This window comes from Mesoplodon mirus (assembly GCF_964341445.2).
Source record: "Mesoplodon mirus genome assembly, contig: HAP1_SCAFFOLD_29, whole genome shotgun sequence".
Lineage (NCBI taxonomy): Eukaryota > Metazoa > Chordata > Mammalia > Artiodactyla > Ziphiidae > Mesoplodon > Mesoplodon mirus.
Window position 1 is genome coordinate 3257083 of NW_028295817.1, and position 72089 is coordinate 3329171.

Here is a 72089-nt window from a genome sequence, read left to right on the forward strand (position 1 = left end):
TGATGACAAGGGCATGGAACAATGTGATGAGAGTGTTCATGTAGCATTGTGATGACAATGACATGGAGCATTGTGATGCCAAGGGTCATGGATCTTTGTGATGACAAAGGTCATGGAGCATTTTGATGACAAGTGCGTTGAGCATTGTGATGAGAAGGGCAGGGAGCATTGTGATGACAGGGTCATGGAGAAATTTGATGAAAAGTGTCATGGGACATTTTGATGACAGGGGATATGGAACATTGTGATGTCAGGGGTCATGGAGGATTATGATGAAAAGGGTCATGGAGCATTTTGATGACCGGGGTTATGAAGCATTGTGATGTCAGGGGTCATCGAACATTGTGATGATAAATGCATGTAGCATTGTGATGACAGGAGTCATGGAACATTGTGATAACCGGGATGAGTGACTATTGTGATGAATAGTGATGTAACATTGCGATATCTGTGTTGAGAGAGCATTTTGATGAGAAGTGCATGGAGCATTGTGATGACAGTGTTTATGGAGCATTGTGATGACAATCTTGTGGAGCGCTGTGATGACAAGCACATGGTGCATTATGATGACATGCATCATGGAGCATCGTGCTGACAAGCGCATGGAGCATTGTGATGACAAGGGACATGGAGCATTGCGCTGAGAAAGGCATAGAGCATTGTGATGACAAGGATCAAAGAGCATTGTGATGAAAAGTTCATGGAGCATTGTGATTACAAGGGTCATGGAGCATTGTGATGACAAGGGCATGGAGCATTGGTCTAATAATTTTCATGGATTATTGTGATGACTGTTGGAATGGTGCATTGTGGTGACAAGATCATGGAGAACTGTGATGACCAGGTCATGCAGTATTGTGAAGAGTGGTGTCAGGGAGCACTGTGATGACATATGTAATGGCCCATTGTGATGACAATGGCATGGAGCATTGTGATTCCAGGTGTCATGGAGGATTCTGATGACAAAGGTAATGATGCATTGTGATGACAGTGGCTTGGAGCATTGAGATGACAAGGGTCAGGGAGCATTGTGCTGACAAGTGCATGGAGAATTGTGATGACAAGGGTCATGGAACATTCTCATGATAAGCTTGAGGAGTTTTTTGCTGACAGTGTCGTGGAGCATTGTGATGAAAATGGCATGGGGCATTGTGTTGAAAAAGGCATGGAAACTTTCGTGACAGCGTTCAAGGAGCATTCTGATGACAAGTGTCAGGGAACATTGTGATGACAAGTGTATTGAGAATTGTGATGACAAAGTTCATGGAGCATTGTGATGAAAAGTGCATGGAGTATTGTGATGACAGGCATCATGGAGCGTTGGGATGACAAGATTTATGGAACATTGTGAACACAAGGGTTTGGAGCATTGTGATGACAGAGGTCATGGATCATTTTGATTTCAAGGAGCATGGAGCATTGTAATGACAAGGGCATGTAGCAATGTGATCCCAAGATTCACGGAGGATTGTGATGACAATGGTAATGCAGTATTGTGATGACAAGCGCATAGAGCATGGTAATCAAAAAGCCATGTAGCATTTTGCTGACAAAGGCATGGAACATTGTGATGACAGGTGTCATGGAGCACTGTGATGAAAAGCGTCACGGAGCATTGTGAATACAGGGGTCATGGAGCATTGGGATGACAAGGGCATGGAGCATTGTGATGACAGCTGTCATGGAGCACTGTGATGACAAGCGTCACGGAGCATTGTAATACAGGGGTCTTGGAGCATTGGGATGACAAGGGCATGGATCATTGTGATGACAAGGGTCATGGAGCATTGGGCTGAAAATGTTCATGGAGTATTTTGATGACAGGGGTCATGGAGCATTGTGATGACAGAAGTCATGGAGAATTTTTATTTCATTGTGGTGACAATAGCCGGAAGCATTATGATGAAGGGTATGATGCATTGTGATGACAGGGTTCATGGAGCATTGAGATGAAAAGGGGCATGGAGCATTGTGATTACAGAGGTCTTGGAGCACTGTAATGACAAGGGCATGGAGCATTTTGATGAGAAGGCCGTGGAGCATTCTGATGACATGCGTCATTGAGCTTTGTGATGACAAGGGCATGGAGCATTGTGATTACATGTGTCTTGGAACATTGTGATTAAAAGGACATGGATCATTGTGATGAAAAAGGCATGGAGACCTGTCATGAGAGGGTTAATGGAGCATACTGATGACAAGTGTCAGGGAGCATTGTGATGACAAGTGTATTGAGCATTGTGATGACAAAGTTCATGGAGCATTGTGATGAGAAGACCATGGATAATTGTGATGATGAGCGTCATGGAGTGTTGTGATGATAAGGGCTATGGAACATTGTGATCACCAGGGATTGGAGCATTGTGATGACAGAGGTCATGGAGCATTTTGATTTAATTGTGATGACAATAGCCTGAAGCATTATGATGATGGGCAGGCTCCATTGTGATGACAGGGTTCATGGTGCATTGAGATGAAAAGACGCATGGAGCATTTTGATTAAAAGGTTCTTGGAGCATTGTGATGACAAGTGAATGGAGCCTTGTGATGACAGGGCCATGGAACATTCTGATGACATGCGTCATGTAGCTTTTTGATGACAAGGGCATGGAGCATTTTGATTAGAGGGGTCGAGGAGCATTGTGATGACAAGTGTCATGGAGCCTTGTGATGACAAGGCCGTGGAACATTTTGATGGCAGGTGTCATGGAGCATTGTTATGAAAGAGGTAAAGGAGCATTGTGATGAGAAGGGCATGGAGCATTGGTCTGAAATGTTTCATGGATTATTGTGATGAGAGTGGGCATGGAGCATTGTGATGATAAGGGCATGGAACACTGTGATACATGGGTCATGGAGGATTGTAATGACAAGGTCATGGGGCATTGTGATGAGAAAGGCATCGAGCATTGTGATGACAAGTGACATGGAGCTTTGTGATGACAAGGGCATGGAGCAATGTGATGAGAGGGTTCATGGAGCATTGTGATGACAATGACATGGAGCATTGTGATGCCAGGGGTCATGGCGCTTTGTGATGACAATGGTCATGGAGCATTTTGAAGACAATTGCATGGTGCATTGTCATGAGAAGGGCAGGGAGTATTTTGATGACAGGGTCATGCAGCAATATGACGGAAAGTGTATTGGAACATTTTGATGACAGGGGTTATAGAATATTGTGATGTCAGGGGTCATGGAACTTTGTGATGATAAAGGGATGTAGCATTGTGATGAGAGGGGTCATGGGACATTGTGATTACCGTGGTGAGGGACTACTGTGACAACTAGTGATGGAACACTGTGATATCTCTGGTGAGAGAGCATTTTGATGAGAAGTGTGTGGAGCATTGTGATTACAAGGTTTATGGAGCATTGCAATGACAATTTTCTGAACCGTTGTGATGAAAAGCGAATGGCACATTGTGATGACAAGGGTCATGGAACATTTTTCAGACAAAGTCATGGAGCATTTTGATGACAATTGTCACGGAGCATTGTGATGAAAACGGAATGGGGCATGGTGATGAAAAAGGCATGGAGCCCTTTCGTGACAGGGTTCAAAGAGCATTCTGATGACAAGTGTCAGGGAGCATTGTGATGACAAGTGTACTGAGCATTGTGATGACAAATGTCATGGAGCACTGTGATGAAAAGGGCATGGAATTTTGTGATGACAGGCATCATGGAGCATTGTGATGACAAGTGTTATGGAACATTGGGATCACAAGGGTTTGGAGCATTGCGATGACAGAGGTCATGGATGATTTTGATTTCAAGGAGCATGGAGCACTGTGATGACAAGGGCATGAAGCAATGTGCTCTCAAGGTTCATGGAGGATTGTGATGACAATGGAAATGGAGTATTGTGAAGACAAGCGCATAGACCATTGTAATGAAAAGGTAATGTAGCATTTTGCTGACAAAGCCATGGAGCACTGTGATGACAGGTGTCATTGAGCACTGTGATGACAAGCGTCATGGAGCATTGTGAATACAGGGGTCATGGAGCATTGGGATGACAAGGCCATGGATCATTGTGATGAGAAGGTCATGGAGTATTGTAAACACAGGTGTCAGGGAGCATTGTGATGACATGTCATGGTGCATTGCAATGACAATGGCAGGGAACACTGTGATGCCAAATGTAATGGAGGATTTTGATGACATATATAATGGAGCATTGTGATGACTAGGGCTTGGAGCATTATGATGGCAAGGGCCATTGAGAATGTTCAGAACAAGGTCGAGAAGCATTGTGATGACAAGTTCCTGGAGCATTGTGATGAGAAATCCCCAGAGACTTGAGATGACAAATCTCATGGATCATACTGATGAAAAGGGGCATGGACCACTGTGATTACAGGGGTCTTGGAACATTGTGATGACATGGGCATGGAGCATTGTGAGTAGAAGGCCAAGGAGCATACTGAAGACATGTGTCATTGAGCTTTGTGATGACAAGGGCATGGAGCATTGTGTTTAAAGGGGTCTTGGAGCATAGTGATGAAAAGGGCATGGATCATTGTGATGAAAAAGGCATGGAGCCTTATCATGACAGGGTTCAAGGAGCATACAGACAAAAAGTGTCAGGGGGCATTTTGATGACAAGTGTATTGAGCATTGTGATGACAATGGTCATGGAGCACTGTGATGAGAAGACCTTGGATAATTGTGATGACGAGTGTCATGGGGCACTGTGATGACAAGTTTTATGGAATATTGTGATCACAAGGGTTTGGAGCATTGTTATGACTGTGGTCATGGAGCATTTTGATTTCATTGTGATGACAATAGCATGAAGCATTATGATGATGGGCATGGTGCATTGTGCTGACAGGGTTCATGGATCATTGAGATGAAAAATGGGCATGGAGCATTGTGATTACAGGGGTCTTGGAGCATTGTGATGAGAAGGGTCATGGAGCCTTGTGATGACAAGGCCACGGAACATCGTGATGGCAGCGGTCATGGAGCATTTTTATGACAGGTGTAATGGAGCATTGTGACGGCAAGGGCATGGAGCATTGTGATGAGAAGACCATGGAGCATTCTGATGACATGTGTCATGGAGATTTGTGAGGACAAGGGCATGGAGCATTGTGATGCCAAGGGTCATGGATCTTTGTGATGACAAATGTCATGGAGCATTTTGATGACAAGGGTGTTGTGCACTGTGATGAGAAGGGCACTGAGCACTGTGATGACAGGGTCATGGAGCAATTTGATGAAAAGGGTCATGGAACATTTTGATGAGAGGGGTTATGGAACATTGTGATGTCAGGTGTCATGGAGCATTATGATGAAAAGGGTCATGAAGCATTTTGATGACAGGGGTTATGGAGCATTGTGATGTCAGGGGTCATCGAACATTGTGATGATAATTGCATGTAGCATTGTGATGACAGGAGTCATGGAACATTTTGATAACAGGGGTGAGGGAGTATTGTGACGAATAGTGATGTAACATTGTGATATCTGTGGTGAGAGAACATTTTGATGAGAAGTGCATGGAGCATTGGGATGACAAGGTTTATGGAGCATTGTGATGACAAGCTTGTGGAGCACTGTGATGACAAGCGCATGGTGCATTATGATGACATGTGTCATGGAGCATCGTGCTGACAAGCGCATGGAGCACTGTGATGACAAGGGTCACGGAGCATTGCGCTGAGAAAGGCATAGAGAATTGTGATGACAAGGATCAAAGAGCATTGTGATGAAAAGTTCATGGAGCATTGTGATGACAAGGGTCATGGAGCATTGTGATGACAAAGGAATGGAGAATTTGTCTAATAAGTTTCATGGATTATTGCGATGACTGTTGGAATGGTGCATTTTGGTGACAAGGGCATGGAGAATTGTGATGACCAGGTCATGCAGTATTGTGAAGAGAGGTGTCAGGGAGCATTGTGATGACATATGTAATGGCCCATTGTGATGACAATGACATGGAGCATTGTGATGCCAGGTGTCATGGAGGATTCTGATGACAAAGGTAATGGTGCATTGTAATGACAGTGGCTTGGCTCATTGAGATGACAAGTGTCAGGGAGCATTGTGCTGACAAGTGCATGGAGAATCTGATGACAAGGGTCATGGAATATTCTCATGATAAGCTTGTGGAGTTTTTTGCTGACAGTGGCGAGGATTATTGTGATGAAAACGGCATGGGGCATTGTGTTGAAAAATGCATGGAGCCTTTCGTGACAGGGTTCAAGGAGGATTCTGACGACAAGTGTCAGGGAGCATTGTGATGACAAGTTTATTGAGAATTGTGATGACAAAGGTCGTGGAGCATTGTGATGAAAAGTGCATGGGGTGTTCTGATGACAGGCATCATGGAGCGTTGGGATGACAAGTGTTATGGAACATTTTGATCACAAGGTTTTGGAGCATTGTGATGACAGAGGTCATGGATCATTTTGATTTCAAGGAGCATGGAGCATTGTGATGACAAGGGCATGAAGCAATGTGATCCCAAGGTTCATGGAGGATTGTGATGACAATGGTAATGGAGTATTGTGATGACAAGCGCATAGAGCATGGTAATGACAAAGTCATGTAGCATTTTGCTGACAAAGGCATGGAACATTGTGATGACAGGTGTCATGGAGCACTGTGGTGACAAGCATCACGGAGCATTGTGAATACAGGGGTCATGGAGCATTGGGATGACAAGGGAATGGAGCATTGTGATGACAGGTGTCATGGAGCACTGTGATGACAAGCGTCAAGGAGCATTGTGAATACAGGGGTCATGGAGCATTGGGATGACAAGGGCATGGATCATTGTGATGACGAGGGTCATGGAGCATTGGGCTGCAAATATTCATGTAGTGTTTTGATGACAGGGGTCATGGAGCATTGTGATGACAGAGGTCATAGAGAATTTTGATTTCATTGTGCTGACAATAGCCGGAAGCATTATGATCAAGGGTATGATGCATTGTGATGACAGGGTTCATGGAGCATTGAGATGAAAAGGGGCATGGAGCATTGTGATTACAGGGGTCTTGGAGCATTGTAATGACAAGGGCATGGAGCATTATGATGAGAAGGCCATCGAACATTCTGATGACATGTGTCATGGAGCTTTGTGATGACAAGGGCATGGAGCATTGTGATTACAGGTGTCTTGGAGCATTGTGATGACAAGTGTCATGGAGCCTTGTGATGACAAGGCCGTGGATCATTGTGATGACAGGGGTCATGGAGCATTGTTCTGACAGGGGTAATGGAGTATTGTGATGAGAAGTGCATGGAGCATTGTGATTACAAGGTTTATGGAACATTGCTATGACAACTTTGTGGACCGTTGTGATGAAAAGCACGTGGTACATTGTGATGACAAGGGTCATGGAACATTTTTCTGACAAAGGCATGGAACATTGTGATGACAGGTGTCATGGAGCACTGTGATGACAAGCGTCACGGAGCATTGTGAATACAGGGGTCATGGAGCATTGGGATGACAAGGGCATGGAGCATTGTGATGACAGATGTCATGGAGCACTGTGATGACAAGCGTCACGGAGCATTGTAATACAGGGGTCTTGGAGCATTGGGATGACAAGGGCATGGATCATTGTGATGACAAGGGTCATGGAGCATTGGGCTGAAAATGTTCATGGAGTATTTTGATGACAGGGGTCATGGAGCATTGTGATGACAGAAGTCATGGAGAATTTTTATTTCATTGTGGTGACAATAGCCGGAAGCATTATGATGAAGGGTATGATGCATTGTGATGACAGGGTTCATGGAGCATTGAGATGAAAAGGGGCATGGAGCATTGTGATTACAGAGGTCTTGGAGCACTGTAATGACAAAGGCATGGAGCATTTTGATGAGAAGGCCGTGGAGCATTCTGATGACATGTGTCATTGAGCTTTGTGATGACAAGGGCATGGAGCATTGTGATTACATGTGTCTTGGAACATTGTGATTAAAAGGACATGGATCATTGTGATGAAAAAGGCATGGAGACCTGTCATGAGAGGGTTAATGGAGCATACTGATGACAAGTGTCAGGGAGCATTGTGATGACAAGTGTATTGAGCATTGTGATGACAAAGTTCATGGAGCATTGAGATGAAAAGGGGCATGGAGCATTGTGATTACAGGGGTCTTGGAGCACTGTGATGACAAGGGAATGGAACATTTTGATGAGAAGGACATGGAACATTCTGATGGCATGTGTCATGGAGCTTTGTGATGACAAGGGCATGGAGCATTGTGATTAAAGGGGTCATGGAGCATTGTGATGACAAGTGTCATGGAGCCTTGTGATGACAAGGCCGTGGAATATTGTTATGGCAGGGGTCATGGAGCATTGTTATGACAGGGGTAATGGAGCATTGTGATGAGAAGGGCATGGAGCATTGTGATTACAAGGTTCATGGAGCATTACCATGACAAATTTGTGGACCGTTGTGATGAAAAGCACGTAGCACATTGTGATGACAAGGGTCAAGGAGCATTTTTCTGACAAAGGCATGGAGCATGTTGATGACAAAGGTCACGGAGCATTGTGATGAACTGTTCATGGAGCATTGTGGTTACAAAAGTAACAGAGCCTTGTGATGATGTGGGCATGGACCATTGTGATGACAAACATTGTGAAGCATTGTGATGACTGGAGTCATGGAGCATTGTTCTGACAAATTTCATAGATTATTGTGATGAGAGTGGACATGGTGCATTTTGATGACAAGGGCTTGGATCATTGTGATGAGAAGGTCATGGAGTATTGTGAAGACAGGTGTCAGGGAGCATTGTGATGACATACGTCATTTTCCATTGCAATGATAAAGGCAGGGAGCATTGTAATGCCAAATGTAATGGAGGATTTTGATGACAAATATAATGGAGCATTGTGATGACTAGGGCTTGGAGCATTATGACGACAAGGGCCATTGAGAATTTTCACAACATGGTCATGCAACATTGTGATGACAAGTTCCTGGAGCATTGTGATGAGAAATCCATAGAGACTTGTGAGGACAAATCTCATGGAGCATACTGATGAAAAGGGGCATGGACCATTGTGATTACAGGGGTGTTGGAATTTTGTGATGACATGGGCATGGAGCATTGTGAGGAGAAGGCCAAAGAGCATTCTGAAGACATGTTTCATTGAGCTTTGTGATGACAAGGGCATGGAGCATTGTGTTTAAAGGGGTCTTGGAGCATTGTGAGGAAAAGGGCATGGATCATTGTCATGAAAAAGGCATGGAGCCTTGTCATGACAGGGTTCAAGGAGCATACAGACCACAAGTGTCAGGGAGCATTTTGATGACAAGTGTATTGAGCATTGTGATGACAAAGGTCATGGAGCATTGTGATGAGAAGTCCATGGATAATTGTGATGATGAGTGTCATGGGGCACTGTGATGACAAATGTTATGGAATATTGTGATCACAAGTGTTTGGAGCATTGTCATGACAGAGGTCATGGAGCATTTTGATTTCATTGTGATGACAATAGCATGAAGCATTATGATGATGGGCATGGTGCATTGTGATGACAGGGTTCATGGATCATTGAGATGAAAAGGGGCATAGAGCATTGTGATTACAGGGGTCTTGGAGCATTGTGATGAGATGGGTCATGGAGCCTTGTGATGACAAGGCCACGGAACATCGTGATGGCAGGTGTCATGGAGGATTTTTATGAGTGGGGTAATGGAGCATTGTGATGGCAAGCGCATAGAGCATTGTGATAAGAAGGCCATGGAGCATTCTGATGACATGTGTCATGGAGCTTTGTGATGACAAGGGCATGGAGCAATGTGATGAGAGTGTTCATGGAGCATTGTGATGACAATGACATGGAGCACTGTGATGCCAAGTGTCATGGATCTTTGTGATGTTAAAGGTCATGGAGCATTTTGATGACAAGTGCGTTGTGCATTGTGATGAGAAGTGCAGGGAGCATTGTGATGACAGGGTCATGGAGCAATTTGTTGAAAAGGGTCATGAAACACTCTGATGACAGGGGTTATGGAACACTGTGATATCAGGGGTCATGGAGCATTTTGATGAAAAGTGCATGGATCATTGTGATGAAAAATGCATGGAGCGTTGTCATGAAAGGATTCAAGGAGCATACAGACAACAAGTGTCAGGGAGCATATTGATGACAAGTGTATTGATCATTGTGATGACAAAGGTCATGGAGCATTGTGATGAGAAGACCATGGATAATTGTGATGACGAGCTTCATGGGGCATTGTGATGACAAGTATTATGGAATATTGTGATCACAAGGGATTGGAGCATTGTTATGACAGAGGTCATGGAGCATTTTGATTTCATTGTGATGACAATAGCATGAAGCATTATGATGATGGGCATGGTGCATTGTGATGACAGGGTTCATGGATCATTGAGATGAAAACGGGCATGGAGCATTGTGATTACAGGGGTCTTGGAGCATTGTGATGAGAAGGGACATGGAGCCTTGTGATAACAAGGCCATGGAACATCGTGATATCAGGGTTCATGGAGCATTGTTATGACAGTGGTAATGGAGCATTGTGATGGCAAGGGCATGGAGCATTGTGATGAGAAGGCCATGCAGAATTCTGATAACATGTGTCATGGAGGTTTGTGAAGACAAGGACATGGAGCAATGTAATGAGAACCTTCATGGAGCACTGTGATGACAATGACATGGAGCATTGTGATGACAGTGTCATGGAGCAATTTGATGAAAAGAGTCATGGAACAATTTGATGATAGGGGTTATGGAACATTGTGATGCCAGGGGTCATCGAACATTGTGATGATAAGTGCATGTAGCTTTGTGATGACAGGAGTCATGGCACATTTTGATGAGAGGGGTGAGGGAATATTGTGACGAATAGTGATGTAACATTGTGATATCAGTGGTGACAGAGCATTTTGATGAGAAGTGCACAGAGCATTGTGATGACAAGGGTCAAAGAGCATTTTGATGAAAAGTTCATGTAGCATTGTGGTTAAAAAGAACACAGAGACTGTTGAGGACGAGGGCATGGACCACTGTAGTGACAAAGGTCATGAAGCATTGTGATAACTGGAGTCACGGAGCATTGTGATGACAGGGGTCATGGAGCATTGTGATAACAAGGGCATGGGGCATTGTGATGACAAGGGCATTGAGCATTGGTCTAATAAGTTTCATGGATTATTGTGATGACAGTTGGAATGGCACATTGTGATGACAAGGGCATTGAGCATTGTGATGACCTGGTCATGCAGTATTGTGAAGACAGGTGTCAGGGAGCATTGTGATGACATATGTAATGGCCCATTGTGATGACAATGGCATGGAGCATTGTGATACCAAATGTCATGGAGGATTCTGATGATAAAGTAATAGAGCATTGTGATGGCAATGGCTTGGAACATTGTTATCACAAATGTCAGGGAGCAATGTGCTGACAAGTGCATGGAGAATTGTGATGCCAAGGGTCATGGAGCATTCTCATGACAAGCTTGTGGAGTATTTTGATGACAGTGGCGTGGAGCATTGTGATGAAAACGGCATGGGGCCTTGTGATGAAAAAGGCATGGAGCCTTTTCGTGACAGGGTTCAAGGAGCATTCTGATGACAAGTTTCAGGGAGCATTGTGATGACAAGTGTATTGAGAATTGTGATGACAAAGGTCATGGAGCATTGTGATGAAAAGTGCATGGAGTATTGTGATGACAGGCATCATGGAGCGTTGTGGTGACAAGTATTATGGAACATTTTGATCACAAGGTTTTGGAGCATTGTGATGACAGAAGTCACGGATCATTTTGATTTCAAGGAGCATGGAACATTGTAATTACAATGGCATGAAGCAATGTGATCCCAAGGTTAATGGAGGATTGTGATGACAATGGTAATGGAGTATTGTGATGACAAGTGCATAGAGCATTGTAATGAGAAGGTCATGTAGCATTTTCTGACAAAGTCATGGAGCATTGTGATGATGTGTGTCATGGAGCACTGTGATGACAAGCATCACGGATCTCTGTGAATACAGGGGTCATGGAGCATTGCGATGACAAGGGCATTGATCATTGTGATGACAAGGGTCATGGAGCATTGGGCTGAAAATATTCATGGAGTATTGTGATGACAGAGGGCATGGAGAATTTTGATTTCATTGTGCTGACAATAGCCAGAAGCATTATGATGATGGGCATGGTGTATTTTGATGACAGGGTTCATGGAGCATTGAGAAGAAAAGGGGCATGGAGCATTGTGATTACAGGGGTCTTGGAGAACTGTGATGACAAGGGCATGGAGCATTTTGATGAGAAGGACATGGAACATTCTGATGGCATGTGTCATGGAGCTTTGTGATGACAAGGGCATGGAGCATTGTGATTAAAGGGGTCTTGGAGCATTGTGATGACAAGTGTCATGGAGCCTTGTGATGACAAGGCCGTGGAATATTGTGATGGCAGGGGTCATGGATCATTGTTATGACAGGGGTAATGGAGCATTGTGATGAGAAGGGCATGGAGCATTGTGATTACAAGGTTCATGGAGCATTACCATGACAAATTTGTGGACCGTTGTGATGAAAAGCGCGTAGCACATTGTGATAACAAGGGTCAAGGAGCATTTTTCTGACAAAGGCATGGAGCATGTTGATGACAAAGGTCACGGAGCATTGTGATGAAAAGTTCATGGAGCATTGTGGTTATAAAGGTCACAGAGCCTTTTGCTGACGCGGGCATGGACCACTGTGATGACAAATGTTATGAAGCATTGTGATGACTGGAGTCACGGAGCATTGTGATGACAGGGGTCATGGAGCATTGTGATGACAAGGGCATGGAGCATTGTGGTGACAGGGGCATGGAGCATTGGTCTGACAAGTTTCATAGATTATTGTGATGACATTGAACATGGTGCATTGTGATGACAAGGGCATGGATCATTGTGATGAGAAGGTCATGGAGTATTGTGAAGACTGGTATCAGGGAGCATTGTGATGACATATGTCATGGTCCATTGCAATGACAATTGCAGGGAGCATTGTGAGGCCAAATGTAATGGAGGATTTTGATGACAAATATAATGGAGCATTGTGATGACTAGGGCTTGGAGCATTATGATGACAAGGGCCATTGAGCATTTTCATGACAATGTCGTGAAGCATTGTGATGACAAGGTCCTGGAGCATTGTGATGAGAAATCCATAGAGACTTCTGAGGACAAATCTCATGGATCATACTGATGAAAAGGGGCATGGACCATTGTGATTACAGGGGTGTTGGAACATTGTGATGACATGGGCATGGAGCATTGTGAGGAGAAGGCCAAGGAGCATTCTGAAGACATGTTTCATTGAGCTTTGTGATGACAAGGGCATGGAGCATTGTCTTTAAAGGGTTCTTGGAGCATTGTGAGGAAAAGGGCATGGATCATTGTGATGATAAAGGCATGGGGCCTTGTCATGACAGGGTTCAAGGAGCATACAGACAACAAGTGTCAGGGAGCATTTTGATGACAAGTGTATTGAGCATTGTGATGACAAAAGTCATGGAGCATTGTGATGAGAAGACCATGGATAATTGTGATGATGAGTGTCATGGGGCACTGTGATGACAAGTGTTATGGAATATTGTGATCACAAGGGTTTGGAGCATTGTTATGACAGAGGTCATGGAGCATTTTGGTTTCATTGTGATGACAATAGCATGGAGCATTATGATGATGGGCATGGTGCATTGTGATGACAGGGTTCATGGATCATTGAGATGAAAAGGGTCATGGAGCATTGTGATTACAGGGGTTTTGGAGCATTGTGATGAGAAGGGACATGGAGCCTTGTGATGACAAGGCCACGGAACATCGTGATGGCAGGTGTCATGGAGGATTTTTATGAGTGGGGTAATGGAGCATTGTGATGGCAAGCGCATAGAGCATTGTGATGAGAAGGCCATGGAGCATTCTGATGACATGTGTCATGGAGCTTTGTGATGACAAGGGCATGGAGCAATTTGATGAGAGCGTTCATGGAGCACTGTGATGACAATGACATGGAGCACTGTGATGCCTAGTGACATGGATCTTTATGATGACAAAGGTCATGGAGCATTTTGATGACAAGTGCGTTGTGCATTGTGATGAGAAGGGCAGGGAACATTGTGATGACAGGGTTCATGGTTCATTGAGATGAAAAGGTGCATAGAGCATTGTGATTACAGGGTTTATGGAGCATTTCTATGACAAATATGTGGACCGTTGTGATGAAAAGCACATGGCACATTGTGATGACAATGGTCATGGAGCATTTTTCTGACAAAGGCATGGAGCATTGTGATGACAAGGATCACGGAGCATTGTGATGAAAAGTTCATGGAGCACTGTGGTTACAAATGTCAAAGAGCCTTGTGATGACGCGGGCATGGACAATTGTGATGACAAATCTTATGAAGCATTGTGTTGACTGGAGTCACGGAGCATTGTGATGACAGGGGTCATGAAGTACTGTGATGACAAGAGCATGGAGCATTGTGATGACAAGGGCACGGAGCATTTTGATGACAGGGGCATGGATCATTGGTCTGAAAAGTTTCATAGATTACTGTGATGACAGGGGACATGGTGCATTGTGATGACAAGGGCATGGATCATTGTGATGAGAAGGTCATGGAGTATTGTGAAGATAGGTGTCAGGAAGCATTGTGATGACATATGTCATGGTCCATTGCGATGACAAAGGCAGGGAGCATTGTGATGCCAAATGTAATGGAGGATTGTGATGACAAATATAATGGAGCATTGTGAGGACTAGGGCTTGGAGCATTATGATGACAAGGGCCATTGAGAATTTTCAGGACAATGTCATGAAGCATTGTGATGATAAGGTCCTGGAGCATTGTGATGAGAAAACCATGGAGCACTGTGATGACAAATCTCTTGGAGCATACTGATGAAAAGGGGCATGGACCATTGTGATTACAGGGGTCTTGGAACATTGTGATGACATGGGTATGGAGCATTGTGAGGAGAAGGCGAAGGAGCATTCTGAAGATATGCGTCATTGAGCTTTGTGATGACAACGGCATGGAACATTGTGATTAAAGGGTTCTAGGAGCATTGTGATGAAAAGGGCATGGATCATTGTGATGAAAAAGGCATGGAGCTTTGTCATGACAGGGTTCAAGGAGCATACTGACGACAAGTGTCAGGGAGCATTGTGATGACAAGTGTATTGAGCATTGTGATGAGAAAAGTCATAGAGCATTGTGATGAGAAGACCATGGATAATTGTGGTGACGAGCGTCATGTGGCATTGTGATGACACGTGTTATGGAATAATGTGATCACAAGTGTTTGGATCATTGTTATGACAGAGGTCATGAAAAATTTTGATTTAATTGTGCTGAAAATAGCATGAAGCATTATGATGATGGGCATGAGGCATTGTGATGACAGGGTTCATGGAGCATTGTGTTGAAAAGGGGCATGGATCATTGTGATTACAGGGGTCTTGGATCATATTGGAGACAAGTGTCATGGAGCCTTGTGATGACAAGGCCGTGGAACATTGTGATTGCAGGGGTCATGGAGCATTGTTATGACAGGGGTAATGGAGCAATGTGATGGCATGGGAAAGGAACACTGTGATGAGAAGGCCATGGAGCATTCTGATGACATGTGTCATGGAGCTATGTGATGACAAGGGCATGAAGCAATGTGATGAGAGCGTTCATGGTGCATTGTGATGACAATGACTTGGAGCATTGTTATGCCAAGGGTCATAGATCTTTGTGATGACAAAGGTCATGGTGCACTTTGATGACAAGGGCCTTTTGCATTGTGATGAGAAGGGCAGGAAGTATTGTGATGACAGCGTCATGGAGCAATTTGATGAAAAATGTCATGGAATATTTTGATGACAGGGGTTATGGAACATTGTGATGTCACGGGTTATGGAGCATTTTGATGAAAATGGTCATGGAGCATTTTGATGACAGGGGTTATGTAACATTGTGATGTCAGTGGTCATCGAATATTGTGATGATAATGCATGTAGCATTGTGATGACAGGAGTCATGGAACATTGTGATGACAGGGGTGAGGGAGTATTGTGACGAATAGTGATGTAACATTGTGATATCAGTTGTGAGAGAGCATTGTGATGAGAAGCGCATGGAGCATTGTGATGACAAGGTTTATGGAGCATTGTGATGACAAGATTGTGGAGCACTCTGATGACAAGCGCATGGAGCATTGTGATGACATGTGTCATGGAGCATTGTGCTGACAAGCGCATGGAGCATTGTGATGGCAATGGTCATGGAACATTGTGATGAGAAAGTCATAGAGCATTGCGATGACAAGGGCCAAAGAGCATTGTGATGAAAACTTCATGGAGCATTGTGGTTAAAAATGTCACAGAGACTGTTGATGATGAGGGTATGGACCATTGTGATGACAAAGGTCATGATGCATTTTGATGAATGTAGTCACGGAACATTTTGATGACAGGGGTCATGGAGCATTGTGACAAGAAGGGCATGGAGCATTGTGATGACAAGGGCATGGAGCATTGGTCTAATAAGTTTCATGGATTATTCGATGAGATTTGGAATGGCGATTTGTGATGACAAGGGCATGGAGCATTTTGATGACCAGGTCATGCAGTATTGTGAAGAGAGGTGTCAGGGCGCATTGTGATGATATATGTAATGGCCCATTGTGATGACAATGGCATGGAGCATTGGGATGCCAAGTGTCATGGAGGACTGTGATGACAAAGGTAATGGAGCATTGTGATGACAATGGCTTGGAGCATTGAGATGACAAGGGTCAGAGAGCATTGTGCTGACAGGTGCACGGATAATTGTGATGACAAGGGTCATGGAGCATTTTCATGACAAGCTTGTGGAGAATTTTGATGACAGTGGCGTGGAGCACTGTGATGAAAACGGCATGGGGCATTGTGTTGAAAAAGGCATGGAGCCTTTTCGTGACAGGTTTCAAGGAGCATACTGGCGACAAGTGTCAGGGAGCATTGTGATGACAATTGTATTGAGAATTGTGATGACAAAAGTCATGGAGAATTGTGATGAAAAGTGCATGGAGTATTGTGATGACAGGCATCATGGAGCGTTGTGATGACAAGTGTTATGGATCATTGTGATCACAAGGGTTTGGAGCATTGTGATGACAGAGGTCATGGATCATTTTGATTTCAAGGAGCATGGAGCATTGTGATGACAAAGGCATGAAGCAATGTGATCAAAAGTTTCATGGAGGATTGTGATGACAATGGTAATGGGGTATTGTGATGACAAGCACTTAGAGCATTGTAATGACAAGGTCATGTAGCATTTTGCTGACAAAGTCATGGAGCATTGTGATGACAGGTGTCATGGAGAAATCTGATGACAAGCGTCAAGAAGCATTGTGAATACAGGGGCCATGGAGCATTGGGATGAGAAGGGCATGGATCATTGTGATGACAAGGGTCATGGAGCATTGTGATGAAAATGTTCATGGAGTACTGTGATGCTTTGGGTCATGGAGCATTGTGATGACAGAGGTCATAGAGAATTTTGATTTCATTGTGCTGACAATAGCCAGAAGCATTATGATGATGGGCATGATGCACTGTGATGTCAGGGTTCATGGACCATTGATAGGAAAAGGGGCATGGAGCACTGTGATTACAGGTGTCTGGGAGCATTGTGATGACAAGGGCATGGAGCATTTTGATGAGAAGGCCATGGAATATTCTGATGACATGTGTCATGGAGCTTTGTGATGACAAGGGCATGGAGCATTTTGATTACAGGGGTCTTGGAGCATTGTGATTAAAGTGTCATGGCGCCTTGTGATGAAAAGGCCGTGGAACATTGTGATGGCAGGGGTCATGGAGCATTGTTATGACAGGTGTAATGGAGCATTGTGATGAGAAGGGCATGGAGCATTGTGATTACAAGTTTTATGGAGCATTGCGATAACAAATTTCTGGACCGTTGGGATGAAATGTGCGTGGCCCATTGTGATGACAAGGGTCATGGCGCATTTTTCTGACAAAGGCATGGAGCATTCTGATGACAAGGGTCACGGAGCATTGTGATGAAAAGTTCATGGAGCATTGTGGTTACAAAGCTCACAGAGCCTTGTGATGACGCGGGCATTGACCATTGTGATGACAAATATTATGAACAATTGTGATGACTGGAGTCACGGAGCATTTTGATGACAGGGGTCATGGAGCATTGTGATGAGAAGGGCATGGAGCATTGTGATAAGAAAGGCATAGAGCATTGTGATGACAAGAGTCAAAGAGCATTATGATGAAATGTTCATGGAGCATTGTGGTTAAATTGGTCACAGAGACTGTTGATGATGACGGCATGGACCATTGTGATGACAAAGGTCATGGAGCATTGTGATGACTGGAGTCACGGAGCATTGTGATGACAGGGGTCATGGAACATTGTGATAACAAGGGCATGGAGCATTGTGATGACAAGGGCATGGAGCATTGTTCTAATAAGTTCCATGTAGTATTTTGATGACAATTGGAATGGCACATTGTGATGACAAGGGCATGGAGCATTGTGATGACCAGGTCTTGCTGTATTGTGAAGAGAGGTCTCAGGGAGCATTGTGAAGACATATGTAATGACCCATTGTGATGACAATGGCATGGAGCATTGTGATGCCAAGTGTCATGGAGGATTCTGATGATAAATGTAATAGAGCATTGTGATGACAATGGCTTGGAGCATTGTGATGACAAGGGTCAGGGAGCATTGAGCTGACAAGTGCATGGAGAATTGTGATAACAATGGTCATGGAGAATTCTGATGACAAGCTTGTGGAGTATTTTGATGAAAATGGCATGGAGCATTGTTATGAAAATGGCATGGGGCATAGTGATGAAAAAGGCATGGAGCCTTTTCGTGACATGGTTCAAGGAGCAGTCTGACGACAAGTATCAGGGAGCATTGTGATGACAAGTGTATTGAGAATTGTGATGACAAACGTCATGGAGCATTTTGATGAAAAGGGCATAGAGTATTGTGATGACAGGCATCATGGAGCGTTGTGATGACAAGTTTTATGGAACATTGTGATCACAAGGGTTTGGAGCATTGTGATGACAGAGGTCATGGATCATTTTGATTTCAAGGAGCATGGAGCATTGTGATGACAAAGGCATGAAGCAATGTGATCAAAAGGTTCAAGGAGGATTGTGATGACAATGGTAATGGAGTATTGTGATGACAAGCACATAGAGCATTGTAATGACAAGGTCATGTAGCATTTTGCTGACAAAGGCATGAAGCATTGTGATGACAGCTGTCATGGAGCACTGTTATGACAAGCGTCACAGAGCATTGTGAATACAGGGGTCATGGAGCATTGGGATGACAAGTGCATGGATCATTGTGATGACAAGTGTCATGGAGCAGTGGGCTGAAAATGTTCATGGAGTATTGTGATGACAGGGGTCATGGAGCATTGTGATGACAGAGGTCATGGAGAATTTTGATTTCATTGTGCTGGCATTAGCTGGAAGCATTATGATGATGGGCATGATGCATTGTGATGACAGGGTTAATGGACCAGTGATTTGAAAAGGGGCATTGAGCATTGTGATTACAGGGGTCTGGGAGCATTTTGATGACAAGGGCATGGATCATTTTGATGAGAAAGCCATGGAACATTCTGATGACATTTGTCATGGAGCTTTGTGATGACAAGGGCATGGAGCATTGTGATTACAGGGGTTTTGGAGCATTATGATGACAAGGGTCAAGGAGCATTTTTCTGACAAAGGCATGGAGCATTTTGATGACAAGGGTTTCGGAGCATTGTGATGAAAAGTTCATGGAACATTGTGGTTACAAAGGTAACAGAACATTTTGATGACGTGAGCATCGACCATTGTGATGACAAATGTTTTGAAGAATTGTGATGACTGGAGTCACGGAGCATTGTGATGACAGGGGTCATGGAGCAATCTGATGACAAGGGCATGGAGCATTGTCCTGAGAAAGGCATAGAGCATTGTGATGACAAGTGTCAAAGAGCATTGTGATGAAATGTTCATGGAGCATTGTGCTTAAAAAGGTCACAGAGAGTGTTGATGATGAGGGCATGGACCATTGTGATGACAAAGGTCATGGAGAATTGTGATGACTTGAGTCACAGAGCATTGTGATGATAGGGGTCATGGAGCATTGTGATAACAAGGGCATGGATCATTGTGATGACAAGAGCATGGAACATTGGTCTAATAAGTTTCATGGATTATTGTGATGACAGTTGGAATGGCGCATTGTGATGACAACGGCATGGAGCATTGTGATGACCAGGTCATGCATTATTGTGAAGAGAGGTGTCAGGGAGCATTGTGATGACATATGTAATGGCCCATTGTGATGACAATGGCATGTAGCATTGTGATGCCAAGTGTCATGAAGGATTCTGATGACAAAGGTTATGGAGCATTGTGATGACAATGGCTTGGAGCATTGTGATGACAAGGGTCAGGGAGCATTGTGCTGACAAGTTCATGGAGAATTGTGATAACAAGGGTCATGGAGCATTCTGATGACAAGCTTGTGGAGTATTTTGATGAAAATGGCATGGAGCATTGTTATGAAAATGGCATGGGGCATTGTGATTAAAAAGGCATGGAGCTTTTTCGTGACAGTGTTCAAGGAGCAATCTGATGACAAGTGTCAGGGAGCATTGTGATGACAAGTGTATTGAGAATTGGGATGACAAAGGTCATGGAGCACTGTGATGAAAAGTGCATGGAGTATTGTGATGACAGGCATCATGGAGCGTTGTGATGACAAGTGTTATGGAACATTGTGATCACAAGGGATTGGAGCATTGTGATGACAGAGGTCATGGATCATTTTGATTTCAAGGTGCATGAAGCATTGTGATGCCAAAGGAATGAAGCAATGTGATCCCAAGGTTCATGGAGGATTCTGATGACAATGGAAATGGAGTATTGTGATGACAATTGCATAGAGCATTGTAATGACAAAGTCATGTAGCATTTTGCTGACAAAGGCATGAAGCATTGTGATGACATGTGTCATGGAGCACTGTGATGACAAGTGTCACGGAGCATTGTGAATACAGTGGTCATGGAGCTCTGGGATGACAAGGGCATGGATCATTGTCAAGACAAGTGTCATGGAGCACTGGGCTGAAAATATTCATGGAGTGTTGTGATGACTCGGGTCATGGAGCATTGTGAAGACAAGGGAATGGAACATGGTGATGACAAGGTCCTGGAGCACTGTGATGAGAAGACCATGGAGACTTGTGATGACAAGGCTCATGAAGCATGCTGATGAAAAGGGGCATGGAGCATTGTGATTACAGTGGTCTTGGAGCACTGTGATTAAAAGCGCATGGAGCATTGTGAGGAGAAGGCCATGAAGAATTCTGATGACATGCGTCATGGAGCATTTGATGAAAAGGGCATGGAGCTTTGTGATTACAGGGATCTTGGAGCATTGTTATGAAAAGGGCATGGATCATTGTGATGAAAAAGGCATGGAGCCTTGTCATGACAGGGTTCAAGGAGCATACAGACAACAACTGTCAGGGAACATTTTGATGACAAGTGTATTGAGCATTGTGATGACAAAGGTCATGGAGCGTTGTGATGAGAAGACCATGGATAATTGTGATGACGAGTGTCATGGGGCATTGTGATGACAAGGGTTATGGAATATTGTGATCACAAGGGTTTGGAGCATTGCTATGACAGAGGTCTTGGAGCATTTTGATTTCATTGTGATGACAATAGCATGAAGAATTATGATGATGGGCATGATGCATTGTGATGACTGAATTCATGGATCATTGAGATGAAAAGGTGCATAAAGCATTGTGATTACAGGGTTCTTGGAGCATTGTGATGTGAAGGGTCATGGAGTTTTGTGATGACAAGGCCATGGAACATCGTGATGGCATGGGTCATGGAGCATAGTTATGACAAGTGTAGTGGAGCATTGTGATGGCAAGGGCATGGAGCATTGTGATGAGAAGGCCATGGAGCATTCTGATGACATGTGTCATGGAGCTCTGTGAAGACAAGGGCATGGAGCAATGTGATGAGAGCGTTTATGGAGCACTGTGATGCCAATGAAATGGAGCATTGTGATGCCAAGGGTCATGGATCTTTGTGATGACAAAGGTCATGGAGCATTTTGAAGACAAGGGCATTGTGCATTGAGATGAGAAAGGAAGGGAGCATTCTGATGACAGGGTCATGGAGCAATTTGATGAAAAGTGTCATGGAACATTTTGATGACAGGTGTTATGGAACATTGTGATGTCAGGGGTCATCGAACATTGTGATGATAAGTGCATGTAGCCCTGTGATGACAGGAGTCATGGAACATTGTGATGACAGGGGTGAGGGAGTATTGTGACAAATAATGATGTAGCATTGTGATATCAGTTGTGAGAGAGCATTTTGATGAGAAGTGCATGGATCATTGTGATGACAAATGTTAAGGAGCATTGTGATGAGAGGATTGTGGAGCACTGTGATGCCAAGTGCATGGTGCATTGTGATGACATGTGTCATGGAGCATTGTGCTGACAAGCACATGGAGCATTGTGATGTCAAGGGTCAAAGAGCATTGTGAGGAAAAGTTCATGGAGCATTGTGGTTAAAAAGGTCACAGAGACTGTTGATGACGAGGGCATGGACCATTGTGATGACAAAGGTCATGAACATTTTGATGACTCGAGTCACGGAGCATTGTGATTTCTGGCGTCATGGAGCACTGTGATAACAAGGGCATGGAGCATTGTGATGACAAGGGCATGGAACATTGGTCTAATAAGTTTCATGGATTAGTGCGATGACATTTAGAATGGCGCATTGTGATGACAAGGGCATGGAGCATTGTGATGACCAGGTCATGCCATATTGTGAAGAGAGGTGTCAGGGAGCATTGTGATGACATATGTAAAGGCCCATTGTGATGACAATGGCTTGGAGCATTGTGATGACAAGGGTCAGGGAGCATTGTGCTGACAAGTGCATGGAGAATTGTGATGACAAGGGTCATGGAGCATTCTGATGACAAGCTTGTGGAGTATTTTGATGACAATGGCATGGAGCATTGTGATGTAAACCACATGCGGCTTTGTGATGAAAAAGTCATGGAGCCTTTTCGTGACAGGTTTCAAGGAGCATTCTGATGACAAGTGTCAGGGAGCATTGTGATGACAAGTGTATTGAGAATTGTGATGACAAATGTCAGGGAGCATTGTGATGAAAAGTGCATGGGGTGTTGTGATGACAGGCATCATGGAGCGTTGTGATGACAAGTGCTATGGAACATTGTGATCACAAAAGTTTGGAGCATTGTGATGACAGAGGTCATGGATCATTTTGATTACAAGGAGCATGGAGCATTGTGATGACAAGGGCATGAAGCAATGTGATCCCAAGTTTCATGGAGGATTGTGATGACAATGGAAATGGAGTATTGTGATGACAAGCGCATAGAGCATTGTAATGACAAGGTCATGTAGCATTTTGCTGACAAAGGCATGGAGCATTGTGATGAAATGTGTCATGGAGCACTGTGATGACAAGCGCATGGATCATTGTGATGACAAGGGTCATGGAGCACTGGGCTGAAATTGTTCATGGAGTGTTGTGATGACAGGGGACATAGAGCATTGTGATGACTAGGGAATGGAGCAATGTGATGAAAAGAGTCCCGGATCATTGTGTTGTCAGGTGTTATGGAGTGTTATGATGACAGTGGTCGTCGAGCATTGTGATGATATTGGCCATCGAGCATTGTGATGAGTAGGTCCTGGAGCATTGTGCTGAAAATGTTCATGGATTATTGTGATGACAGGGGTCATGGAGCATTGTGATGACAAGGGAATGGAGCATGGTGATGACAGGTCTTGGAGCATTGTGATGAGAAGACAATGGAGACTTGTGATGACAAGTCTCATGAAGCATTCTGATGAAAAGGGGCATGCAGCATTGTGATTACAGGGGTCTTGGAGCATTGTGATGACAAGGGCATGAAGTATTGTGATGAGAAGGCCATGAAGCATTCTCATGACCTGCGTCATGGTGTTTTTGATGACAAGGGTATGGAGCATTGTGATTACAGGGATCTTGGAACATTGTGATGAAATGTGCATGGATTATTGTGATGAAAAAGTCATGGAGCCTTGTCATGACAGGGTTCAAGGAGCATACTGGCGACAAGTGTCAGGGAGCATTGTGATGACAAGTGTATTGAGCATTGTGATGACAAATTTCATGGAGCATTGTGATGAGAAGACCATGGATAATTGTGATAATGAGCGTCATGGCGTGTTGTGATGATAAGTGTTATGGAACCTTGTGATCACAAGGGTTTGGAACATTATGATGACAGAGCTCATGGAGAATATTGATTTCATTGTGATGACAATAGCCTGAAACATTATGATGATGGGCATGGTGCATTGTGATGACAGGGTTCATGGAGCATTGAGATGAAAACGGTCATAGAGCATTGTGATTACAAGCGTCTTGGAGCATTGTGATGACAAGGGCATGGAGCATTGTGATGAGAAGGCCATGGAGCATTCTGATGACATGCGTCCTGGAGCTTTGTGATGACAAGGGCATGGAGCATTGTGATTACATGGGTCTTGGAGCATTGTGATGAAAAGGGCATGGATCATTGTGATGAAAAAGGCATGGAGCCTTGTCATGACAGGGTTCAAGGAGCATATTGACGACAAGTGTCAGTGAGCATTGTGATGACAAGTGTATTGAGAATTGTGATGACATAGGTCATAGAGCATTGTGATGAGAAGGCCATGGATAATTGTGATGATGAGCGTCATGGGGTGTTGTGATGATAAGTGTTATGGAACATTGTGATCACAAGTGTGTGGAGCATTATGATGAAAGAGGTCATGGAGAATATTGATTTCATTGTGATGGCAATAGCCTGAAGCATTATGATGATAGGCATGGTGCATTGTGATGGCAGGGTTCATGGAGCATTGAGATGAAAAGTGGCATGGAGTATTGTGTTTACAAAGGTCTTGGAGCATTGTGATGACATGAGTCATGGAGCTTTGTGATGACAAGGGCAAGGAGCATTGTGATTACAGGGGCCTTCAGCATTGTGATGACAAGTGGCATGGAACCTTGTGATGACTAAGCCTTGGAACACTGTGATGTCAGGGGTCATGGTGCATTGTTATGACAGAGGTAATGGAGCATTGTGATGAGAAGGGCATGGAACCTTGGTCTGAAATGTTTCATGGATTATTGTGATGAGAGTGGGCATGGAGCATTGTGATGACAAGGGTACGGAACACTATGATACATGGGTCATGCAGGACTGTAATGACAAGGGCATGTAGCATTGTGATGAGAAAGGCATCGAGCATTGTGATGACAAGTGTCATGGAGCTTTGTGATGACAAGGGCATGGAGCAATGTGATGAGAGGGTTCATGGAGCATTGTGATGACAATGACATGGAGCATTGTGATGCCAAGGGTCATGGAGCTTTGTGATGACAAGTCATTGAGCATTTTGATGACAAGGGCATGGTGCATTGTGATGAGAAGGGCAGGGAGCATTTTGATGACCGGGTCATGCAGCAACTTGATAAAAATGTAATGGAATATTTTGATGGCAGGGTTTATAGAACATTGTGATGTCAGGGGTCTTGGAGCTTTGGGATGAAACGGGTCATGGAGCATTTTCTTCACAGGGGTTATGGAAGATTGTGATATCAGGGGTCATGGAACATTGTGATGATAAGGGGATGTAGCAGTGTGATGGCAGATTCATGGAACATTGTGATTCCAGGTGTGAGTGATTATTGTGATGACTATTGTTGGAATATTGTAATATCTCTGGTGAGAGAGCATTTTGATGAGAAGTGCATGGACCATTGTGATTACAAGGTTTATGGAGCTTTGCAATGACAAGGTTGTGGACCGTTGTGATGAAATGCACTTGGCACATTGTGATGATAATTGTCATACAGCATTGTTCAGGCAAAGACATGGAGCATTGTGATGACAAGGGTCACAGAGAATTGTGATGAAAAGTTCATGGAGCATTGTGGTTACAAAGGTCACAGAGCCTTGTGATGACGCGGGCATGGACCATTGTGATGACAAACGTTATGAAACATTGTGATGACTGGAGTCACGGAGCATTGTGATGACAGGGGTCATGGAGCATTTTGGTGACAAGGGCATGGAGCATTGTGATGACAGGGGCATGGAGCATTGGTCTGACAAGTTTCACAGATTATTGTGATGACAGTGGGCATGGTGCATTGTGATGAGAAGGTCATGGAATATTGTGAAGAGAGGTGTCAGGGAGCATTGTGATGACATATGTCATGGTCCATTGCTATGACAATGGCATGGAGCATTGTTTTGCCAAATGTAATTGAGAATTGTAATGAAAAATATAATAGAGCATTGTGATGATTAGGGCGTGGAGCATTATGATGACAAGGGCCATTGAAAATTTTCATGACAAGGTCGAGAAACATTGTGATGACAAGGTCCTGGAGCATTGTGATGAGAAAACCATGGAGCCTTGTGATGACAAGTTTCATGGAGCATAATGATGAAAAGGGGCATGGAGCATTGTGATTACAGGGGTCTTGGAACATTGTGATGACAAGGGCATGGAGCATTGTGAGGAGAAGGCCATGAAGCATTCTGATGATAAGCGTCATGGAGCTTTTTGATGACAAGGTCATGGAGCATTGTGATTACAGGGATCTTGGAGCATTGTGATGAAAAGGGCATGGATAATTGTGATTAAAAAGCCATGGAACCTTGTCATGACAGGATTCAAGGAGCATACTGGCGACAAGTGTCAGGGAGCATTGTGATGACAAGTGCATGGAGAATTGTGATGACAAGGGTCATGGAGCATTCTGATGACAAGCTTGTGGAGTATTTTGATGACAATGGCATGGAGCATTGTGATGTAAACCACATGCGGCTTTGTGATGAAAAAGTCATGGAGCCTTTTCGTGACAGGTTTCAAGGAGCATTCTGATGACAAGTGTCAGGGAGCATTGTGATGACAAGTGTATTGAGAATTGTGATGACAAATGTCAGGGAGCATTGTGATGAAAAGGGCATGGGGTGTTGTGATGACAGGCATCATGGAGCGTTGTGATGACAAGTGCTATGGAACATTGTTATCACAAAAGTTTGGAGCATTGTGATGACAGATGTCATGGATCATTTTGATTACAAGGAGCATGGATCATTGTGATGACAAGGGCATGAAGCAATGTGATCCCAAGTTTCATGGAGGATTGTGATGACAATGGAAATGGAGTATTGTGATGACAAGCGCATAGAGCATTGTAATGACAAGGTCATGTAGCATTTTGCTGACAAAGGCATGGAGCATTGTGATGAAATGTGTCATGGAGCACTGTGATGACAAGCGCATGGATCATTGTGATGACAAGGGTCATGGAGCACTGGGCTGAAATTGTTCATGGAGTGTTGTGATGACAGGGGACATAGAGCATTGTGATGACTAGGGAATGGAGCAATGTGATGAAAAGAGTCCCGGATCATTGTGTTGTCAGGTGTCATGGAGTGTTATGATGACAGTGGTCGTCGAGCATTGTGATGATATTGGCCATCGAGCATTGTGATGAGTAGGTCCTGGAGCATTGTGCTGAAAATGTTCATGGATTATTGTGATGACAGGGGTCATGGAGCATTGTGATGACAAGGGAATGGAGCATGGTGATGACAGGTCTTGGAGCATTGTGATGAGAAGACAATGGAGACTTGTGATGACAAGTCTCATGAAGCATTCTGATGAAAAGGGGCATGCAGCATTGTGATTACAGGGGTCTTGGAGCATTGTGATGACAAGGGCATGAAGTATTGTGATGAGAAGGCCATGAAGCATTCTCATGACCTGCGTCGTGGTGTTTTTGATGACAAGGGTATGGAGCATTGTGATTACAGGGATCTTGGAACATTGTGATGAAATGTGCATGGATTATTGTGATGAAAAAGTCATGGAGCCTTGTCATGACAGGGTTCAAGGAGCATACTGGCGACAAGTGTCAGGGAGCATTGTGATGACAAGTGTATTGAGCATTGTGATGACAAATTTCATGGAGCATTGTGATGAGAAGACCATGGATAATTGTGATAATGAGCGTCATGGCGTGTTGTGATGATAAGTGTTATGGAACCTTGTGATCACAAGGGTTTGGAACATTATGATGACAGAGCTCATGGAGAATATTGATTTCATTGTGATGACAATAGCCTGAAAGATTATGATGATGGGCATGGTGCATTGTGATGACAGGGTTCATGGAGCATTGAGATGAAAACGGTCATAGAGCATTGTGATTACAAGCGTCTTGGAGCATTGTGATGACAAGGGCATGGAGCATTGTGATGAGAAGGCCATGGAGCATTCTGATGACATGCGTCCTGGAGCTTTGTGATGACAAGGGCATGGAGCATTGTGATTACATGGGTCTTGGAGCATTGTGATGAAAAGGGCATGGATCATTGTGATGAAAAAGGCATGGAGCCTTGTCATGACAGGGTTCAAGGAGCATATTGACGACAAGTGTCAGTGAGCATTGTGATGACAAGTGTATTGAGAATTGTGATGACATAGGTCATAGAGCATTGTGATGAGAAGGCCATGGATAATTGTGATGATGAGCGTCATGGGGTGTTGTGATGATAAATGTTATGGAACATTGTGATCACAAGTGTGTGGAGCATTATGATGAAAGAGGTCATGGAGAATATTGATTTCATTGTGATGGCAATAGCCTGAAGCATTATGATGATAGGCATGGTGCATTGTGATGGCAGGGTTCATGGAGCATTGAGATGAAAAGTGGCATGGAGTATTGTGTTTACAAAGGTCTTGGAGCATTGTGATGACATGAGTCATGGAGCTTTGTGATGACAAGGGCAAGGAGCATTGTGATTACAGGGGCCTTCAGCATTGTGATGACAAGTGGCATGGAACCTTGTGATGACTAAGCCTTGGAACACTGTGATGTCAGGGGTCATGGTGCATTGTTATGACAGAGGTAATGGAGCATTGTGATGAGAAGGGCATGGAACCTTGGTCTGAAATGTTTCATGGATTATTGTGATGAGAGTGGGCATGGAGCATTGTGATGACAAGGGTACGGAACACTATGATACATGGGTCATGCAGGACTGTAATGACAAGGGCATGTAGCATTGTGATGAGAAAGGCATCGAGCATTGTGATGACAAGTGTCATGGAGCTTTGTGATGACAAGGGCATGGAGCAATGTGATGAGAGGGTTCATGGAGCATTGTGATGACAATGACATGGAGCATTGTGATGCCAAGGGTCATGGAGCTTTGTGATGACAAGTCATTGAGCATTTTGATGACAAGGGCATGGTGCATTGTGATGAGAAGGGCAGGGAGCATTTTGATGACCGGGTCATGCAGCAACTTGATAAAAATGTAATGGAATATTTTGATGGCAGGGTTTATAGAACATTGTGATGTCAGGGGTCTTGGAGCTTTGGGATGAAACGGGTCATGGAGCATTTTCTTCACAGGGGTTATGGAAGATTGTGATATCAGGGGTCATGGAACATTGTGATGATAAGGGGATGTAGCAGTGTGATGACAGATTCATGGAACATTGTGATTCCAGGTGTGAGTGATTATTGTGATGACTATTGTTGGAATATTGTAATATCTCTGGTGAGAGAGCATTTTGATGAGAAGTGCATGGACCATTGTGATTACAAGGTTTATGGAGCTTTGCAATGACAAGGTTGTGGACCGTTGTGATGAAATGCACTTGGCACATTGTGATGATAATTGTCATACAGCATTGTTCAGGCAAAGACATGGAGCATTGTGATGACAAGGGTCACAGAGAATTGTGATGAAAAGTTCATGGAGCATTGTCGTTACAAAGGTCACAGAGCCTTGTGATGACGCGGGCATGGACCATTGTGATGACAAACGTTATGAAACATTGTGATGACTGGAGTCACGGAGCATTGTGATGACAGGGGTCATGGAGCATTTTGGTGACAAGGGCATGGAGCATTGTGATGACAGGGGCATGGAGCATTGGTCTGACAAGTTTCACAGATTATTGTGATGACAGTGGGCATGGTGCATTGTGATGAGAAGGTCATGGAATATTGTGAAGAGAGGTGTCAGGGAGCATTGTGATGACATATGTCATGGTCCATTGCTATGACAATGGCATGGAGCATTGTTTTGCCAAATGTAATTGAGAATTGTAATGAAAAATATAATAGAGCATTGTGATGATTAGGGCGTGGAGCATTATGATGACAAGGGCCATTGAAAATTTTCATGACAAGGTCGAGAAACATTGTGATGACAAGGTCCTGGAGCATTGTGATGAGAAAACCATGGAGCCTTGTGATGACAAGTTTCATGGAGCATAATGATGAAAAGGGGCATGGAGCATTGTGATTACAGGGGTCTTGGAACATTGTGATGACAAGGGCATGGAGCATTGTGAGGAGAAGGCCATGAAGCATTCTGATGATAAGCGTCATGGAGCTTTTTGATGACAAGGTCATGGAGCATTGTGATTACAGGGATCTTGGAGCATTGTGATGAAAAGGGCATGGATAATTGTGATTAAAAAGCCATGGAACCTTGTCATGACAGGATTCAAGGAGCATACTGGCGACAAGTGTCAGGGAGCATTGTGATGACAAGTGTATTGAGCATTGTGATGACAAAGATCATGGAGCATTGTGATGAGAAGACCATGGATAATTGTGATGATGAGCGTCATGGGGTGTTGTGATGATAAATGTTATGGAACATTGTGATCACAAGTGTTTGGAGCATTATGATGACAGAGGTCATGGAGAATATTGATTTCATTGTGATGACAATAGCCTGAAGCATTATGATGATGGGCATGGTGCATTGTGATGACAGTGTTCATGGAGCATTGAGATGAAAAGGGGCATGGAGCATTGTGTTTACAGGTGTCTTTGAGCATTGTGATGACAAGGGCATGGAGCATTGTGATGAGAAGGCCGTGGAACATTCTGATGACATGCGTCATGGAGCTTTGTGATGACAAGGGCATGGAGCATTGTGATTAGAGGGTTCTTCAGCATTGTGATGACAAGGCCGTGGAACATTGTGATGGCAGTTGTCATGGTGCATTGTTATGACAGGGGTAATGGAGCATTGTGATGAGAAGGGCATGGAACATTGGTCCGAAATGTTTCATGGATTATTGTGATGAGAGTGTGCATGGAGCATTGTGATGACAAGGGTAAGGAACTCTATGATACATGGGTCAAGCAGGATTGTAATGACAAGGGCATGAAGCATTGTGATAAGAAGGTCATCAAGCATTGTGATGACAAGTGGCATGGAGCTTTGTGATGACAAGGGCATAGGGCAATGTGATGAGAGCATTCATGGAGCATTGTGATGAAAAAGGTCATGGAGCATTCTGATGCAAATTGTCATGGATCTTTGTGATGACAAAGGTCATGGAGCATTTTGATGGCAAGTGCGTTGTGCATTGTGATGAGAAGGGCAGGGAGCATTCTGATGTCAGGGTCATGGAGCAATTTGATGAAAAGTGTAATGGAACATTTTGATGACAGTTGTTATGGAACATTGTGATGTCAGGGGTCATCGAGCATTGTGATGATATGTGCATGTAGCATTGTGATGACAGGAGTCATGGAACATTGTGATGACTGGGGTGAGGGAGTATTGTGACAAATAGTGATGTAGCATTGTGATATCAGTGGTGAGAGAGCATTTTGATGAGAAGTGCATGGAGCATTGTGATGACAAATTTTAAGGAGCATTGTGATGTCAAAATTGTGGAGTACTGTGATGACAAGCGCATGGTGCATTTTGATGACATGTGTCATGGAGCATTGTGATGACAAGCATATGGAGCATTGTGATGCCAAGGGTCATGGATCTTTGTGATGACAAAGGTCATGGAGCATTTTGAAGGCAAGTGCGTTGTGTATTGTGATGAGAAGGGCAGGGAGCATTCTGATGTCAGGGTTATGGAGCAATTTGATGAAAAGTGTCATGGAACATTTTGATGACAGGTGTTATGGAACATTGTGATGTTAGGGGTCGTTGAACATTGTGATGATATGTGCATGTAGCATTGTGATGACAGGAGTCATGGAACATTGTGATGACTGGTGTGAGGGAGTATTGTGACACAGAGTGATGTAGCATTGTGATATCAGTGGTGAGAGAGCATTTTGATGAGAAGTGCATGGAGCATTGTGATGACAAATTTTTTTTTTTTTTTTTTTTTTTTTTTTTTTATAATAAATCATCAAACCAAGTTTATTGAGACCACACTTATTTTGCAATCCATTGATTCTTAATTTGGTTACATTTAGTAGAAAAGAGGGTAATTTTAGAGAGAAAAGGATTTTTCAATGAATGTTAAATCCCAGTTTTTTTTTATAGTAGGTATATATTTTATGCTAATGTTGCTCGAATAAGAACAAGATAAAAATAAACACGAAGATGTCTTGGTGGATCAGTCCCGGGGATTCTCTAAGTCTGTGCTCTTTTTCTTTTGCTCACATAGCTCTTTGATAGCATCTATCTCTGCAGGACTGAACTTGGGGGTTAGAATCACAGCATCATAATCAAATTCTTCATCAAGTGAGAACAGCCGAACTTCACCTCCGACTATCTTTGTTTGTCTGCTCCTTTTCCAGTGGGCCTTGGCTTCACTTCAGAGGTAAGAGGCTGGGCCACAGAAGGAATGTAAGAAGGAACACTCATGCTCATGTCCTGCTCCACCTCTCCTGGAAGCAGCAGCAAAATCATTTGGGGCTTAATGTCTTCATCCAAGTCCAAATCTTCTAAATCAAGGAAGGTGTCTACCTTCACCTTTCCTGCCTGATTCAGATCACCTTGAAAGGAACTGCCAACTTTTTGGCCTTCATCCATCACTATCTGTTCCTCTTCTGAACACTGTGACGAAGTACGAAGAAAGATGGCTTTATTGCTGAGATGGTGATCATTTGGTTCATTTCTCTGAGTAAATTTTACTGAAGGAAAATTGTTTTCTGAAGAGTTGGTTCCAAAGGCTCCTCTTTTGGTCACATTATCTTTTGAAAGATGAGCAAAAGTGCTCAGAAATTCTTCATATGTTTGCTCGTGACAATTAACAAACTTATCCAAGACTTCTTCAATATGCCGATCTTCATCCATCACCTCCAGTTCTGGTATCTGGCAGGCATTCCTATTCATGAAGCCACATTCTCTCTCCTTCGCTAGTTTTACGTCTTGGCTCCCATTTAGTCCCTTCGTGTTTTCGGCGTCTTTATTCACAGACTCCTCTCGCGGAGCCACAGAGACAAACTCCCCAGTTTTTTTTTTTTTTTTTTTTTTAAATCCCAGTTTTGTTAATGGAGATTTGTAGTTACTAAGACTCATCTCTCACATAGTTCTTTGCTGTTATGTTAAATTAATTTAAAGCTTAATTGAATTATTAAAGGATACTCTAAGCTTGTTTCTGAAGCTTATCTCAGTAATTTCTTTGGGTGAAGATCAGATGCCCCATGACCTGCAACCAGGGGATTATGCATACTGGAGAAGTTATAATGGACAGGAGGACCCTTTTCAGGTACTCTTAACTAGCTTATGCACAGCGAAACTGAAGGGAATTGACTCTTCGATTAATTTCCACTCACAAAGGGCCCCTGCACTGGAGTGGCCCATAGAGAGGATGGCTGACCTCAAAATCACCTCAAAACAATGATCCAACAAAGGAGAAACTACACGCACACCAGGGCGAGAAGACGACGACATCAGAAGTAGACAGCTTGCCCGAGATCCTCGACCTGGCTCATCTCCCTCTCACCTGGAAGCTCTCTTACATCCCTTCAAAGGGGGAGACGGGGTGCTGCTGAAGTATCAAAAAGAGCAATGACCTGAGCAGCAGAAGCAGCCTTTCTGCAAATACTGGACATTGCTGACCATTCCATCCTCTGAAATTCTCCTTTGGCGTCCCCAAAAACTGTATCCGTTTTCCTCATACTTCTCTGGCCAGTCTTTTAAAGTACCTTTTGTGGTTCCTTTTCTGCTTCTACACCATGACAGCTGTGTTGCTGAGGACCTGATGTTGCTATCCTCCAAACCATGAGAAGCCTCCCCACCGTCTCCCTCATAGGACATCATGCTTTCTTCATTTTCCATGCCCATCCTTGTGTTCTCCTGAAGCAGGCGGGGCCGTTTGGGTCTTATCCCACCAGATTCCACATCAGAGTCACTTCCACTTTCACTCAGCTGGATAGCAGAGAAAGGGTTATCTCCTTCTTCATCACTCCCGGCATCTTCCTCATCATCTTCTCCTTCAGACATAAGCAAATCCTCATACAGGACACTGGCTTGAGGCTGTTGCACAGTTCCCTCCTCTTCATCTGCAAGATCACCATCTACATCTTCACCTTCCTGTGTCACCTGCTTTTCTGGAGTGGCATTGGGAATATCCAGGACAGACATATTGCTCTCATCTTGAAATACAGAGGCATCTCGAGACATACTGAGGGATGTGTTGGTATCATACAAATCAGGAGGCTGAGGTGTGTAAGGCCCTGGGGTCATTGGGTCCAAGCTTTCTAATTCTGCTTCCTCCAAAGCTGCTTCTTTGGCTGTGCAAATATCCTTCTCAAGTTGAGTCAAATGCTCATCATACTCAGTCAATGTCTGGTAACAGACGTTCACAATCTCCTGAGCAGTCTTGGTATACTGACTTTCAGGCCCATTGTATTTAACACTGTTGGCCAGAATAAGGTTGACATCGTCTAGAAAGCTCTCCCGACTCTGATACTTGTGCTTGGAGATATTCTTACGTATGGTCTCTAAATCCATTGGACTGACAATCACTTTGTAATAATCTGGAACAAACTTCTTATTAACTGGGTGATGAAATGGCCAAGAATCTGGAACTGCCATCATTTTCTGGGTGACAATGTTGTCCAGAATAAAAGAAAATGCCACTTGGTCATCATCATCCAGCAAGGGGTTGATAGCTTTCTCTAAACGAGCCAATTTGTCTTCTTTCTCTTTAAGTTTTTCATCACAGAGATCCAGCATGGATTGAGAGATCTGGGTCAATGAGTGCTTCGGCCCATTGTAGGTTGCACTATTTTTCACAATTAGCTCCAAATGCTCTCTGAACTCTTCCCGAGATGGGTAAAGGCGTTTACGCACATTTTCACGGAGCGTTTGTAAGTCCATTGGTCGGGTGATAATTTTGTAGTAGTCCTTTACAACCTTTGCATTGACTGGAGTGTGGAAAGGGTACGTATTTGGAAGATCTCTCATGTCATTGATGATAGACTCCAAAATGGATGACAATGTCACCATGGGGTCTGTCCGGCGCCGGTGAATGGACTTATGAGGTCTATTCAAATAGTCACAGTGAACAGTGGTTCCAACTCGCCGTTTCTTCTTGGGAGGAAGTTGCTGCTTAGGAAACTTGAGAACCAGAGATTTTCTGCGAACCTCATCTGCACTCTCAATTAGCTGTTTCCCTAAGACAATCTTGGTCCCTTCAACCTTGATAAGTTCTTCATTATCATTATGAATGACTGTCTTTTCCAACTCTTCCTCCTGCTCCTCTGTCATGGCAACAGGGTTGGAAGGTGGAGCATTTGTTTGATAATAAAGGGGGCAAAATTTGTTTGTTCTCATGTGCCCAATGGCACCACAAGCCCCACATTTCAGTTTTAGGTCAGGACGCTCCTTCATTTTTTTGGGCTTCTTCTCAGGAGGACCCTTAAGCTTCTCCTTTTCCTGGTTTCGCTTAAGCCGCCTCAGTTGCTCTTGAATCCTCCGCCGTTCTTTTCGCATCTCTTCTCGATGCTGCTCATCAAAAAGGGCAAATTTACGAATGAATTCCTCATCTTTTGTGGTCCGTATACGCACGTAGGCATCAATGACAGCTGGCTTTCGGACGGTCTCACAGCGAACATATTCTTTCCCCTCTTCATCGCGAAATGTGCGACAAATCTTGAGACAACGGCCAGTGGCAGAAGAGTTTAGGCTAGTCACAGAAGCTGTGTCATCATCTCTGTGATTGTTTCCTGATGCTGCTGAGCCTGCTGCCAGTAGCATCCGCTGCAGTTCCTTCCGCTCCTGCTCCTCCCGCTCACGTGACAGCTGAGAGCTTGTTTTCTTATTCTGCAACATGTTCTCGATGTTCTTTCCCATCTCCTCAAAGTCACTGTCTTCAGCTGAGCTGCTATCTGTGTCAGTTGATAAGATTTCAGTTGATGACAAAACCTTGTTCTGCAGGTCAAAGATGCGCTGACATTCCTCTTTGTAACGCTCTTGATGCTCAGCCACAGAAAACCTTGATCCACGGGCAAATTTACTCATGGGCCCCTCTCCAGAGCGGGCCTGTTCTGTTGACATTGTGCGTACTACATCGATCACTTCCCAGCGGGACAACTTTTTTATCTCTTCCTCAGGCACGCCAAATTTACGTAGAAGTTGCTTGGCATTTTTCAGTGAAAGGCGACGGAGGTCTGCATCTGTTCCTGTCACTGTCTTCTTCACTGGCTGAGGCTCCTTATCATCCTTCTGCTGTGTTGGTTTGTTTGGAATCTTCACATAGGAGAATCCTTCACCACACCCTGTGGGATCTGCCACCCCAGTCACCTCCAGGAGACACTTGCCCTTCATGGCAGCAATGAAGGCCCTTGTGGTGTTCCAAGGAGCAGTGCGAACCTCATCATCAATCTTCATCTGGAAATCTTCCTCATTTTCCTCTTCTGGAGCAAAAAAGGACTTCTCACCATAGCCAGCATCCTTCAGCCGCTGCTCTGCCGCTATCATGCTATAATAAGCGCAGCACTGCTCTGGAGACACCATAGCCCTGATCTCCTCCTCAGTTGGTAAACGAAAATCAGACTTCAGCACCCACCAGTTTGAGTCCATGCCTGTGCGTTTGAAGTCAGCGCAGAGCTTTAGCCTCTTCCGGATGCTGCTTTCTGAATGGGAAGGAAAGGCTTTTTTTATATCTTCCATTCGGATCCGCCGTGGCCGATCTTTACTCTTCCAGAACAGGCGGTAAATAAAAACCTGGAGAAAGTCTCGAATATGTGTATTGGCCCTTTTGGAGTTGGGCCCAGGAACTTCAGACAAGGGGCACTGCTGTCCAACCACAAAAATATCCACTAATTCCCGAATATAGTAACCTTGTCTTGTGCGAATGATAAGGAAGTCAGTTTCTGGCATCTTATGAAGATAAATTGGAGCACGAAAAAGATTGTTCTCAAATGCCTGCAGTAATTGTCCAGGATGGAGTGAGCCTAGAAAAGGAGATGTATGGCAGTAAACAGTTTCTCCATATTTACAATCTGGGGCTCCAGGATCTTTTCTGGGTTTCCGCTTATAGTAGTTTTTAATCTTGGTTGCCATGCCAACCTGCATCATTAATGGTCCATTTTCCTCACTATATTCTGCAAGAATAAGATCTCCATCTTTGCCTGTGAGGTCCTGAGGTGTGCGCATGAAAAACATCTCTCCACCACCTGAAGCTTGCCTCTCTTGTTCTCTCATCTTAGCCTTCTTTTTGATGTGCTTTAGCAAGGGCTGGACTGAGTGGGGACCTGGCTGAGATAGTGCCCCAAAAGAGTACTTCTTCAGAGGTGGGCGATGGAACTGCCGTAGTTTAATGGGCCCCATGTGGGTGGGAAAGAAGGGCTGCCGTAATTCCACAGCAGGAATTGAGTGCTGGATAATATTTCCTCCAAAGGTGCCTCGAAGACCCTGTTGCTTAGGGTAGTAATATTCATCATTGGAGAGATTCCATGGATCTTTCACTTCTGGCTGAGACATGTTCTGCTGTGGTTCCTCCTTGATGACTCCTGTTTTCCCTAACAGAATTCGACTCTTCTTCAGAGATGATTCCTTCTTACTCTCCTTGGAGGGGGAGTTAGAAGTAGCCTCTTCCTTTTCATCTGGAATTTCCAAAATGAGGTTCTCATCATTGGGATCAAGTGTCAAAACAGGAGGCTCCAAGAGCCGGGGCATGGCCTGGGCGTCCCAAATGATATTGTCCTCCCAGCGTCCATACACTAACTCCTCATTGTCAATGGGAAAAATGGAGTACCAAGGTTTGTCATCATCCAGGGTTGCTGCAAAACCTTGTTGAACATTGTAAGCCATGGCATTCCTAGTCATGCTGGAAGGAAGCCAGCCGGCCAAGCTTGCACGCTGTGGTTTTGTCCCTTTGTGTTTGACATCCTCTCCATCCCAGATGATATCATCCTCCCAATGCAGCTGTGTCACCATCAGGAAGTTTTCATCAGCCAGAAGATCAGTGCCACTGCTTTCCTCAAGTTTCCTGAAGTCCTCCATCATTCTACATTTCATCACAGGTTCAAGTTCCATCTTTCTCAGTTTGAAGCCATAGTCAAACCCACTGCCATCTTCAGGAACACCTAGCATATCATACCACAGTCTAGCAGGACCATAACGCCACTCAGCCACTCTTGGTTTGGTGTCTGTCACTTTATCTGTATCTCCAGTTGACTGGGAAAACTTGGACTCCACAGGAGCCATCATTGTGATTTCATCATCAGAGAGACACTGCTCTGGAGGTGGTGGTGGAGCGTAGTCATAGTTCCACAAAGATTTCTGGTTGATTTCTGATTCTACTGAGCACTCCACCTCCTGGATCTGCTCTTCCTGTATTAGTTCACGGTGCTTCTTCTTCCTCTTTCTCCGAGCACTCCGCCAAACAGATGGGACATTCTTCCCTGGTCCAAAAAGACGTAGGAAGCGTAACACCTTCCCAGGACGAAATTCTGGGAAAAGTTCTGTGACACTCGGCAACAGCTTGGTGGCATCATGCTGCATAATCCCAGCCAATGGTAGGGTCAGCTTTCCATCCTCTGATTCTGCCTGTGTTGCTTCCTGAAGTCCCATCTCAGATTCTGAGTCAGAGGAACTACTGAAGTCCACTTTCTCTGAGGCCAAAGAGGAAGGGGCAATGATGGAGGGCAAGATGATGCCTTCTCCATCCTCAGACACACCAGTAATAGCATCCTGGTCCTTATCCTTCTTCATTGGTCCTGGGGGTGGAGGTGGAGGAGGCATCAACTTGCAATCAATGTCTTCACAATCAGCATCATAGTCATCCTCATCATAATCTGCATGGCAAAGGGGCTGCAAGGTCCCCATTGTTTGCTGGTATCTTCGGCTTTCATCTTCTGCTACTTCATTAATGTCTGAATAGTCCACAGCATCTTCTGTACTCCTGATCCATCCTTCATCATTTACGAGGGCACCGTCAATCCCAATCAATTCTTCATTTGCTGTGAGTTCAGTGATCAGGGTGCCCAGACCCAAAGCCCCCAGGCCTGCCAGGTGCTTCTTACACTCATCATCCAAGACGCTTTCCCCCTCCAGCTGCCCGGCTCCATTGATGTTGCCGAAAAGGAAACCGGTTAAAGAAAATGGGCGGCCTCCAGCGGAATCTTCATCGCTGTCCGTATCTGACATGATGGCGGCAGCGCTGCTGGCAGCCGCTTTGGAGAACAGCAAATCCCAGTCTTGCCCCATATGCCGGAAACAACGTGGCCCAGAAGTGATTCTCATAGTTCAGTGACTCTCGTGATGACAAATTTTAAGGAGCATTGTGATGACAAGATTGTGGAGCACTGTGATGACAAGCACATGGTGAATTGTGATGACAAGTGTCATGGAGCTTTTTGATGACAAGGGCATGGAGCAATGTGATGAGAGGGTTCATGGAGCATTGTGATGACAATGACATGGAGCACTGTGATGCCAAGGGTCATGGAGCTTTTTTATTTCAAATGTCATGGAGTATTTTGATGACAAGTGTGTGGTGCATTGTGATGAGAAAGGCAGGGAGCATTTAGTGAAAGGGTCATGCAGCAATTTGTTGAAACGTGTAATGGAACATTTTGATTACAGGGGTTGTAGAACATTGTGATGCCAGGGGTCATGGAGCTTTGGGATGAAAAGTGTCATGGAGCATTTTGATGACAGGGGATATGGACATTGTGATGTCAGGGGTCATGGAACATTGTGATGATAAGGGTATGTAGCACTGTGATGACAGGGGTCATGGAACATTGTGATTACAGGGGTGAGGGAGTATTGTGATGACTATGATGGAACATTGTGATATTTCTGGTGAGAGAGCATTTGGATGAGAAGTGCATGGAGCATTGTGATTACAATGTTTATGGAGCATTGCAATGACAAGTTTGTGGACCATTGTGATGAAATATGCGTGGCACATTGTGAAGACAATGGTCATGGAGCATTGTTCTGACAAAGACATGGAGCATTGTGATGACAAGGGTCACAGAGAATTGTGATGAAAAGTTCATGGAGCATTGTGGTTACAAAGGTCACAGAGCCTTGTGATGACGCGGGCATGGACCGTTGTGATGACAAACGTTATGAAGCATTGTGATGACTGGAGTCACGGAGCATTGTGATGAAAAGTGCATGGAGCATTGTGATGACAGGGGCATGGAGCATTGGTCTGACGAGTTTCATAGATTATTGTGATGACATTGGACATGGTGTATTGTGATGACAAGGGCATGGAGCATTTTGATGAGAAGGCCATGGAACATTCTGATGACATGTGTCATGGAGCTTTGTGGTGACAAGGACATGGAGCATTGTGATTACAGGAGGCGTGGAGCATTGTGATTACAAGGGTCATGGAGCCATGTGATGACAAGGCCGTGGAACATTGTGATGCCAGGTGTCATGGAGCATTTTTACGACAGGGGTAATGGAGCATTGTGATGAGAAAGGCATGGAACATTGTGATTACAATGTTTATGGAGCATTGCAAAGACAAATTTGTGGACCGTTGGGATGAAAAGCGCGTGGCACATTGTGATGACAAGGGTCATGGAGCATTTTTCTGACAAAGGCATGGAGCATTGTGATGACAAGTGTCACGGAGCATTGTGATGAAAAGTTCACGGAGCATTGTGGTTACAAAGGTAATAGAGCCTTTTGATGACGCGGGCATCGACACTTGTGATGAAAAATATTATGAAGAATTGTGATGACAGGAGTCACGGAGCATTGTGATGACAGGGGTCATGGAGCAATGTGATGAGAAGTGCATGGAGCATTGTGCTGAGAAAGGCATAGAGCATTGTGATGACAAGGGTCAAAGAGCATTGTGATGAAATTTTCATGGAGCATTGTGCTTAAAAAGGTCACAGAGACTGTTGATAATGAGGGCATGGACCATTGTGATGACAAAGGTCATGGAGCATTGTGATGACTGTAGTCACGGAGCATTGTGATGACAGAGGTCATGGAACATTGTGATAACTAGGGCATGGAGCATTGTGATGACAAGGGCATGGGACATTGGTCTAATAAATTTCATGGAGTATTGTGATGACAGTTGGAATGGCGCATTGTGATGACAAGGGCATGGAGCATTGTGATGACTAGGTCTTGCAGTATTGTGAAGAGAGGTGTCACGGAGCACTGTGATGACATAATTAATGGCCCATTGTGATGACAATGGCATGGAGCATTTTGATGCCAAGTGTCATGGAGGATTCTGTTGACAAAGTTAATGGAGCACTGTGATGACAATGGCTTGGAGCATTGTGATGACAAGGGTCAGGGAGCATTGTGCTAACAAGTGCATGGAGAATTGTGATGACAAGGGTCATGGAGCATTCTGATGACAAGCTTGTGTAGTATTTTGATGACAATGACATGGAGCATTGTGATGCCAAGGGTCATTGATCTTTGTGATGACAGAGGTCATGGAGCATTTTGATGGCAAGGGCGTTGTGCATTGTGATGATAAAAGCAGGGAGCATTCTGATGACAGGGTCATGGAGCAATTTGATGAAAAGTGTCATGGAATATTTTGATGACAGGTGTTATGGAACATTGTGATGTCAGGGGTCATCCAACATTGTGATGATAAGTGCATGTAGCATTGTGATGACTGGAGTCATGGAACATTGTGATGACAGGGGTTAAAGAGTATTGTGACAAATAGTGATGTAGCATTGTGATATCAGTTGTGAGAGAGCATTTTAATGAGAAGTGCATGGAGCATTGTGATGACATATTTTAAGGAGCATTGTGATGTGAAGAGCATGGTGCATTTTGATGACATGTGTCATGGAGCATTGTGCTGACAAGCGCATGGAGCATTTTGATGACAAGTGTACTGAGAATTGTGATGACAAAGTTCATGGAGCATTGTGATGAAAAGGGCATGGATTATTGTGATGACAGGCATCATGGAGCGTTGTGATGACAAGTGTTATTGAACACTGTGATCATAAGGGTTTGGAGCATTGTGATGACAGAGGTCATGGATCATTTTGATTTCAAGGAGCATGGAGCATTGTGATGACAAGGGCATGAAGCAATGTGATCCCAAGGTTCATGGAGGACTGTGATGCCAATGGAAATGGAGTATTGTGATGACAAGTGCAAAGAGCATTGTAATGACAAGGTCATGTAGCATTTTGCTGACAAAGGCATGGAGCATTGTGATGACATGTGTCATGGAGCACTGTGATGACCTGCGTCATGGAGCATTGTGAATACAGGGGTCATGGAGCATTGGGATGACAAGGGCATGGGTCACTGTGATGACAAGTGTCATGGAGCACTGGGCTGAAAATGTTCATGGAGTGTTGTGATGACAGGGGTCATGGAGCATTGTGATGAATAGGGAATGGAGCATTGTGATGACAAGTGTCCCGGATCATTGTGTTGTCAGGTGTCATGGATTGCTATGATGACAGTGGTCATGGAGCATTGTGATGATATTGGCCATGGAGCATTGTGATGAGTAGGTCGTGGAAAATTGGGCTGAAAATGTTCATGGATTATTGTGATGACAGGGGTCATGGAGCATTGTGATGACAAGGGAATGGAGCATGGTGATGACAAGTTTGTGGAGCACTGTGATGAGAAGACCATGGAGACTTGTGATGACAAGTCTCATGGAGCATTCTGATGAAAAGGGGCATGGAGCATTGTGATTACAGGGGTCTTGGAGCATTGTGATGACTAGGGCATGGAGCATTGTGATGAGAAAGCCATGGAGCCTTCTGATGACATGCGTCATGGAGTTTTTTGATGACACGGGCATGGAGCATTGTGATTACAGGGGTCTTGGAACATTGTGATGACAAGGGCATGGAGCACTGTGAGGAGAACACCAAGGAGAATCGTGATGGCATGCGTCATTCAGCTCTGTGATGACAAGGGCATGGGGCATTGAGATTACATGGGTCTTGGAGCATTGTGATGAAAAGGACATGGATCATTGTGATGAAAATGGCATGGAGCCTTGTCATGACAGGATTCAAGGAGCATACAGACAACAAGTGTCAGGGAGCATTTTGATGACAAGTGTATTGAGCCTTGTGATGACAATGTTCATGGAGCATTGTGAAGAGAAGACCATTGATAATTGTGATGACGAGCGTCATGGGGCATTGTGATGACAAGTGATATGGAATATTGTGATCACAAGGGTTTGGAGCATTGTTATGACAGAAGTCATGGAGCATTTTGATTTCATTGTGATGACAATAGCCTGAAGCATTATGATGATGGGCATGGTGCATTGTGATGACAGGATTCATGGATCATTGAGATGAAAAGGGGCATAGATCATTGTGATTACAGGGTTCTTGGAGCAATGTGATGAGAAGGGTCATGGAGCTTTTTGATGACAAGACCATGGATCATCGTGATAGCAGGGGTCATGGAGCATTGTTATGACTGGGGTAATGGAGCATTGTGATGGCAAGGGCATGGAGCATTGTGATGAGAAGGCCATGGAGCATTCTGATGACATGTGTCATGGATCTTTGTGAAGACAAGGTCATGGAGCAATGTGATGAGAGTGTTCATGGAGCATTGTGATGACAATGACATTGAGCATTGTGATGCCAAGGGTCATGGATCTTTGTGATGACAAAGACATGGAGCATTTTTTTTTAATGTTGGGTGTAGGAGTTTTTATTATTTAATTTATTTATTTTTGCTGTGTTGGGACTTTGTTTCTTTTTTTTTCCTCCTGAAAAAAAAATTTTTTTTTGCTTTATAACAAATTTAATCAGTTATACATATACCTATATTCCCATATCCCCTCCCTTTTGCGTCTCCCTCCCACCCTCCCTATTCCACCCGTCCAGGCGGTCACAAAGCACCGAGCTGATCTCCCTGTGCTATGCGGCTGCTTCCCACTAGCTATCTACCTCACGTTTGGTAGTGTATATATGTCCATGCCGCTCTTTCACTTTGTCACAGCTTACCCTTCCCCCTCCCCATATCCTCAAGTCCATTCTTTAGTAGGTCTGTGTCTTTATTCCTGTCTTACCCCTATGTTCTTCATGACATTTTTTTCTTAAGTTCCATATATATGTGTCAGCATACAGTATTTGTCTTTCTCTTTCTGACTTACTTCACTCTGTATGACAGACTCTAGGTCCATCCACCTCATTCAAATAGCTCAATTTCATTTCTTTTTATGGCTGAGTAATATTCCATTGTATATATGTGCCACATCTTCTTTATCCATTCATCTGATGATGGTCACTTAGGTTGTTTCCATCTCCGGGCTATTGTAAATAGGGCTGCTATGAACATTTTGGTACATGTCTCTTTTTGAATTATGGTTTTGTCAGGGTATATGCCCAGTAGTGGGATTGCAGGGTCATATGGTAGTTCTATGTGTAGTTTTTTTAAGGAACCTCCATACCGTTCTCCATAGTGGCTGTACCAATTCACATTCCCACCAGCAGTGCAAGAGTGTTCTTTTTTTTCCACACCCTCTCCAGCATTTATTGTTTCTAGATTTTTTGATGATGGCCATTCTGACTGGTGTGAGATGATATCTCATTGTAGTTTTGATTTGCATTTCTCTAATGAGCAAAGATGTTGAGCATCCTTTCATGTGTTTGTTGGCAGTCTGTATATCTTCTGTGGAGAAATGTCTATTTAGGTCTTCTGCCCATTTTTGGATTGGGTTGTTTGTTTTTTTGTTATTGAGCTGCATGAGCTGCTTATAAATTTTGGAGATTAATCCTTTGTCAGTTGCTTCATTTGCAAATATTTTCTCCCATTCTGAGGGTTGTCTTTTGGTCTTGTTTATGGTTTCCTTTGCTGTGCAAAAGCTTTTAAGTTTCATTAGGTCCCATGTGTTTATTTTTGTCTTTATTTCCATTTCTCTAGGAGGTGGGTCAAAAAGGATCTTGCTGTGATTTATGTCATAGAGTGTTCTGCCTATGTTTTCCTCTAAGAGTTTGATAGTGTCTGGCCTTACATTTAGGTCTTTAATCCATTTTGAGCTTATTTTTGTGTATGGTGTTAGGGAGTGATCTAATCTCATACTTTTACATGTCCCTATCCAGTTTTCCCAGCACCACTTATTGAAGAGACTGTCCTTTCTCCACTGTACATTCCTGCCTCCTTTGTCAAAGATAAGGTGACCATATGTCCATGGGTTTATCTCTGGGCTTTCTATCCTGTTCCACTGATCTATATTTCTGTTTTTGTGCCAGTACCATACTCTCTTGATTGCTGTAGCTTTGTAGTATAGTCTGAAGTCAGGGAGCCTGATTCCTCCAGCTCCATTTTTCGTTTTCAAGGTTGCTTTGGCTATTCGGGGTCTTTTGTGTTTCCATACAAATTGTGAAATTTTTTGCTCTAGTTCTGTGAAAAATGTCAGTGGTAGTTTGATAGGGATTGCATTGAATCTGTAGATTGCTTTGTGTAGTAGAGTCATTTTCACAATGTTGATTCTTCCAGTCCAAGAACATGGTACATCTCTCCATCTATTTGTATCATCTTTAATTTCTTTCATCAGTGTCTTATAATTTTCTGCATACAGGTCTTTTGTCTCCTTAGGTAGGTTTATTCCTAGATATTTTATTCTTTTTGTTGCAATGGTAAATGGGAGTGTTTTCTTAATTTCACTTTCAGATTTTTCATCATTAGTATATAGGAATGCCAGTGATTTCTGTGCATTAATTTTGTATCCTGCAACTTGACCAAATTCATTGATTAGCTCTAGTAGTTTTCTGGTAGCATCTTTAGGATTCTATATGTATAGTATCATGTCATCTGCAAACAGTGACAGCTTTACTTCTTCTTTTCCGATTTGGATTCCTTTTATTTCCTTTTCTTCTCTGATTGCTGTGGCTAAAACTTCCAAAACTAGGTTGAATAAGAGTGGTGAGAGTGGGCAACCTTGTCTTGTTCCTGATCTTAGTAGAAATGGTTTCAGTTTTTCACCATTGAGGACGATGCTGGCTGTGGGTTTGTCATATATGGCCTTTATTATGTTGAGGAAAGTTCCCTCTATGCCTACTTTCTGCAGGGTTTTTATCATAAATGGGTGTTGAATTTTGTCGAAAGCTTTCTCTGCATCTATTGAGATGATCATATGGTTTTTCTCCTTCAATTTGGTAATATGGTGTATCACGTTGATTGATTTGCGTATATTGAAGAATCCTTGCATTCCTGGAATAAACCCGACTTGATCATGGTGTATGATCCTTTTAATGTGCTGTTGGATTCTGTTTGCTAGTATTTTGGTGAGGATTTTTGCATCTCTGTTCATCAGTGATATTGGCCTATAGTTTTCTTTCTTTGTGACATCCTTGTCTGGTTTTGGTATCAGGGTGATGGTGGTCTCATAGAATGAGTTTGGGAGTGTTCCTCCCTCTGCTATATTTTGGAAGAGTTTCAGAAGGATAGGTGTTAGCTCTTCTCTAAATGCTTGATAGAATTCACCTGTGAAACCATCTGGCCCTGGGCTTTTGTTTGTTGGAAGATTTTTTATCACAGTTTCAATTTCAGTGCTTGTGATTGGTCTGTTCATATTTTATATTTCTTCCTGATTTAGTCTTGGCAGGCTGTGCATTTCTAAGAATTTGTCCATTTCTTCCAGGTTGTCCATTTTATTGGCATAGAGTTGCTTGTAGTAATCTCTCATGATCTTTTGTATATCTGCAGTGTCAGTTGTTACTTCTCCTTTTTCATTTCTAATTCTATTGATTTGTGTCTTCTTCTTTTTTTTCTTGATGAGTCTGGCTAATGGTTTATCAATTTTGTTTATCTTCTCAAAGAACCAGCTTTTAGTTTTATTGATCTTTGCTATCGTTTCCTTCATTTCTTTTTCATTTATTTCTGATCTGATTTTTATGATTTCTTTCCTTCTGCTAACTTTGGGATGTTTTTGTTCTTCTTTCTCTAATTGCTTTAGGTGCAAGATTAGGTTGTTTATTCGAGATGTTTCCTGTTTCTTAAGGTGGGATTGTATTGCTATAAACTTCCCCCTTAGAACTGCTTTTGCTGCGTCCCATAGGTTTTGGGTCGTCGTGTCTCCATTGTCATTTGTTTCTAGGTATTTTTTTAATTTCCCCTTTGATTTCTTCAGTGATCACTTCGTTATTAAGTAGTGTATTGTTTAGCCTCCCTGTGTTTGTATTTTTTACAGCTCTTTTCCTGTAATTGATATCTAGTCTCATAGCATTGTGGTCAGAAATGATACTTGATACAATTTCAATTTTCTTACATTTACCAAGGCTTGATTTGTGACCCAAGATATGATCTATCCTGGAGAATGTTCCATGAGCACTTGAGAAAAATGTGTATTCTGTTGTTTTTGGATGGGATGTCCTATAAATATCAATTAAGTCCATCTTGTTTAATGTATCATTTAAAGCTTGTGTTTCCTTATTTATTTTCATTATGGATGATCTGTCCATTGGTGAAAGTGGGGTGTTAAAGTCCCCTACTATGATTGTGTTACTGTCGATTTCTCCTTTTATGGCTGTTAGTATTTGCCTTATGTATTGAGGTGCTCCTATGTTGGGTGCATAAATATTTACAATTGTTATATCTTCTTCTTGGATCGATCCCTTGATCATTATGTAGTGTCCTTCTTTGTCTCTTCTAGTAGTCTTTATTTTAAAGTCTATTTTGTCTGATATGAGAACTGCTACTCCAGCTTTCTTTTGGTTTCCATTTGCATGGAATATCTTTTTCCATCCCCTTACTTTCAGTCTGTATGTGTCTCTAGGTCTGAAGTGGGTCTCTTGTAGACAGCATATATATGGGTCTTGTTTTTGTATCCATTCAGCCAATCTGTGTCTTTTGGTGGGAGCATTTATTCCTTTTACATTTAAGGTAATTATTGTTATGTATGTTCCTATTCCCATTTTCTTAATTGTTTTGGGTTCGTTATTGTAGGTCTTTTCCTTCTGTTGTGTTTCTTGCCTAGAGAAGTTCCTTTAGCATTTGTTGTAAAGCTGGTTTGGTGGTGCTGAACGCTTTCAGCTTTTGCTTGTCTGTAAACGTTTTAATTTCTCCATCAAATCTGAATGAGATCCTTGCTGGGTAGAGTAATCTTGGTTGCAGGTTTTTCTCCTTCATCACTTTAAGTATGTCCTGCCACTCCCTTCTGGCTTGTAGAGTTTCTGCTGAGAGATCAGCTGTTATCCTGATGGGGATTCCCTTGTGTGTTATTTGTTGTTTTTGCCTTGCTGCTTTTAATATGATTTCTTGGTGTTTAATTTTTGACAGTTTGATTAATATGTGTCTTGGCGTATTTCTCCTTGGATTTATTCTGTATGGGACTCTCTGTGCCTCCTGGACTTGATTAACTATTTCCTTTCCCATATTAGGGAAGTTTTCAACTATAATCTCTTCAAATATTTTCTCAGTCCCTTTCTTTTTCTCTTCTTCTTCTGGAACCCCTATAATTCGAATGTTGGTGCATTTAATGTTGTCCCAGAGGTCTCTGAGACTGTCCTCTGTTCTTTTCATTCTTTTTTCTTTATTTTGCTGTGCAGCAGTTATTTCCACTATTTTATCATCCACCTCACTTATCCGTTCTTCTGCCTCAGTTATTCTGCTATTGATCCCATCTAGAGTACTTTTTATTTCTTTTATTGTGTTTTTAATCGATGCTTGATTCATCTTTAGTTCTTCTAGGTCCTTGTTAACTGTTTCTTGCATTTTGTCTATTCTATTTCCAAGATTTTGGATCTGGGAAATAGAATCTTGGATCATCTTTACCATCATTATTCTGAATTATTTTTCAGGTAGACTGCCTATTACCTCTTCATTTGTTAGGTATGGTGGGTTTTTATCTTGCTCCTTCTCCTGCTGTGTGTTTTTCTGTCTTCTCATTTTGCTTATGTTACTGTGTTTGGGGTCTCCTTTTTGCAGGCTGCAGGTTCGTAGTTCCCGTTGTTTTTGGTGTCTGTCCCCAGTGGCTAAGGTTGCTTTAGTGGGTTGTGTAGGCTTCCTGGTGGAGGGGACTAGTGCCTGTGTTCTGGTGGGTGAGGCTGGATCTTGTCTTTCTGGTGGGCAGGTCCACGTCTGGTGGTGTGTTTTGGGGTGTCTGCAGACTTTTTATGATTTTAGGCAGCCTCTCTGCTAATGGGTGGCGTTGTGTTCCTGTCTTGCTAGTTGTTTGGCATAGGGTGTCCAGCACTGTAGCTTGCTGGTCGTTGAGTGAAGCTGGGTGCTGGTGTTGAGATGGAGATCTCTGGAAGATTTTCGCCGTTTGATATTATGTGGAGCTGGGTGGTCTCTTGTGGACCAGTGTCCTGAAGTTGGCTCTCCCACCTCAGAGGCACAGCACTGACTCCTGGCTCCTCAATTTGGGATGATTTGTTGTCCATTCATGTATTCCACAGATGCAGGGTACATCAAGTTGATTGTGGAGCTTTAATCTGCTGCTTCTGAGGCTGCTGGGAGAGGTTTCTCTTTCTCTTTGTTCTCACAGCTCCTGGGTCTCAGCTTTGGATTTGGCCCCGCCTCTGCATGTAGGTCGCCGGAGGGCGTCTGTTCTTCTCTTAGACAGGACAGGGTTAAAGGAGCAGCCTCTTCGGGGACTCTGGCTCACTCAGGCCGGGCGGGAGGGAGGGGCACGGAGTGCGGGGCGAGCCTGCAGCGGCAGAGGTCGGCGTGATGTTGCACCAGCCCGAGGCGCACCATGCGTTCTCCCTGAGAAGCCGCCCCTGGATCCCGGGACCCCGGCAGTGGCGGGCTGCACAGGCTCCAGGAAGGGCGTTGTGGACAGTGACCCACGCTCGCACACAGGCATCTTGCCGGTAGCAGCAGCAGCCCCAGCGTCCCACGCCCGTCACCGGGCTCCGCGCCTTCAGTCACGTCTCGCGCCCGTCTGTGGAGCCCCTTTAAGCAGCGCTCTTAATCCCCTCTCCTTGCGCACCAGGAAACCAAGAGGGAAGAAAAAGTCTCTTTCCTCTTCGGCAGCTCCAGAGTTTTCCCGGACTCCCTGCCAGCTAGCTGTGGCTCATTAGCCCCCTTCCGGCTGAGTTCTCGCCACCAGCCCCAGTCCTCTCCCTGCGCTCTGACCGAAGCCCGAGCCTCAGCTTCCAGCGACGCCGGGGCGAGCGGACAAGCCTCTCGGGCTGGTGAGTGCCGCTCGGCACCGATCCTCTGTGCGGGAATCTCTCCGCTTTGCCCTACCAAGGAATGTGGTGAGTTTCTTGCCTTTGGGGAGGTCCGGGATCTTCTGCCAGCATCCAGCAGGGGTTCTGTAGAAGTTGCTCCACGTGCAGCTGTATTTCTGGTGTATCCGTGGGGAGGACAGTGACCTCCGCTTCTTACTATTCCGCCATCTTACCCGGAAGTCTCTCGACATGGAGCATTTTGATGGCAAGGGCGTTGTGCATTGTGATGAGAAAGGCAGGGAGCATTCTGATAACAGGGTCATGGAGCAAATTGATGAAAAGTGTCATGGAACATTTTGATGACAGGTTTTATGGAACATTGTGATGTCAGGGGTCATCGAACATTGTGATGATAAGTGCATGTAGCATTGTGATGACAGGAGTCATGGAACATTGTGATGACGGGTGAGGGAGTATTGTGACAAATAGTGATGTAGCATTGTGATATCAGTGGTGAGAGAGCATTTTGATGAGAAGTGCATGGAGCATTGTGATTACAAGGTTTATGGAGCATGGCAATGACAAGTATGTGGACCTTTGTGATGAAATGCGCATGGCACATTTTGAAGACAATGGTCATGGAGCATTGTTCTCACAAAGAAATGGAGCATTGTGATGAAAAGGGTCACAGAGAATTGTGATGAAATGTTCATGGAGCATTGTGGTTACAAAGGTCACAGAGCCTTGTGATGACACGGGCATGGACCATTGTGATGACAAACGTTATGAAGCATTGTGATGACTGGAGTCACGGAGCATTGTGATGACAGGGGTCATGGAGCATTGTGATGACATGTGTCATGGAGCATTGTGCTGACAAGTGCATGGGGCATTGTGATGTCAAGGGTCATGGAGCATTGTGCTTAGAAAGGCATAGAGCATTGTGATGACAATGGTCAAAGAGCATTGTGATGAAAAGTTCATGGAGCATTGTGGTTAAAAAGGTCACAGAGACTGTTGATGACGAGGGCATGGACCATTGTGGTGACAAAGGTCATGAAGCATTGTGATGACTGGAGTCACGGAGAATTGTGAAGACAGGTGTCATGGAGCATTGTGATAAAAAGTGCATGGAACATTGTGATGACAAGGGCATGGAGCATTGATCTAATAAGTTTCATGGATTATTGTGATGACAGTTGGAATGGTGCATTGTGATGAAAAGGGCATGGAGCATTGTGATGACCAGGTCATGCAATATTGTGAAGACAGGTGTCAGGGAGCATTGTGATGACATATGTAATGGCCCATTGTGATGACAATGGCATGGAGCATTGTGATGCCAATTGTCATGGAGGATTCTGATGACAAAGGTAATGGAGCATTGTGGTGGCAATGGCTTGGACCATTGTGATGACAAGGGTCAGGGAGCATTGTGCTGACAAGTGCATGGAGAATTGTGATGACAAGGGTCATGCAGAATTATGATGACAAGCTTGTGGAGTATTTTGATGACAATGGCATGGAACATTGTGATGAAAACTGCATGGGGTATTGTGATGAAAAAGCATGGAGCCTTTTCGTGACAGGTTTCAAGGAGCATTCTGACGTCAAGTGTCAGGGAGCATTGTGATGACAAGTGTTTTGAGAATTGTGATGAGAAAGGTCATGGAGCATTGTGATGAAAAGGGCATGGAGTATTGTGATGACAGGCATCATGGAGCATTGTGATGACAAGTGTTATGGATCATTGTGATCACAAGAGTTTGGAGCATTGTGATGACAGAGGTAATGGATCATTTTGATTTCTAGGAGCATGGAGCATTGTGATGACAAGGGCATGAAGCAATGTGATCCCAAGGTTCATGGAGGATTGTGATGACAATAGAAATGGAGTATTGTGATGACAAGCCCATCGAGCATTGTAATGACAAGGTCATGTAGCATTTTGCTGACAAAGGCATGGAGCATTGTAATGACATGTGTCATGGAGCACTGTGATGACAAGCGTCATGGAGCATTGTGAATACAGGGGTCATGGAGCATTGGGATGACAAGTGCATGGATAATTGTGATGACAAGTGTCATGGAGAACTGGGCTGAAAATTTTCTTGGAGTGTTGTGATGACAGGGGTCATGGAGCATTGTGATGACTAGGGAATGGAGCATTGTGATGACAAGAGTCCCGGATCATTGTGTTGTCAGGTGTCATGGAGTGTTTTGATGACAGTGGTCATGGAGCATTTAGATGATATTGGCCATGGAGCATTGTGATGAATACGTCGTGGAGCATTGGGCTGAAAATATTCATGGATTATTGTGATGACAGGGGTCATGGAGCATTGTGATGACAAGGTAATGGAGCATGGTGATGACAAGGTCCTGGAGCATTTTGATGAGAAGACCATGGATACTTAAGATGACAATTCTCCTGGAGCATTCTGATGAAAAGGGGCATGGAGCATTGTGATTACAGGGTTCTTGGAGCATTGTGATGACTAGGACATGGAACATTGTGATACATGGGTCATGGGTCATGGAGCTTTGTGATGACAAGTCATGGAGCATTGTGATGACAAGGGCATGGCGCATTGTGATGACAGGGGCATGGAGCATTGGTCTGACAAGATTCATAGATTATTGTTATGACATTGGACATGGTGCATTGTGATGACAAGGGCATGGATCATTTTGAAGAGAAGGTCATGGAGTATTTTGAAAACAGGTGTCAGGGAGCATTGTGGTGACATATGTCATTGTCCATTGCGATGACAATGGCTGGGAGTATTGTGATGCCAAAAGTAATGGAGGATTGTGATGACAAATATAATGGAGCATTGTGATGAGTAGGGCTTGGAGCATTATGATGACAATGGCCATTGAGAATTTTCATGACAAGGTCGTGAAGCATTGCGATGACAAGGTCCTGGAGCATTGTGATGAGAAAATCATGGAGCCTTGTGATGACAAGTCTCCTGGAGCATACTGATGGAAATGAGCATGGAGCATTGTGATTAGAGGGGTCTTCGCCCATTGTGATGACAAGGGCATGGAGCATTGTGAGGAGAAGGCCAAGGAGCATTCTGATGGCATGTGTCATTGATCTTTGTGAGGACAAGGGCATGGATCACTGTGATTACAGGGGTCTTGGAGCATTGTGATGAAAAGGGCATGGATCATTGTGATGAAAAATGCATGGAGCCTTGTCATGACAGGATTCAAGGAACATGCAGACAACAACTGTCTGGGAACATTTTGATGACAAGTGTACTGAGCATTGTGATGACAAAGGTCATGGAGCATTTTGATGAGAAGACCATGGATAACTGTGATGACGAGTGTCATGGGGCATTGTGATGACAAGTGATATGGAATATTGTGATCACAAGGGTTTGGAGCATTGTTATGACAGAGGTCATGGAGCATTTTGATTTCATTGTGATGACAATAGCATGAAGCATTATGATGATGGGCATGGTGCATTGTGATGACAGGGTTCATGGATCATTGAGATGAAAAGTGGCATAGAGCATTGTGATTAGAGTGTTCTTGGACCATTGTGATGAGAAGGGTCCTGGAGCTTTGTGATGACAAGACCATGCATCATCGTGATAGCAGGGGTCATGGAGCATTTTTATGACTGGAGTAATGTAGCACTGTGATGGCAAGGGAATGGAACATTGTGATGACAAGTCATGGAACATTTTGATGACAAGAGTGTGGTGCATTTTGATAAGAAGGGCAGGTAGCATTTTGATGACAGGGTCTTGGAACAATTTGATGAAAAGGGTCATGGAACATTTTGATAACAGGTGTTATGGAACATTTTGATGTCAGGGGTCTTGGAGCATTTTGATGAAAAGGATCATGGAGCAGTTTGATGACAGGTGTTATGGAACATTTTGATGTCAGGTATCATCGAACATTGTGATGATAAGTGCATGTAGCATTGTGATGACAGATGCCATGAAACATTGTGATGACAGTGGTGAGGGAGTATTGAGACAAATAGTGATGTAGCATTGTGATATCAGTGGTGAGAGAGCATTTTGATGAGAAGTGCATGGATGATTGTGATGACAAGTTTTATGGAGTATTGTGATGACAAATTTGTGGAGCATTGTGATGACAAGCACATGGTGCATTGTGATGACATGTGTCATGGAGCATTGTGCTGAGAAAGGCATAGAGCATTTTGATGACAAGGGTCAAGGAGCATTGTGATGAAAATTTCATGGAGCATTGTGGTTAAAAAGGTCACAGAGACTGTTGATGACGAGGACATGGACAATTGTGATGACAAAGTTCATGAAGCATTGTGATGACTGGAGTCACGGAGAATTGTGATTACAGGGGTCATGGAGCATTGTGATAACAAGGGCATGGAGCATTGTGATGACAAGTGGATGGAACAGTGGTCTATTTAGTTTCATGGATTATTGTGATGACAGTTGGAATGGGGCATTGTGATGACAAGGGCATGGAGAATTGTGATGCCAATTGTAATGTAGGATTCTGCTGTCAAAGATAACTGAGCATTGTGATGACAATGGCTTGGAGCATTGTGCTGACAAGGGTCAGGGAGCATTGTGCTGACAAGTGCATGGAGGTTTGTGATGACAAGGGTCATGGAACATTCTGATGACAAGCTTGTGGAGTATTTTGATGACAATGGCATGGAGCATTGTGATGAAAATGGCATGGGGCATTGTGATGAAAATGGCATGGAGCCTTTTCGTGACAGGGTACAATGAGCATTCTGACGACAAGTGTCAGGGAGCATTGTGATGACAAGTGTATTGAAAATTATGATGAGAAGGTCATGGAGCATTGTGATGAAAAGGGCATGGAGTATTTTGATGACAGGCATCATGGAGCGTTGTGATGACAAGTGTTATGGAACATTGTGATCACAAGGGTTTGGAGCATTGTGATGACAGAGGTCATGGATCATTTTGATTTCAAGGAGCATGGAGCATTGTGATGACAAGGGCATGAAGCAATGTGATCCCAAGGTTCATGGAGGATTGTGATGACAATAGAAATGGAGTATATTGATGACAAGCCCATAGAGCAGTGTAATGACAAGGTCATGTAGCATTTTGCTGACAAACGCATGGAACATTTTAATGACAGGTGTCATGGAGCACTGAGATGACAAGCGTTACGGATCATTGTGAATACAGGGGTCATGGAGCATTGGGATGACAAGTGCATGGATAATTTTGATGACAAGTGTCATGGAGCACTGCGCTGAAAATGTTCATGGAGTGTTGTGATGACAGGGGTCATGGAGCATAGTGATGAGTAGGGAATGGAGCACTGTGATGACAATAGTCCCGGATCATTGTGTCGTCTGGTGTCATGGAGTGTTTTGATGACAGTGGTCATGGAGCATTGAGATGATATTGACCATGGAGCATTGTGATGAATAGGTCGTGGAGCATTGGGCTGAAAATATTCATGGATTATTGTGATGACAGGGGTCATGGAGCATTGTGATGACAAGGTAATGGAGCATGGTGATGACAAGGTCCTGGAGCACTGTGATGAGAAGACCATGGATACTTATGATGACAATTCTCATGGAGCATTCTGATGAAAAGGGGCATGGAGCATGGTGATTACAGGGGTCTTGGAGCATTGTGATGACTAGGGCATGGAACACTGTGATACATGGGTCATGGAGCATTGTGATGACAAATCATGGAGCATTGTGATGACAAGGGCATGGAGCATTGTGAAGAGAAGGTCATGGAGTATTGTGAAGACAGTTGTCACGGAGGATTGTGATGACATATGTCATGGTCCATTGCGATGACAATGGCAGGGAGTATTGTGATGCCAAATGTAATGGAGGATGGTGATGACAAATATAATGGAGCATTGTGATGACTAGGGCTTGGAGCATTATGATGACAATGGCCACTGATAATTTTCATGACAAGGTCGTGTAGCATTGTGATGACAAGGTCCTGGAGCACTGTGATGAGAAAACCATGGAGCTTTGTGATGACAAGTCTCCTGGAACATACTGATGAAAATGGGCATGGAGCATTGTGATTAGAGGGGTCTTGGCACATTGTGATAACAAGGGCATGGAGAATTGTGAGGAGAAGGCCAAGGAGCATTCTGATGGCATGCGTCATTGAGCTTTGTGATGACAAGGGCATGGAGCATTTTGATTACAGGGGTCTTGGAGCATTGTGATGAAAAGGGCATGGATCATTGTGATGAAAAATGCATGCAGCCTGGTCATGACAGGATTCAAGGAGCATGTAGACAACAAGTGTCAGGGAACATTTTGATGACAAGTGTACTGATCATTGTGATGAAAAAGGTCATGGACCATTATGATGACAGGGATCATGGAGCATTATGATAACAAGGGCATGGAACATTGTGATGACAAGGGCATGGAGCATTGGTCTAATAAGTTTCATGGATTATTGCGATGACAGTTGGAATGGTGCATTGTGATGACAAGGGCATGGAGCATTGTGATGACCAGGTCATGCAGTATTGTGAAGACAGTTGTCAGGGAGCATTGTGATGACATATGTAATGGCCCACTGTGATGACAATGGCATGGAGCATTGTGATGCCAAGTGTCATGGAGAATTCTGATGACAAATGTAATGGAGCATTGTGATGACAATGGCTTGGAGCACTGTGATGACAAGGGTCAGGGAGCATTGTGCTGACAAGTGCATGGAGAATTGTGATGACAAGGGTCATGGAGCATTCTGATGACAAGCTTCTGGAGTATTTTGATGACAATGGCATGGAACATTGTGATGAAAAAGGCATGGGGCGTTGTGATTAAAATGTCATGGAGCCTTTTCGTGACAGGGTTCAAGGAGCATTCTGAAGACAAGTGTCAGGGAGCATTGTGATGACAAGTGTATTGAGAATTGGGATGAGAAAGGTCATGGAGCATTTTGATGAAAAGGGCATGGAGTATTGTGATGACAGGCATCATGGAGCGTTGTGATGACAAGTGTTATGGATCATTGTGATCACAAGAGTTTGGAGCATTGTGATGACAGAGGTCATGGATCATTTTGATTTCAAGGAGCATGGAGCATTGTGATGACAAGGGCATGAAGCAATGTGATCCCAAGTTTCATGGAGGATTGTGATGACAATGGAAATGGAGTATTGTGATGACAAGCGCAGAGAGCATTGTAACGACAAGGTCATGTAGCATTTTGCTGACAAAGGCATGGAGCATTGTAATGACATGTGTCATGGAGCACTGTGATGAGTAGCGTCACAGATCATTGTGAATACAGGGGTCATGGAGCATTGGGATGACAAGTGCATGGATCAATGTGATGACAAATATCATGGAGCACAGGGTTGAAAATTTTCATGGAGTGTTGTGATGACAGGTGTCATGGAGCATAGTGATGAGTAGGGAATGGAGCACTGTGATGACAAGAGTCCCGGATCACTGTGTCGTCATGTGTCATGGAGTGTTGTGATGACAGTGGTCATGGAGCATTGAGATGATATTGGCCATGGAGCATTGTGATGAATAGGTCGTGGAGCATTGGGCTGAAAATATTCATGGATTATTGTGATGGCAGGGGTCATGGAGCATTGTGATGACAAGGGAATGGAGCATTGTGATGACAAGGTCCTGCAGCATTGTGATGAGAAGACCATGGATTCTTATGATGACAATTCTCATGGAGCATTCTGATGAAAAGGGGCATTGAGCATTGTGATTACAGGGGTCTTGGAGTATTGTGATGACAAGTCATGTAGCATTGTGATGACAAGGGCATGGAGCATTGTGATGACAGGGGCATGGAGCATTGGTCTGACAAGATTCATAGATTATTGTTATGACAGTGGACATGGTGCATTGTGATGACAAGGGCATGGATCATTGTGAAGAGAAGGTCATGGAGTATTGTGAAGACAGGTGTCAGGGAGCATTGTGATGACATATGTCATGGTCCATTGCGATGACAATGGCTGGGAGTATTGTGATGCCAAATGAAATGGAGGATTGTGATGACAAATATTATGGAGCATTGTGATGACTAGGGCTTGGAGCATTATGATGACAATGGTCATTGAGAATTTTCATGACAAGGTCATGAAGCATTGTGATGACAAGGTCCTGGAGCATTGTGATGAGAAAACCATGGAGCCTTGTGATGACAAGTCTCCTGGAGCATACTGATGAAAATGGGCATGGAGCATTGTGATTAGAAGGGTCTTGGCACATTGTGATGACAAGGGCATGGAGCATTGTGAGGAGAAGGCCAAGGAGCATTCTGATGACATGGGTCATTGAGCTTTGTAATGACAAGGGCATGGAGCACTGCGATTACAGGGGTCTTGGAGCACTGTGATGAAAAAGGCATGGATCATTGTGATGAGAAATGCATGGAGCCTTGTCATGACAGGATTCAAGGAGCATACAGACAACAAGTGTCAGGGAGTATTTTGATGACAAGTGTACTGAGCATTGTGATGACAAAGGTCATGGAGCATTTTGATGAGAAGACCATGGATAATTGTGATGACGAGCGTCATGGGGCATTGTGATGACAAGTGATATGGAATATTGTGATCACAAGGGTTAGGAGCATTGTTATGACAGAGGTCATGGAGCATTTTGATTTCATTGTGATGACAATAGCATGAAGAATTATGATGATGGGCATGGTGCATTGTGATGAGAGGGTTCGTGGATCATTGAGATGAAAAGGGGCATAGAGCATTGTGATTAGAGGGTTCTTGGAGCATTGTGATGAGAAGGGTCAAGGAGCTTTGTGATGACAAGGCCATGGAACATCGTGATAGCAGGGGTCAGGGAGCATTGTTATGACTTGGATAATGGAGCATTTTGATGGCAAGGGCATGGAGCATTGTGATGACAAATCATGGAGCATTTTGATGACAAGGGTGAGTTGCATTTTGATGAGAAGGGAAGGGAGCATTTTGATGACAGGGTCATGGAACAATTTGATGAAAAATATCATGGAACATTTTGATGACAGGTGTTATGAAACATTGTGATGTCAGGGGTCATGGAGCATTTTGATGAAAAGGATCATGGAGCAGTTTGATGACAGGTGTTATGGAACATTTTGATGTCAGGAGTCATTGAACATTGTGATGATAAGTGCATGTAGCATTGTGATGACAGGTGCCATGAAACATTGTGATGACAGAGGTGAGGGAGTACTGTGACAAATAGTGATGTAGCATTGTGATATCAGTGGTGAGAGAGCATTTTGATGAGAAGTGCATGGAGCATTGTGATGACAATTTTTATGGAGCATTGTGAAGACAATTTGGTGGAGCATTGTGATGACAAGCGCATGGTGCATTGTGATGACGTGTCATGGAGCATTGTGCTGAGAAAGGAATAACGCATTTTGATGACAAGGGTCAAAGAGCATTGTGATGAAAATTTCATGGAGCATTGTCGTTAAAAAGGTCACAGAGACTGTTGATGACGAGGACATGGACAATTGTGATGACAACGTTCATGAAGCATTTTGATGACTGGAGTCACGGAGCATTGTGATGACAGGGGTCATTGAGCATTGTGATAACAAGGGCATGGAGCATTGTGATGACAAGGGGATGGAACAGTAGTCTATTTAGTTTCATGGATTATTGTGATGAGAGTTGGAATGGTGCATTGTGATGACAATGGCATGGAGCATTGTGATGCCAAGTGTCATGTAGGATTCTGATGACAAATGTAATGGAGCATTGTGATGACAATGGCTTGGAGCATTGTGATGACAAGGGTCAGGGAGCATTGTGCTGACAAGTGCATGGGAAATTGTGATGACAAGGGTCACGGAACATTCTGATGACAAGCTTATGGAGTATTTTGATGACAATGGCATGGGGCATTGTGACGAAAACGGCATGTGTCATTGTGATGAAAAACGCATGGAGCCTTTTCGTGATAGGGTTCAAGGAGCATTCTGACGACAAGTGTCAGGGAGCATTGTGATGACAAGTGTATTGAGAATTGTGATGACAAAGGTCATGGAACATTGTGATGAAAAGGGCATGGAATATTGTGCTGACAGGCATCATGGAGCGTTGTGATGACAAGTGTTATGGAACATTGTGATCACAAGGGATTTGAGCATTTTGATGACAGAGGTCATGGATCATTTTGATTTCAAGGAGCATGGAGCATTGTGATGACAAGGGCATGAAGCAATGTGATCCCAATGTTCATGGAGGATTGTGATGACAATGGTAATGGAGTATTTTGATGACAAGCGCATAGAGCATTGTAATGACAAGGCCATGTAGCATTTTGCTGACAAAGGCATGGAGCATTGTGATGACAGTGGTCATGGAGCACTGTGATGACAAGCGTCACGGATCATTGTGAATACAGGTGTCATGGAGCATTGGGATGACAAGGCCATGGATCATTGTGATGGCAAGGTCAATGGATCATTGGGCTGAAAATGTTCATGGAGTATTCTGATGACAGGGGTCATGGAGCATTGTGATGACTAGGGAATGGAGAATTGTGATGACAAGAGTCCTGGATCATTGTATTGTCAGGTGTCATGGAGTGTTGTGTTGACAGTGGTCATGGATAACTGTGATGATATTGGCCATGGAGCATTGTGATTTTAGGGTCATGGAGCATTTGGCTGAAAATATTCATGGAGTAATTTTATGACAAGGGAATGTAGCATGGTGATGACAAAGTCCTGGAGCATTGTGATGAGAAGACCATGGAGACTTTTGATGAGAAGTCTCATGGAGCATTCTTTTGAAAAGTGGCATGGAGCATTGTGATTACAGGGGTCTTGGAGCATTGTAATGACAAGGGCATAGATCATGGTGATGAGAAGGCCGTGGAGCATTCTGATGACATGTGTCATGGAGCTTTGTGATGACAAGGTCCTGGAGCATTGTGATTACAGGGATCTTGGAGCATTGAGATGAAAAGGGCATGGATCATTTTGATGAAAAAGGCATAGAGCCTTGTCATGACAGTGTTCAAGGAGCATACTGACGACAAGTGTCAGGGAGCATTGTGATGACAAGTGTATTGAGCATTGTGATGACAAAGATCATGGAGCATTGTGATGAGAAGACCATGGATAATTGTGATGATGAGCGTCTTGGGGTGTTGTGATGATAAGTGTTATGGACCATTGTGATCACAAGGTTTCGTAGTATTATGATGACAGAGGTCATGGAGCATTTTGATTTCATTGTGATGTCAATAGCCTGAAGCATTATGATGATGGGCATGGTGCATTGTGATGACAGTTTTCTTGGAGCACTGAGATGAAAAGGGGCATGGAGAATTGTGATTACAGTGGTCTTGGAGCATTGTGATGACAAGGGCATGGAGCATTGTGATGTGAAGGCCATTGAACATTCTGATGACATGCGTCAGGGAGCTTTGTGATGACAACGGCATGGAGCATTGTGATTACAGGGGTCTTGAGCATTGTGATGAGAAATGTCATGGAGCCTTGTGATGACAAGGCCATGTAACATCGTGATGGCAGGGGTCATAGAGCATTGTTATCACAGGGGTAATGGAGCATTGTGATGGTAAGGACATGGAGCATTGTGATGAGAAGGCCATGGAGCATTCTGATGACATGTGTCATGGAGCTTTGTGAAGACAAGGGCATGGAGCAATGTGATGAGAGCGTTCATGGAGCATTGTGATGACAATGACATGGAGCATTGTGATGCCAAGGGTCATTGATCTTTGTGATGACAAAGGTCATGGAGCATTTTGATGTCAAGGGCGTTGTGCATTGTGATGAGAAGGGCAGGGAGCATTCTGATGACTGGGTCAAAGAGCAATTTGATGAAAAGTGTCATTGAACATTTTGATGACAGGTGTTATAGAACATTGTGATATCAGGGGTCATCGAACATTGTGATGATATGTGTATGTAGCATTGTGATGACAGGAGTCATGGAACATTGTGATGACAGGGGTGAGGGAGTATTGTGACAAATAGTGATGTAGCATTGTGATATCAGTGGTGAGAGAGCATTTTGGTGAGAAGTGCATGGAGCATTGTGATGACAAAATTTAAGGAGCATTGTGATGACAAGATTGTGGAGCACTCTGATGACAAGTGCATGGTGCATTGTGATGACATGTGTCATGGAGCATTGTGCTGACAAGCGCATAGAACACTGTGATGACAAGGGTCAAAGAGCATTGTGATGAAAAGTTCATGGAGCATTGTGGTTAAAAAGGTCACAGAGACTGTTGATGACGAGGGCATGGACCAATGTGATGACAAACGTCATGAAGCATTGTGATGACTGGAGTCACGGAGCATTGTGATGACAGGGGTCATGGAGCATTGTGATAACAAGGGCATGGAGCATTGTGATGACAAGGGCATGGAACATTGGTCTAATATGTTTCATGGATTATTGCGATGACAGTTGGAATGGCGCATTGTGATGACAAGGGCATGGAGCTTTGTGATGACCAGGTCATGCAGTATTGTGAAGACAGGTGTCAGGGAGCATTGTGATGACATATGTAATGGCCCACTGTGATGACAATGGCATGGAGCATTGTGATGCCAAGTGTCATGGAGAATTCTGATGACAAAGGTAATGGAGCATTGTGATGACAAGGGTCATGGAGCATTCTGATGACAAGCTTGTGGAGTATTTTGATGACAATGGCATGGAGAATTGTGATGAAAACGGCATGGGGCATTGTTATGAAAGAGGCATGGAGCCTTTCGTGACAGGGTTCAAGGAGCATTTTGATGACAAATGTCAGGGAGCATTGTGATGACAAGTGTCTTGAGAATTGTGATGACAAAGGTCATGGAGCATTGTGATGAAAAGGGCATGGAGTATTGTGATGACAGGCATCATGGAGCGTTGTGATGACAAGTGTTATGGAACTTTGTGATCACAAGGGTTTGGAGCATTGTGATGACAGAGGTCATGGATCATTTAGATTTCAAGGAGCATGGAGCATTGTGATGACATTGGCATGAAGCAATGTGATCCCAAGGTTCATGGAGCATTGTGATGACAATGGAAATGGAGTATGGTGATGACAAGCGCATAGAGCATTGTAATGAAAAGGTCATGTAGCATTTTCCTGACAAAGGCATGGAGCATTTTGATGACATGTGTAATGGAGCACTGTAATGAAAAGCGTCACAGAGCTTTGTGAATACAGGGGTCATGGAGCATTGGTATGACAAGGGCATGGATCATTGTGATGACAAGTGACATGGAGCACTGGGCTGAAAATGTTCATGGATTGTTTTGATGACAGGGGTCATGGAGCATTGTGATGACTAGGGAATGGAGCATTGTGATGACAAGAGTCCCGGATCATTGTGTTGTCAGGTGTCATGGTGTGTTGTATTGACAGATGTCATGGAGCATTGTGATGATATTGGCCATGGAGCATTGCGATGAATAGGTCGTGGAGCATTGGGCTGAAAATGTTCATGGATTATTGTAATTACACTGGTCAAGGAGCATTGTGATGACACGGGAATGGAGCATGGTGATGACAAGGTCCTGGAGCATTGTGATGAGAAGACCATGGAGACTTGTGATGACAAGTCTCATGGAGAATTCTGATGAAAAGGGGCATGGGGCATTGTGATTACAGGGGTCTTGGAGCATTGTGATGACAAAGGCATGGGGCATTGTGATGAGAAGGCCATGAAGCATTCTGATGACATGCGTCATGGAGCATTTTGATGACAAGGGCATGAAGCATTGTGATTACAGGGATCTTGAAACATTGTGAAGAAAAGTGCATAGATTATTGTGATGAAAAAGGCATGGAGCCTTGTCATGACAGGGTTCAAGGAGCATACTGACGACAAGTGTCAGGGAGCATTGTGATGACAAGTGTTTTAAGCACTGTGATGACAAAGATCATGGAGTATTGTGATGAGAAGACCATGGATAATTGTGATGATGAGCGTCATGGGTGTTGTGATGATAAGTGTTATGGAACATTGTGTTCACAAGGGTTTGGAGCATTATGATGACAGAGGTCATGGAAAATATTGATTTCATTGTGATGACAATAGCCTGAAGCATTATGATGATGGGCATAGTGCATTGTGATGACAGGGTTCATGGAGCATTGAGATGAAAAGGGGCATGGAGCATTGTGTTTACAGGGGTCTTGGAGCATTGTGATGACAAGGGCATGGAGCATGGTGATGAGAAGTCCATGGAACATTCTGATGACATACGTCATGGAGCTCTGTGATGACAAGGGCATGGAGCATTGTGATTTCAGGGGTCTTCAGCATTGTGATGACAAGTGTGATGGAACCTTGAGATGACTAGGCCGTGGAACATTGTGATGGCAGGGGTCATGGTGCATTGTTATTACAGAGGTAATGGAGCATTGTGATGAGATGGGCATGGAACATTGGTCTGAAAAGTTTCATGGATTATTGTGATGAGAGTGGGCATGGAATATTGTGATGACAAGGGTACAGAACACTATGATACATGGGTCATGCAGGATTTTAATGACAAGGGCATGGAGCATTGTGATGAGAAGGGCATCGAGCATTGTGATGACAAGTGTCATGGAGCTTTGTGATGACAAGGGCATTGAGCAATATTATGAGTGGGTTCATGGAGCATTGTGATGACAATGACATGGAGCATTGTGATTCCAAGGGTCATGGAGCATTGTGATGACAAGTCATGGAGCATTTTGATGACAAGGGCATGATGCATTGTGATGAGAAGGGCAGGGAGCATTTTGATGACCCGGTCATGCAGTAATTTGATGAAAAGTGTAATGGAACATTTTGATGCCATGTGTTATAGAACATTTTGATGTCAGGGGGCTTGGATCTTTAGGATGAAAAGGGTCATGGAGCATTTTGATGACAGGGGTCATGGAACATTGTGAAGATAAGGGGATGTAGCAGTGTGATGACAGGGTCATGGAACATTGTGATTACAAGGGTGAGGGAGTATTGTGATGACTAGTGATGGAATACTGTGATATCTCTGGTGAGAGAGCATTTTGAGGAGAAGTGCATGGAGCATTGTGATTACAAGGCTTATGGAGAATTGCAATGACAATATTGTGGACCGTTGTGATGAAATGCGCGTGGCACATTGTGAAGACAATGGTCATGGAGCATTGTTCTGACAAAGACAAGGAGCATTGTGATGACAATGGTCACAGAGAATTGTGATGAAATGTTCATTGAGCGTTTTGGTTACAAAGGTCAGAGAGCCTTGGGATGACGCGGGCATGGACTATTATGATGACAAACGTTATAAATCATTGAGACAACTTGAGTCACGGAGCATTGTGATGACAGGGTTCATGGAGCATTGTGATGACAAGGGCATGGAGCATTGTGATGACAGGGGCATGGAGCATTGGTCTGAGAAGTCTCATAGATTATTGTGAGGACAGTGGGCATGGTGCATTGTGATGTAAAGGACATGGAAAATTGTGATGAGGAGGTCAGGGAGTATTGTGAAGACAGGTGTCAGGGAGCATTGTGATGACATATATCATGGTCCATTGCGGTGAAAATGGCATGGAGCACTGTGATGCCAAATGTAATGGAGAATTGTGATGACAAATATAAAGGAACATTGTGATGATTAGGGCTTGGAGCATTATGATGACAAGGGCCATTGAAAATTTTCATGGCAAGAACGAGAAGCATTGTGATGACAAGATCCTGGAGCATTGTGATAACAAATCCATGGAGCCTTGTGATGACAATTCTCATGGAGCATACTGATGAAAAGGGGCATGGAGCATTGTGATTACAGGGCTCTTGGAACATTGTGATGACAAGGGCATGGAGCATTGTGTGGAGAAGACCAAGGAGCATTCTGATGGCATGCATCATTGAGCTTTGTGATGACAAGGGCATGGAGCATTGTGATTACAAGGGTCTTGGATCATTGTGATAAAAAGGGCATGGATCATGGTGATGAAAAATGCATGGAGCCTTGTCATGACAGGATTCAAGAAGCATACAGACAACAAGTGTAAGGGAGCATTGTGATGACAAAGGTCATGGAGCATTGTGATGAGAAGACCATGGATAATTGTGATGACGAGCGTCATGGGGCATTGTGATGACAAGTTTTATGGAATATTGTGATCACAAGGGTTTGGAGCATTGTTATGACAGAGGTCATGGAGCATTTTGATTTCATTGTGATGACAATAGCATGAAGCATTATGATAATGGGCATGGTGCATTGTGATGACAGGGTTCATGGATCATTGAGATGAAAAGGGCCATAGGGCATTGTGATTACATGGTTCTTGTAGCATTGTGATGAGAAGGGTCATGGAGCTTTGTGATGACAAGGCCATGGAACATTGTTATGGCAGGGGTCATGGAGCATTGTTGTCACAGGGGAAATGTAGCATTGTGATGGCAACGGCATGCAGCATTGTGATTAGAAGGCCATGGAGCATTCTGAAGACATGTGTCATGGAGCTTTGTGAAGACAAGGGCATGGAGCAATGTGATGAGAGCGTTCATGGAGCATTGTGATGACAATGACATGGAGCATTGTGATGCCAAATATCAAGGATCTTTGTGATGACAAAGGTCATTGAGCATTTTGAAGGCAAGTGCATTGTGCATTGTGATGAGAAGGGCAGGGAGCATTCTGATGACAGGGTCATGGAGCAATTTGATGAAAAGTGTCATGGAATATTTTGATGACAGGTGTTATGGAACATTGTGATGTCAGGGGTCATCGAACATTGTGATGATAAGTGCATGTAGCATTGTGATGACAGGAGTCATGGAACATTGTGATGACAGGGGTGAGGGAGTATTGTGACCAATAGTGATGTAGCATTGTGATATCAGTGGTGAGAGAGCATTTTGATGAGAAGTGAATGGAGCATTGTGATGACAAATTTTAAGGAGCATTGTGATAACAAGATTGTGGAGCACTCTGATGACAAGTGCATGGTGCATTGTGATGACATGTGTCATGGAGCATTGTGCTGACAAGCACAAGGAGCATTGTGATGACAAGGGTCAAAGAGCATTGTGATGAAAAGTTCATGGAGCATTGTGGTTAAATAGGTCACAGAGACTGTTGATGACGAGGGCATGGACCATTGTGATGACAAAGGTCATGAAGCATTGTGATGACTGGAATCACGGAGCACTGTGATGACAGGGGTCATGGAGCACTGTGATAACAAGGGCATGGAGCATTGTGATGACAAGGGCATGCAACATTGGTCTAATAAGTTTCATGGATTATTGCAATGACAGTTGGAATGGCGCATTGTGATGACAAGGGCATGGAGCATTGAGATGACCAGGTCATGCAGTATTGTGAAGACAGGAGATAGGGAGCATTGTGATGACATATGTAATGGCCCATTGTGATGACAATGGCATGGAGCATTGTGATGCCAAGTGTCATGAAGGATTCTGATGACAAAGGTTATGGAGCATTGTGATGACAATGGCTTGGAGCATTGTGATGACAAGGGTCAGGGAGCATTGTGCTGACAAGTGCATGGAGAATTGTGATGACAAGGGTCATGGAGCATTCTGAGGACAAGCTTGTGGAGTATTTTGATGACAATGTCATGGAGCATTGTGATGAAAACGGCATGGGGCTTTGTGATGAAAAAGGCATGGAGCCTTTTCGTGACAGGTTTCAAGGAGCATTCTGATGACAAGTGTCAGGGAGCATTGTGATGACAAGTGTATTGAGAATTGGGATGAGAAAGGTCATGGAGCATTTTGATGAAAAGGGCATGGAGTATTGTGATGACAGGCATCATGGAGCGTTGTGAAGACAAGTGTTATGGAACACTGTGATCACAAGTGTTTGGAGCATTGTGATGACAGAGGTCATGGATCATTTTGATTTGTAGGAGCATGGAGCATTGTGATGAAAAGGGCATGAAGCAATGTGATCCCAAAGTTCATGGAGGATTGTGTTGACATTGGAAATGGAGTATTGTGATGACAAGCGCGTAGAGCATTGTAATGACTGGGTCATGTAGCATTTTTCTGACAAAGGCATGGAGCATTGTGATGACAGGTGTCATGGAGCTCTGTGATGAAAAGCGTCACGGAACATTGTGAATACAGGGGTCATGTAGCATTGGGATGACAAGGGCATGGATCATTGTGATGACAAGTGTCATGGAGCACTGGGCTGACAATGTTCATGGAGTGTTTTGATGACATGGGTCATGGAGCACTGTGATGACTAGGGAATGGAGCAATGTGATGACAAGAGTCCCGGATCATTGTGTTGTCAGTTGCCATGGAGTGTTGTGATGACAGTGGTCAAGGAGAATAGTGATGATATTGGCCTTGGAGCATTGTGATGAGTAAGTAGTGGAGCACTGGGCTGAAAATATTCATGGATTATTGTGATGACTGCAGTCATGGAACATTGTGATGACAACGGAATGGAGCATGGTGATGACAAGGTCCTGGAGCATTGTGATGAGAAGAGCATGGAGACTTGTGATGACAATTGTTATGGAGCATTCTGATGAAAAGGGGCATGGAGCATTGTGATTACAGGTGTCTTGGAGCATTGTGATGACTAGGGCATGGAGCATTGTGATGAGAAGGCCATGGAGCATTCTGATGACATGCATCATTGAGTTTTGTGATGACAAGTGCAAGGAGCATTGTTATCACAGGGATCTTGGAGCATTGTGATGAAAAGGGCATGGATCATTGTGATGAAAAAAGCATGGAGCCTTGTCATAACAGGGTTCAAGGAGCATACTGACGACAAGTGTCAGGGAGCATTGTGATGACAAGTGTTTTGAGCATTGTGATTACAAAGATCATGGAGTATTGTGATGAGGAGACCATGGATAATTGTGATGATGAGCGTCATGGGGTGTTGTGATGATAAGTGTTATGGAACATTGTGATCACAAGGGTTTGGAGCATTTTGATGGCAGAGATCATGGAGAATATTGATTTCATTGTGATGACAATAGCCTGAAGCATTATGATGATGGGCATGGTGCACTGTGATGACAGGGTTCATGGAGCATTGAGATGAAAAGGGACATGGAACATTGTGATTACAAGGCTCTTGGAGCATTGTGATGACAAGGGCATGGAGCATGGTGATGAGAAGGCGATGGAACATTCTGATGACATGCGTCATGGAGCATTGTGATGACAAGGGCATGGAGCATTGTGATTTCAGTGGTATTGAGCATTGTGATGACAAGTGTCATGGAACCTTGTGATGACTAGGCCGTGGAACATTGTGATGGCAGGGGTCCTGGTGCATTGTTATGACAGGTGTAATGTTGCATTTTGATGAGAAGGGCATGGAACATTGGTCTGAAATATTTCATGGATTATTGTGATGAGAGTGGGCATGAAGCATTGTGAGGATAAGGGCACAGAAAACTATGATACATGGGTCATGCAGGATTGTAATGACAAGTGCATGGAGCATTGTGATGAGAAGGGCATCGAGCATTATGATGACAAGTGTCATGGAGCCTTCTGATGACAAGGGCATTGAGTAATGTGATGAGAGGTTTCATGGAGCATTGTGATGACAATGACATGGAGCATTGTGATGCCAAGGGTCATGGAGCTTTGTGATGACAAGTCATGGAGCATTTTGATGACAAGGGCATGATGCATTGTGATGAGAAGGGCAGGGAGCATTTTGATGACCGGGTCATGCAGCAATTTGATGAAAAGTGTAATGGAATATTTTGATGGCAGGTGTTATAGAACATTGTGATGTCAGGGGTCTTGGAGCTTTGGGACGAAAAGGGTCATGGAGCATTTTGATGACAGGGGTTATGGAACACTGTGATGTCAGGTGTCATGGAGCATTTTGATGACAAGTGTTATGGAACATTGTGGTCACAAGGGATTGGAGCATTGTGATGACAGAGGTCATGGATCATTTTGCTTTGAAGTAGCATGGAGCATTGTGATGACAAGGGCATGAAGCAATGTGATCCCAATGTTCATGGAGGAATGTGATGACAATGGTAATGGTGTATTTTGATGACAAGCGCATAGAGCATTGTAATGACAAGGCCATGTAGCATTTTGCTGACAAAGGCATGGAGCATTGTGATGACAGGGGTCATGGAGCACTGTGATGATAAGCGTCACGGAGCATTGTGAAAACAGTGGTCTTGTAGCATACGGATGACAAGGACATGGATCATTGTGATGACAAGGGTCATGGAACATTGGGCTGAAAATGTTCATGGAGTATTGTGATGACAGGTGTCATGGAGCATTGTGATGACTAGGGAATGGAACATTGTGATGACAAGAGTCCCAAATCATTGTGTTGTCAGGTGTCATGGAGTGTTGTGATGACAGTGGTCATGGAGCATTTTGATGATATTGGCCAATGAGCATTGTGATTAGAAGACCTTGGGTAATTGTGATGTCGAGCATCATGGAGCACTGAAATGACAAGGGGCATGAAGCATTGTGATGACAGGTGTCACGGAGTATTGTGATGACAGGGGTCATGGAGCATTGTGATGACAAGGGCATGGAGCTTTGTGATGACATGTGCATGGAGCATTGTGATGACAAGTGCATGGAGCATTGCAATGTCAAGTGGATGGAGAATTGTGATGACAAGAGCATGTAATATTTTGATGAGAAGTGTCATGTAGCCTTGTGATTACAAGGACGTGGAGAATTGTGATGACAAGGGACATGGAGCATTGTGATAACCAGGGCATGGTGCATTGTTATGACATGGGACATGGAGCATTATTATGAGAACGGCCATGGTGCATTCTGACGTAAGATATCACTTATGAAGGGAATGTAAACATGGCTACATATGAACTGATTTAGGGAAGAGAACAGAGTCTCAGATTTAGAAAACAATCTAATGCTTGCTTAAGGGAAAATAGAGGTGGGGAGATGCACAAAACATAAGATTGATATTAGCACAGGTACCATTCCATAATCCAAAAACAGAAGAAACAAGCCCTACTCCTTCCTCAGTGAACGGAACTCAACATCCCTATTCCCCGCAGAGAAATATATCTGACTAGTAAGAATTTTAAAACATATGTATTGATATGTCTCTGTAAGGGAACCAAGTGTGTCTAGAACGATATAAACATGGCCGTGAGAATCAGCTGAAACCCACTATAAAAATGAATTTCAAAACAAAACCTAAAAACAGTAAAATTCTTACACAATACCTTCAGGGGTTCTGATGAAACCTGGAATGACCCTATCTACAATGACAGCTGGATGTGGCATAAGGCTGGTCACTTGGGACTGAGAGGATTGGTGAGATTGGGTGAAAAAATGCAGACCCTTTAAAGCAATAATGCCTGCCACCCATTCCATGGTTCCCAACTCTCCAGGTAGAAGGGAATATCACTACAGTTATAACGTGTATGGGAACCTAGAGAATGGAAACCAGCTGATGGTGAAAGGTTTCTAAAATTCTACTACTTTTTTCTCTCCTTGTGATCCAGTTTGACAATCCAACTGCTTTACTATCAATCACCCAACTTGGAAAGTCAGCCCCTATAACCTCCTGGTTCGCACAGTTGGCAAA

At 43.7% G+C, this 72089-nt stretch overlaps 1 protein-coding gene and 1 pseudogene across 2 annotated transcripts; both read right to left on the reverse strand.

Moving 5' to 3' along the window:
• Positions 1-32386: 32386 nt before the first annotated feature.
• LOC309797307 (intraflagellar transport-associated protein-like) lies at positions 32387-33507 on the reverse strand (annotated as a pseudogene). Its single transcript has one exon. The product of its transcript is annotated as an intraflagellar transport-associated protein-like (transcript).
• Positions 33508-33982: 475 nt separating this feature from the next.
• LOC309797306 (transcription initiation factor TFIID subunit 1-like) lies at positions 33983-39674 on the reverse strand. The gene has a single exon (XM_082645916.1). It carries the CDS (start codon positions 39646-39648, stop codon positions 33988-33990), a length of 5661 nt encoding a protein of 1886 aa, XP_082502042.1. The 5' UTR covers positions 39649-39674; the 3' UTR covers positions 33983-33987.
• Between the last annotated feature and the right edge of the window lie 32415 nt (positions 39675-72089).

Coding starts and splice junctions, on each gene's coding strand:
- LOC309797306 (XM_082645916.1), bottom strand. CDS start 39,648: ATGGGGCAAGACTGGGATTTGCTGTTCTCCAAAGCGGCTGCCAGCAGC.